The sequence below is a fragment of the Carettochelys insculpta genome, chromosome 1 (genome assembly GCF_033958435.1).
Source record: "Carettochelys insculpta isolate YL-2023 chromosome 1, ASM3395843v1, whole genome shotgun sequence".
Taxonomy (NCBI): Eukaryota; Metazoa; Chordata; order Testudines; family Carettochelyidae; genus Carettochelys; species Carettochelys insculpta.
In genome coordinates, this window is record NC_134137.1 from 15,260,393 (window position 1) to 15,319,645 (window position 59,253).

The following is a 59,253-nucleotide window of genomic DNA, read 5'->3' on the forward strand; positions in this document are numbered from 1 at the left end:
CAAATGCCTGAGTGGATTTTCGAAAGGCCTCTTTAACGGGCTAACAGCCCGAGGGACCAGCCCAGAGGAGCCAGGGAGGGACACAGAGAGGAGGTGCAACAGGAGCTTACAAGCGCCTATGAGCGAGTGATGAGCTTGGGGGGAATTTCCTAGGGCTGGACGTACAGGCTGGCAAAGGCACAAGGCCCACAAGTGGGGAAAGGCCTTTAGCAGCACGTGGCTACTCAGAGCTACACAACACCATCTGGTCGCTGGTTTTTAACATCTGAGTACTCCCACAGGACCATTTGCAGGACGGAGAAGAGCAGGATTTGGACAAAAGCTGGCACAGAAACAAAGGAGGCAGCTGCCCAGAAGTGTTACCTCACAAATCCCTGCCACACCTCAGGGCCACACACTCACCTTTACCCAATCCCTAGGGCTCAAGGTGTGACCCTGTTAATATAAACACCCACCCTTACCCACTGCCTAGGGCTCAGGGCATAATTCCCTGCAGGTCTACAGGATCTGTGCCACTGAAACACCTTACACGCTCATCTTCTTAGTCTCTATTTGTTGACAATTCCCAAGCACGCACAACACAGGCTAAGCACACGGCATGCTGAGCACCAGGCCTGCTAGCGCAGCGGTTCCCAGGCTTTTCGGGAAGGGGCCCCATTTTGGCAATTCAGTAAGACTTTGTGCCCCCACGCTATTCAAAATGGGGGCTGGGGGAGGGTCTTCCCTGTGAAAAATGCACGCCCCTGCCCCCCAGCTTCAACCTGTCTCAGCCCCGAACCCCCCCCCACACCTACCTCACACAAGCACTGTGCACTGCCGCTGCTGCTCCTTCTCCAGGCTGCTGTCGCGTCCTCTGCGCCATTCCCTTTTCTACTCTCGTTCCCCGACCTGCAGTGCAGGCGGTCCCCTGCTCTGCCATGCTGAAATGGGACTCAGTTGCACTGGTTTAATGGCCCCAGCCCTCCTGCCAGCTGTTCAACCAACTACCTTGAGTTCCATCTCAGCACGGCAGGGACTAGGAGCTGGATGAGTGAGCAGTGGCGGGAGCCACAAGTGGTTCCTGAAAGAGCCACATGCAGCCACATGAGCCACCCAGCTAGTGACCCTTAGAAAATCTAATGACAACCCATGTTTGGGTCCTTACGCATTGGTTGGGAATCCCTGTGATAGAGGCAGGCAGGCCTGTTGGGCCAGACAAAGTCAGTCGCTCAGGATGCTGGTTGCTGCACCTCATGGTCATGCAGAGGAATTCTGGCGGCACTGATTTTTGGTTGTGTCTTGGAGGTAAGTTCTTCTCCCAGGTCTTTTTCCTTCTTTCTTCCTGCTGTTTTCCTTCCTGGATCCCAGTTTATGTAGTGAAACATGAGTCCTACTTAGCTATACCTTGACCCATGATTTTTAGTATAATTTTACTAACCAAGCGTAGCCTTGATTTAAAACTTTGCACTCTGAGTAGAGCATAGGTCATCTACAAGTCTCCTCCATGTCACTCCATCTCGGGCCAAAACTTCTAGCTGACTCCAGCAGTACCCCAGCTGTTGTCCTTCAGTCTCAGTAGCTCTTCTCCATGTTATCTGAGGTCTTCCTCTTTTGTGTTTTCCATCTGAGAGATTGATGGACTATGCTGGATGATGGTTTTCTAAGAGTGTGGCCCAGCCATCCCCACTTTCTTCTCTTGATATGAATGTCAAGTGGTTCTTGTCCTGCTCAGTTCCAAAGGTCCTCATTTGGGACCAAGTCTTTGCCATTTGATGTGAAGGACGTACCTCAGGCATTTGTTTAGGAATGTCTGTAGCTTGTGATTTGAAGACTCTTTAGTACATGTCTCACATCCATACAAGAGTACATTCTTCACAGAATTACCTAACCAATCATAACCCACCACCTTAGTTGAGTTACACCTAGCAAACTCATACAGCAGACAGCAACAGTTACAAACCAGAGAGAGAGAGAGTATACAAACAATAGAAAAGTGAGGACAATCATCATAGAATGAGGATTCCACAACCTCAGCTATTGATAAGTAGTTTCTTGCCAGACAAAATGCTGTTAACTAAGTTGTCTCTGTACAGCTTGAGATCTGTTTGTTTATCTGGTGACGGTGGGTGCCATTAGGACAGATCTTCTAACAGCCAGGTCTGACACTATTGTAATGAAATTTAGATGCAGTACGAGTATGTGACTCCCAGCCTTGCAGTTAATGGCTACTGCTCTTCATTTTGGCTGCAGAGGAGGACTTTCAATGTGGTTATAGAAAAAAAAATCCAAACCATATTGTTATAGTGTTACAATAGTGGAACTCACAAAGGCCAGATAAGATGTCGTCTAACAAAGAGAAAAGGTGTGGACAGAAGGCTGTTGCTGCCTGAATCCTGGGGCTAGAAGCCTACAGCCTACAGAAATGTGTCAGTCTGGATAATAAGCAGGTTAGTGCATTAATGGAAGTAGGTAATGAAAGTTCTGTGCTACCAATAGTTATTTGTGAAAAATCCCGCAGGGCATGGGGCAGTATCATACTCACCAGGCTGGGCTTGGGCACTGCGACTCAGAAGACTTGGATTCTATTCCTGGCTCCACCTAAGCTTGTGGCGTGATCTTGGGCAAGTCACAGCCCTGCTTTCTGCCTTAGTTTCCCCATCTGCCAAATGGGGATAATGATATTACCCACTTATGTAAAGCGCTTTGAATGCTCTGGATGAAAAGGGCCATGTAAGTATTATATTATTATTATTACCAAGACACCAGAGAAATGAAAATGGTACAGATTTAGCCCCTGCCCCCAAAAAGGAGAGAGGGGTGATCCTGGCAATTACCATCCCTAATTGTATCTTTTTCACTGCTTTTCCAGAGGAGTTAAGGAAGGAAAATAACAAAGGTGGTGACAGAGGTAAGAGGTTAGCTGGTAGAAGCGATGCAGTCCATGGCAGACCAAGCTGGCAGAGCTGTGAACATTACAGAAACTGTCAGTGACTCAGGGGATTTTAAATCAGGATAAAGAAGAAGGCTCTGGCCAACTCAAGATTTCCCACCTCTCTTGCCTAAAAGCAAAGGAGTTTAGGGCAGGCAAAAATAGACGGGAGCCCCACTGAAAGTCACTTGGTCACTCAGCTGAATGTGTCTTGACAAGGAAATCAATAAAGTTTTTATTTTTTGCCAATTGAATGTGAAAATGATGTGTGTGGCATTAACCAGCCATGTGCCCCTCACAGTCCTGTGCACATTTTCTGTGTCTGGTCCCTTTACCCACTCTGTCTGTGCTCACCGCTTAGCTTGTAGGCTCCCAAGGACCAGGTCCGACTCTCTGTACAGCCCCTAGCACAAGCAGATCCCTGACCCTTACTGTACTACTAAAGAATTGTGATGAGCCTAGGGCCTGATTAAGATGGGAAATTGTCTAGAAACATCTTGCTGCATAGCTGCAATGCAAATCTCCAAGGCAGATGGCACAGCCACAGTATGAAGTGAGCCAGCTCGGACGTTTCCAGAAGGGGAGAGCTGGCCATGTGACAGCTAAACTGGCTTGCGCCAGGGATTAGCACTGATACAGCAGCACTAATGGAGGCCATTGGGGCAAATACACAGCCTAGACTGCCTCAGTGACCTGGTTTCTACTAATGGTGCTTGAACACGTCATTGCTCTGTGACTCAGTTTCCCCACCCATCAAATGGATACAGTGGTGTTGAACTTCCTTTGTATGGTGCTCTGAGACCTACAGAACTAAGCTAAGTATAAAACTAAGCTGGCCCTGATCTCTTTCATGCCTGAATTGCAAGCGCTGGCTCCCCGCTGATCAACATCTACCAGCCCCTTGCAGCTGGGGTACGCAGCCCTGTTCCAGCTCTTAGCATCACCTCCATTCAGAACGTGGCCACTTGCTCCTGGTTCCAGGGCTCACCGCCTGGTAGTGGTAGTGAGTGGCAAAGCAGCAGGCCCCAGCCCACCTGTCTGAGTGGCATGAAAAGCTGCTTCTTTCTGTCCACGCTGGGCTGGGCTGAGAAATCAGCTATTAGCATTATGCGGAGGGGGCAGCTGCAAGCAGCTTCCCTGCCAGTCTTGGAGCCTTTGCTTCACGTGGGAGCTTGCTGCAATGAGCAGCGCGTTCATCACAGACAGGCCAACAAGCACGGCAGCCTCCCGCCCTCAGGGATGCACTTTGCCCAGTCTGTTTTCTGTCCCCATCACAACAACTCACCCAGCCTGTCAGCTCCTGCGCGTCAGCTGAAGGGCCGGGCAGATCTCTGCGGGCAGCTAGTGGGACAGTACACGGGGATGAAGTTGAGCCCAGCCTGCACCTTCCAAAGGTGCGCAGGGATTGGTAGCAGGGGAGCGAGAACAATGCATAGAATCAGAGAATCCTAGGGTTGGAAGGGCCCTCAGGAGGTCAGTGAGTCCAGCCCCCTGCCTAAAGCAGGAGCAACCCCAACTCAAGCATCTCAGCCAGGGCTGTGTCAAGCTGGGACTTAGCTGGATTGATACTTAGCGCTTGTCTATACTATTTCAAAGAGCAACTCAGTGAGGGATCCGGAGTTGGAGTTTGCATACCTGGTAGCGATGTGTGAAATCGAACTATCTGGGGGGTCGGCAGTCGACTCCTGTATTCCTCGATGTCACGAGTTTCTCCCATTGACCTCCCTCTGTGAGGACGGCCAGGTAAGGCAATTGGAGGTGTCAATTCTAGCCATGCGAGACTTGCGTATTTGCAATCAACTTGCGTCCCTAGTGTCAACCAAGCCTTAAGTGAGGCACGGAGCAGGAAAGTGATGTCTATGCTATCAAGCTTCTGGCATGTGCAGTAGTGGCTCATGGCTTTAGCCCCCAAGGTCACAGGTTCAATTCCATTTGCTGCTGAGGGCCCTTAGCTTTACCTCGGAATGTAAGTAGGTGTGGGGGGGAGAGCTGGTGTCGGGCGTAGGCATTAGTACACCCAGTGGCCACCCCACCTGCTTACTGGATGATTCTTGAATGCTCCGTGCCTCAGTTTACCGGATGTGGGCAGCCGCTGCATTTACAGAGTGGTTATCAGACCAACTATGCCCCTGAATCAGACAAGCTTTCCTCTGCAGGACAGCACAGGCCTACGTGCAGTCTGCATTTGGGGTCGAAGGCAGTAAGAAGCAGCATTGAGCTCAGCCTTTTCCAGACCAGCCTCCCACCCTCATCCCCCCAGCAATATTGGACAGGCAGGGGGGTCATGGCACCAACAGCTGGTCATAACCTCCACACCGTGCTCCCGTTGCTGAGGCGCCCTCACCTTCTCAGCAATCTCAGCCAGCTGCATGGAATGGGACAGCCAGCTCTTCGGCTGAATGACCTTACCATGCATTACTGGAGCTCTACCGGCTCATAGGTGGTTAATTCCCCCTGCATTTCATGGCTGGGGAAGGGCTCTCTAGAGAGTGGGAGTCGGGCCTGGCCGGGTCTGGCATACAACCTTGGAGGCAGGAAAGCGCAAGGGAGGCGTCTATACTGAGGTTTACCGACCGATCCTGGGCTGGGGATGAGCGTGGATGCTTTTTTGGGGACTGTGTGCTCTGTCGAGGATGACATGGGCCTTTGGCTCATTCATACCAAGTACTAGAAAACGCTCTCTCTCTTGCTCGCTTGCTCTCTCTCTCCAAGACAGAACAGTGGAGAGCAACATTTGCCTCTGAACAGAGCTCTTTAAACTGCTTCACTCCCTTCCACTCCTCAGCGGGGGTTCATCCTTCACCAGTTCATCCTGGGGTTGAGGCTACTAGATTCCTGTGTTCTGCTCTTTACGAGGCTTCTGGTGCCATGTAACATTTTTTAGTTCTTACCTGAGCATAATACGTAGGCAGAAACTCACCTAAGAAATTATTTCAGTCTGAAAGGTTTACATGTTATTCACCATTTACACAGCTATGAATTCCACCACAGCCAGCAAAAAAGCATTCTTCTAAGTCCTAGTTGCCTATATATAACACAAGTTGTAACACTTTCTGTAAAGATACCAGCTAGTAACTCAGACTAATGCTACTATCCATTAGACACTGAATATGGGAAAGAAAGCACCAGATTATAAACAGAGTATGAACAGCCACCTTCATTAGATTTAAATAGCCTTTATTTTTCAAAATATACATTAGTGGATTTATAGCGACAGTGGTACAATAAAACTCTGTTCCTCAGGGCACAGGAAGAAAACACACAAGTGACAAGGAAACATGACGTACTACCATTAAAAACACCACAATCTACTGCTAAGGACAGCTACTGTACCAGGGTGACCCACACCAGGTCACAATGCAGCGGATGGCTGGTGACTACATCAACTAGCGACATCAAACAGAACTACAGGAGATGAAAGCAAAACCCCGCTCGTCTGCCCTCGGTCTGCCCCTGGTGCCTATGGTTAGGGCTCCCCCAGCCTACCACGGCTCCAGTGAGCCTGGAAGCGACTACATTCAAACCGGGTGCTGTGAACTCCTTTTCGGGCCAAACCATGGCCTTGTTCCTCTGGCGCGCTGAGCACGCAGCCCCAGTAGCCCAGCGCAGGCATCTTCCCTGCTTTCCACTGGGTGAGTGCAGGTGCTGCATGTGCTCCATCATCCAGGCCAGGGACTAGCCCAGTGCTGGGAAACCTGCAGCCCATGGACTGCAAGTGGCCCATTGGGGCCCCCACCCATGGCCCACTGAACCCTCCCACAACTCCTGTCCATCCCCTGCTCCCATATGTCTCTTGCACCCGCCCCACCCCATCCCCGCCAGCTCTTTCAGAGCACCCGCTCATTTGCTTTTCACGCTCTCTCCACTCCACCCAGGCCTGGAACGCCGCAAATCAGCTGTTCATGGCTGTCCCAGCTCCAGTGCGCCAGAGGCATGTGGGAGAGGGGCAAGTCCACAGGTGGCGTTCTGCTGGGCTGCCGTGGCCCACTGAGCTGCAGAAGGGCCACTTGTGGCCCACTGACTCTGCTTGGTTGCCCATCACTGCACTAGCCAGTCCCCCCCCCCCCCAGGGTGCCGCTGGCCACATGCTGCCTGCGTTCAGCAAGGGAAGGGAGTAGCCAATCACTGCCCTGCATCCTCTTACCCTGCATGGCTCAGGCCCAGCCAGAATCTAAGCCTCCAATGGCGGCCGGGGTGGGGGGGTGCAGGTCTGAAAGAACTGGTCACAAAACCGACCGAGCTGGTTTTTTAAATATGCAACAGGATTGGTTTATTTTTTCTGTTTATGGAAACCGTCCCCTGCGCTGGCAACTCCAGCACAGACGCTTTGTGCATGTGTGACAACCAGCAGGGGAAAGTGACCCAGAACAGGAAGTGGAACTGACCAGTCCAGCTTCACTGGGCTCGCTGGTGCCGTGGTATGTTAATAAGCACCCTCCCACTTTGTGCGGCGTCCCAGCATCCAGCTCGAGGCTGAATGTCCACGCTGCAATTTTACCCCCCACGCCCCCCAACAAGCCTAGTCAGCTCAGGGGGGCCAGCCAGGATCACATCAGAGGTCTTTTGCTGCATGGCCAGCGAAAGCAGGCCTACATCTTAACAGCCTTCCAGTAGAAATAACCTCATCCCATGGTGTTCACCCCTTCCCAATGAATGAGCCTTTTCGGGCGTAGGATCTGTGGCGCATACCCCAAGTTGCACCTCACTTCAAAACTACTTGCTGACGAAAGTCAGCCACCAATGTCAGAGCCACACACTGTTACTGAAAAGCTGCTGCCTTTGGCCTTTTGGCTGTGCAGTTTATTCTGCCCTGCCTTCGCTAGTACTGTTTATGTAGCTTATTGTCATATTACGTGCAGGGCTGTTGTGCCCCTGGCAGACCGCTGGGTTCCAATGAGCTCAGCTATTAGTAACAGAGGCACGGTCTGTCCGTAAGTACATGTTTCAGCTGTGTCTACACTAGCCCCTTCCTTTCAGAGCACATCACCATCCAGGGCACCAGAAATGGCTGGGTGAAGGGCAGCTGCTAGAGGGCACTGGGTTACTGGGAACTTGGTGTCAGCACTGTCTCTTGCCACTGCACACTCTGGCAGGAGCGAAGGGAAGCTACCGCGTCTTTCCCTCAGCAATCTGCAGCACGCATGCCTGGCTCTTGACAGCCAAAGTGCTGGTGGACACAGAATGAGCAAGCTGCCCTCCACCCTTGAGGGGGCTCTGCCTGCCAGTGGCTGCCATATGGGCCTGTTCCCCTCCCCTCTTGTGCACAGCCACTATGCAGGGTGGGCAGAGAACAGGCATTCCACCCTCACATGGCCACCACTGCACATGGCATAAAATAGACACAACTGCTGTCTACCATTCAGCCCAGCCTGTGCCGAGACATTCTGCAGATGCTGTCCTGCCTCGCGCACTGGGAACTACCAGGGGCTGTGCTCCTAGCAGGGGCGCCAGCTGGGGGCCTCAAGCAGCAAAGCGTGGAACTGGCTGTGTTGTCAGGCACCAGCCATGCGGGCCAGAGGGAGAAGCGGAAAGCATCGAGAAGAGGCCAGAAGGCCACTAATGGCAGGGACATGGCTGCTGTGTGGAACTGTTCCCATCACGGCCTACCACGTTGGGAGTCCAGGAGGCAGTGCCGTGGAGGAAGGACAGAGGGTGTCAGACATTTAGGTAGTGAGGCATTTCTTTTTAATAGTGGAGCAATGTGTAACAGAGGCTGGGGGTGTGTCGGCATGTGCCGGTTTGAACTGGATACGCAGAAGGCTTCGTGTGGCTCACGTCCACGTACATTTTACGTACGACGTGAAAGACACTGTAGCCTTCACCTACTGCCCTGGACCATATAGAATCACATGTCTAACATGGCCTCTCCTCCCAGCGATGACATAGGTGGTTCATTTACACAAGTGGTCGGTCACATGTTCTACACATGGTACCCATGTGTGGAGGGCTTACGTATGGGGGGCTGTTTCTTTATATCTCCTCTGTAACTCAACATCAGCTTTCTTTGAAATGCAACGTATAAAACATCTGCTACTCACACAGCACTGGTCTGTAAGTGACAGAGATCTGAAACCCAGCAGCCAATCGAGACAGGATTCTCAGCTGGAGTCAGCTGGTTTTGGCCACTGATTTCAGTGGAACCAGAGGTAGGAAAAGTACTCATAAAGTTACTTGAGTAAAAGTACAGCTGCTGAGGGTGGGTGGGATGTACTTAAGTACAGATCATGGGTGTCCCTCTGGAAAACTACTTGCATAAAGTCCACGAGCATGCAAACACATCAAATCTTTATTGTACTCAAGTACCCAAAAGTAAAAACAGCCACACTTTTACTCAAGACCAGCATCTGATGAAGTGAGTCTGTGCTCACGACAGCTCATGCTCAAAACTTTTCTGTTAGTCTATAAGGTGCCACAGGACCCTTCGTTGCTGTTACAGATCCAGACTAACACGGCTACTCCTCCAATACTTTTACTCAAGTAACTTTTTGGGTATTTTTTTCAACCTCTGAGTGTAATTCAGTCACCATCCATCAGCAGAGGATCTGGCTTCATGCTCGCCTCCTCTTTCCTTCTCTTTGGAGAAGGAGAGCCAGGAGCAGGAGCCATCCTTCAGAGCAGGAGACACTGTGAGGTACTGGAGGTTGCTTTTCACCCTCCAGAACCACAGTGCTTTCCGCTTGGCCCTGGTCGAGGTCTGGGTGGCAAGGCACAGCACAAGGCAGCCTAGGTCCTAGGTGGAGTGAGGAGCAAATTCAGTGACTGCTGGGTTAGGAGGCAAAGGGAAATTTATGCCACCAATGCGCCTAGTTGGGAACGCCAAGCAAAGTGCAGACTCATGGGGAGTGCAAGGGGACCCTTACAATGCTCTACGTCATAGGCCATCGCCCCGCCAGCCGCCTGGAGAGAGCCCGAACTCCTTGGTCCTGTGCTTGGTCCGGAGGCGTCTTGCGGGGAGTGAGTTCCTAGAACCAGCATGGCATCCACATGAAGGATCCCAGGGCAGCCCCAGTGGCAGCGCCAGCCAGCAGGCCCAGAGCCATCTGGTCTCCTGACACGCGGTAAGGGTCCTCGCGGACAATCACATGAGTCACTCCGGGTGCTGGGGGGGTAAAGACACAAGGAGATGCAGGGTGAACATGGAGGAAGGCCCTGTGGGACAGCAGGGAGTCTGCAGCCAGGCAGAACCCACGCAGTGAGTCCAGGAGGATCTAGGGAGCATGGCCTCTTGCTGTCCCCACAGACAGATGCTGGTCAGGGGTCTGTTTAACACCAGCACATGATGTGACCTGATCTTCTGGAGGTCATCGGGAGGGCTGGGTTCTGCTTGGAGCATTTGGTGAGAGCCTGGGCAGGGTTCATGGCGCATTGCTTGCTTGGCTAATTAAACTGTTGGGGTATATCTTTACAGAGATTCTCCCACAGCAGTCAACAATACAGGGCTTATGAAACACAGTTCAGCATTTGTTTCAGCACAGCAGGGGGCAGTGGCGCACACTCGCACAAGCCATGCTGACCGTGAACCTTTAGCAAAACTAAGGAAACGGCTCTCTTCCACTTCTGAATAATCCAATCAAGTGAACCAACTGCTCAACCGATCAGGAAAGTGGTACTGGGGAATCACAGAAGCCACTCCCTTTCTTTTCTTAGAGCCACCTGATGCTGAAAATTTTTGCTGCTTTAACTAAGCTGTTCAAGTAGTATAACAATGTGTGGGCTGTGCCTGTACTTTAGAGCTTTGGTAGCACAGGTTGAACCTCTCTAGTCTGGAAATCGTTTGGTAACATCCGTAATCTGGCACGATTTTAGTTAGCCGGACGACCATTTATCATGGGTGTGGCCAAGCTTCCTGTGGCTCCATGAAGTTTGTTTCCAGCTACCAGCCCTGGCTCTCAGTGTTCTGTGCTGTTATTTTGCTGTAATTTACTCCTCAACGTCATCTAGGAGCCCAGTAAGCAGTGGAAGCGTGAGTGATGCTGCTAGACAATATTGCCCCGCCATGGTTTGGCAAATTCTCTCATTCAAGACTGGTTCGACCTACACCTTCTCCGTGCCTTCATTTCACCTGATCCTCCTTTTATGTAGATTGCCAGCTCTGGAGGCCAGGGACCGTTTCCCACTTGTGGTATTTGTACAGCACCTTGCACAGAAAAGTACGTACTGCAACTGGGGCCTTTAGGGACTGCCATAATGCTTTCCTCTCCCCACTCCCTACTAGTAGCCCCATTTAACACAAGCCATGATATTCAGACAGCTTGAGGCTCCCCTTTGAGGCTACTGGCTAATCAGAGTTCTGCTGGGTAGAGTTTGTGAAGCTTGTGCAGGTCTATGTGGGTGAAGTCGGCAATACCACAGCAAGGTATTATAATACACTGGTTCGTATGAGTGCCATGGGCCCCTGCTGTGGAATCAACTGCAGCACTGAGTGTCATGAGCCCTATACGGCTGCCGGCTGCTGGAGGTTCTCCTTTAGTTCGAGCAGTAAAAGCACTTTAGTTTAGCGGCAGCAGGGAATAGCGCAGTGGTTAGAGCTCTGGCCTTGTAAACCCAGGGTTATGAGCTCAGCCCTTGAGGGAGCCTTTCAAGGGACTGGGGCAGGTTAGCTTTAAAAAAAAAAATCTGCTGGGGTGAGTATAGATGCTGCTGTGGGTGCAGGGGACGACTCGATGATCTCCCGAGGACCCTCCCAGTCCTACGATACGATAGGTGAGTCTAAAGGGCCTAGGGGCAGTAACCTGGGGTGGGGCTGGGGTTGATCCATGGGGGGAAGGTTGTGGCAAGGGGGATGGAGCCTCAGGCAGCAGGGGTGGGGTGGGGGCTTGCCTGTCCCAGCTGCCCCTGGAGTAACAACTGCACTTTCTGCAGGAACCAGCTGCTCTGGAGACATGAGCAAAACAGCATCAAGTCTGAGCTCACCCAGGCCTCGTGGACAGCTGAGCTGGCTTGAGTGCCCCTCCCGCAGGCTGGGTCTGCTGCTCAGGCACTACCCAGGGTGAGTCTGGAATCGCCCAGCTGGGCCAGCCTGGGGCCGGACTCCCAGGGCAGCAGGGGGTAAGGTGCCCCTGGTAGGACCAAGCAGGGCTGGGCCCAGGCAGCGCCATACCCCTGCATCAGCCGGTCAAGCCACCTTCTCAGCTTGCTCTTAGGCTGGGCATGTGGCCCTTTGCCCTCCACCTTCCTGCCAGAGGTGAGGAAACAGCTCTGATGGCTGCTGCATATTCCCCGTGCAGGGCCTGCATCCTTCCCTGCCCCCGGGCCAGAGACGGCTGCCTCACCACCTCCCAGTCCCAACCCTCCGGGTGTCCCGGGCACTTCCATGCACCAACAGCCCGGCAGACTCCAGTCGGTGCCAGCTGGCTCTCAACGGCTGGTCACAGCCGGGGCAGTTCCACACGGCTGCCACCAGATGTCACCCGACCATTAGGGATGCAGCCGGACGGGGTGGGGACCAGCCGGGCACCCAGGGATTTGGCTCCTAATTCTGAGAAGCTCAGACTCAGAGGGTGAGTCTGGCCCCTGCCCAATGGGCCTAGCTGCAGCCTCCCTCCGAGCTAGACCAGCACCCCCGCCCCAGGGCAAATGGACTGGGATCCTTCAGCCTGGGGGAGAAACGGCAGCAGCTGCCCACGGTGTGGCTCAGAGTTATTTCTGCAACAGCGTCTCATGGGACATCCCTGCATCCAGTGTGTCGCCCGTCAGAGACACCCCCGCCAGCCCGATCCCCCACCCCAGCCCTATCGCCCATCCCAGCCCCAGGCCAATCACTTGTCTCAGCCCCAGGCCGAGCAGAAACCCCAGCCCAAATCTCAGCCCTCGCCCCAGTAACACCCTGCAGCCGGCCCCACATCCAGCAGTGATAACCCCTCAGCGCTTCACTAGCAGCACCAGTAACCCTCATCCAGCTCCGCCTCTCTGTAACAGTTGCACTTCAGGGCATCTCCTTCCAGCATCAGTAACTCACCCGTCAACCAGTCCCCATTGCCAGCATCAGCCACCCGCCCAGGCCACCTTCTCAGCACCCATAAACCTCTCAGCCAGCACCTGTAGCCCCCCCCCACCACAAGCGACCCCTCTCGGCCAGCACCTGTACCCCACAACTAACCCTCCTCTGCCAGCACCTGTAACCCCCCCAAGCGACCCCTCTCGGCCAGCACCTGTACCCCACAACTAACCCTCCTCTGCCAGCACCTGTAACCCCCCCAAGCGACCCCTCTCGGCCAGCACCTGTAACCCCCCCAAGTGATCCCTCTCGGCCAGCACCTGTACCCCGCAACTAACCCTCCTCTGCCAGCACCTGTAACCCCCGCAAGCGACCCCTCTCGGCCAGCACCTGTAACCCCCAACTAACCCTCCTCTGCCAGCACCTGTAACCCCCCCAAGCGACCCCTCTCGGCCAGCACCTGTACCCCCCAACTAAGCCTCCTCTGCCAGCACCTGTAACCCCCCCCCAAGTGATCCCTCTCGGCCAGCACCTGTACCCCCCAACTAACCCTCCTCTGCCAGCACCTGTAACCCCCTCAAGTGATCCCTCTCGGCCAGCACCTGTAACTCCCCCAACCAACCCCCCACCAGCACCTGTAACCCCCCGAGCGACTCCCTCTGCCAGCACCTGTAACCCCCCCAAGTGATCCCTCTCGGCCAGCACCTGTAACTCCCCCAACCAACCCCCCACCAGCACCTGTAACCCCCCGAGCGACCCCCTCTGCCAGCACCTGTAACCCCCAGCCAGCTGCTGTGCCAGAACCAGCCTGTGAATCCAGTCTGTCCCACAGCTCCTCCCCTCTGCACCAGTAATCTCTGGCAGCTCCCACTTCCAGTAATACCCCAGCACCCCCCTCCACCCCAGAGCACCCAGCCAAGACCAGCACACCCCAGCACCCAGCCAGCCGCCTGCCCTGCCAGCTGTGCGCCTGTGCAGCCCCTCACGAGAGATTCTCCTGCCCCAGCTGGCTAGCAGGGCACCCACAGCTGGGTTTCTTTCTGCTGAGTTTGCCGGTGCCAGCCCTGTCCCTAGCCATCACAGAAACCAGGACCAGGGCTGGCACTAGCTGACCTCTCTATTGGCAGCCAGAGCAGAGAGACCAAGCAGTGCCTAGACTATGCACCCACAAGGGGATACCAGGGAGCATCAGTCTCTAGGCCTGTCTGTCTGAGGCGAGATTTCCCAGGCAGTTAGGGGCCTAATGATGCAGAGACATGTCTAGTGGCCTGTTAATGGGACCTCAGGCACCTCTCTGGGTCTCTGGGGGCTTTAAAATCTGGCCCCATACATTTTAAGGCCAGAAGGGACTATAAGGAGATTCTGATGGTGGTGCTCATCACCACGGTATCTAAACAGCTTTCAAAAGCTGGGCCTGTCGATCCAGCAGCTTTTGTGAGCCGTCATGCGTTTATGTTACGTTACAGGAGTAATACTGATTTGCAAATGACTCCAGGAACGGCCCAGAAGTCGGCAGCAGCCCTGCTGTGCAGTGCAACTGGGAGCAGGGCTAGAAAGCCACAGGAGTTTACTTTTCCCAGAAAGAGTTGGCTTTTTTATAAACTGCTCCATTTTAGTCCTAAGAGATGATGCCACATACTGAAGGTCCTCTGGCCTTTCACCCCTTCCTGCTGAAACCAGGCACAGAACTGAATTCTACCAAGAGTTATAGAAACTCAAGAAACTAACTTCCTGAATGAATTATGTGGTTACCAGCAATAAGAAAAACCCTCAGTAAATTAATACTATGGTACTGTGGCTTGGCTGGCTGGGGTCTAAATGGGACCTGCCCTCTACAATTTGGAATCTGACACCCAGAAGATGTCTAAATCTGCTTCCTTTCCTGCATGTTGGGTTGCAGCTCTCTGGATCCTGGCTGGTTGTTAAACCCCAGTCCACTGGTGCCAACGGCTGCAGTGGGTGTGGGGGACTGGCTCCATGCCCCAGATGGGGAGCAGCCTTGAGAAGGGACGGAGCCACAAGCAGAAGGGGCGGGGCCAAGGGCAGTCAGCATGGTGCTGGGCCCCCCCCAGCTGTCAGAAGCTGCACAGAGTAGTCGAGTGATGCTCCTGTGGCATTTCAAAGGGCCAGGACCTCCTGTAGCGGTGGTGGTGGCTGAGACCTTCAGGCCCCTTTGTAATACCAGGCCTCTATGCATTTGCTCTCCTTGTCTCCCCTGGGGGTGGGCCTGACCTCACATCAATGGAGGCCCACAGCAACGAACGTGGGCTGGGCAGAGGCCAGGACGGGGACACACATACCTCCATACTGGGTGCCGTAGTATCCCGAGCTCACGTACATGGCCTGGTGGGAATCCAAGGGCACTGTCTGGTAATAGTCATCATATGGGTCATACATATGGACCTGCAAAGGGAGGACACGACAGATGTTAGGACCACCAACGGCAATGCCTTGCCACCTGCTCCTGACTGCCTTACCACCCACCCCCTGCCTGTCTGCAGCATGGCAGAGCCCTGACATATTTCCCAACTTGCTGCTGTCACACATCATCCTAGGCCCTTTATCGTCGCAGTAGCTACACCCCTGGGACTGATCCTTATGCCGGGTGGTTGCAAGCTGCACTGCTTCTGCAAGCCCAGCTTGCTGCCCACCTCAGAGCTTCCCATGCCTTCCCATCTCACCTCCCCCCTTATGTGACCCCCCAATTCCTCTCTCCTCCAGATGAGGGTCTCCCCTTCCCCCACCCCAGTGCCAGGGGCCCCATTTCCCCCTTCCCATTCCTTCCCTTTCTTATGTCTTTCCCTTCTGTCTGGCAGATACACCCTTCAGACTGCCAATACTTTAAACTCTTTTGAGCTGGCAGGCAGAGCTGAGCTGGGGCCTTGTTATGCTGGAAGACATCAGCGACGTGATCAGCCCATTCCTTGCTCTCTAGGCAATCACAGACCCGGTGGAAGCTGCACGTTCTGACTGGCTCTCAGGGGCTCTGTGCGTTCCCTATTTCCTTCATCCCGTTTTCCATTTTGCATCAAACCCAGCAGGGTTTTGCCCACTGAAGCCTAACGCATTTCCCCATAAGTTCATCACTGATTGGGTGAGGCATTCAAAGCTACTGTGTTACAGCCAAACAGAGCCCGTTGTAGCTGAAAGTAGGATTTCGCTTCACTCAGCCAATTATGGCAAGGCCTAGAGTCTCAGCTGAGAGCAAGGCCCCATCATGCCAGGCACTGTGGGTACATTTAGTAAAAGAGTGTCCTTGCCACAAAGAATTTAGCCTAAATAGACAAAAGTCAGGAGAGGAAACTGAGGCACGGGAACAAGAAGTGACTTGGTTAAGATAGATCACTGAATACGCCACTGCCAGAGCTGGGCCTAGAACTCAGCTCTCTGGAGAAACACATGCACTAGGGGAAGAAAGAACTCACAGGGCAACACAACCCCAGTTTGCACAGGTGTGTGTGTGTGTGTCTCTCTCTCATGCACGTGCATGCCACCTTGTGTTTCAAAAGCACTCAATCATCAGCCTCAGCTGCAGTGTGCACTTAAAATGCACATCCCCCAGCCATCAGATACGCAGCAAGAAGAAGCAAACCCTGCTACTGAAGTCAGCATTTCCTGCTGCCGCTCCTGTGCACAGCCTGTCCACACAACCCATCTCCCCCAGTCTGTCCTGGGAATTTGATTTGATTCTGATTGAATTGCTCAGTTCTGCAGATGAAGCCTCTGGAGAGGAATTAATGCAGATTAGCAGCTCTCTGCTCTGTGCCTCCTATTAAAATGCATTTATTTGTACCTGGTAAGTCAGCTCAGGGAGGCTGTTAATGATCTGAGAGCTTAAACTGTTTTTAAATGGATTCCACTCGCCTTCAGACTGATTTACACATGTCCCACAGATGGCTTCAGAGATCGGAGGGGAGCCTATGCTGCAGGAGGCGTGATGCACATGGGGTGCTGGGCGAGCAGGCTACCCTGTGCAGCTGCCCAAGCTGCCAAGGCTTCCCTGCTATTGTTACTCAAGCTTGGAGCTGACATGATTAAAACTAACTCCAGTACCTCTACACAAGCTGCACTCACACCTTACAGCTGCAGTCGGCTACACCCTCAGGCTGGAGCCAATGGTAAAATTCCCCACTCACGTGGGCAGGATGAGACCCTAAGACAGTCAGCAGAGGAGGAGGCCACACTAGGAATACTGCAGTCAGGAAGGGCACAATTCCCACACTAACAGATCGCACGTGCAAGGACAGGTTGTGCCCTGTGTGACTGACACAGCAGCAAGCTGCAGCAACGCCCACAGCACGAGCTGCTAGGAACCTGCCCCGTGTTGCGTGTGGGCCAGTGAACTGGGCAGCAGGAGCCCAGGGTTTTATTCCCAGCTAACAGTGGGGCAGGCGCTGCCAGGCGCCAGCTACCATGTACAGAGGGCCAGGGTGGGAAGTCACCTGCTGCTTGAGCAGGGCGTGTTTGGCAGATGTTGGAACTCAGCAAGGTGGCAGCAAAGGGTTAAAAGAGAGCTGGACCGGCACAGCTTGAGGGACCAGTCTCTACCTCCAGTGTGCCAGGACACCCGGCTACAACCTGGCGCTCTCCAGAGATCGGTAACACGTGACTCAACAGATGAGCTCCCACTGGTGTCCTCAGACTGTCTACAGCCAGGGAGGCTGGGCAGGGCCCCTTAGAACCAGCGCCCTGGCCCAGTTGGATGTGTGGGTTAGATCTGGCAATCGGCGCAGCCAGCCACTCAGCCCAAAGCCTGATCGCAACCAGTGGTTTGCGCTGATTTCTCTAACACACGCGGCTCCAGCAGAGGGGTTTAAAGAGCCGCTGGATCTGTCCAGAGGACGTCCCTCTCCGGCCAGCGCCGGGAACGTACTGAGCATTCCAGGCTCTCAGACACAAACCCTTAAGCCCTGTGTCCAAACCCCAGGCAGAATGCAGACGTGCACGGTCCAGAGCAGAGGGATCCCTTAGGCAGCACGAGTGTGTGGCCCGCAGCCCATGTTCCTCCAACAGCCAGTGCAACAAGCAGGAGTGTTAGTGCTGGAGGAAGCCACATACACAAGTGCACCCCACAGCTGGGGCCAGGGGCAGTCTTGCAGAGAGGCCCAGGACTGAAGGGGATAGAGAGTCTGAGCCCTCTCCTAGGCATGTTCCCAGCAGACCGAGGTTGGAGGGGGACCCCCTGCTGTCTGTGAGGTTGGTGGGAGGAATCTGTCTCCAGGCACAAGAGCCCAGCAGTTGCCGGGGTGCCCTTGGGGATGCAGCTGGTGACTGCACTCTAGCTGCCTCCAGTGACTGACTTCATGGATCACTCCAAGGGCGCGAACAAGAGCACAGAGCAAACGTGGCCGAGGGGAGAACCCAGGCCATGACCGGCCGCCTCCAGGCTGCGGGGGCTGAGGGAGGGAAAGAGTCAGTGAATGATTCACCCAGGGGAAAATGCAATTAGGAAGCGGAGGGTTGAGACAGGAGGGGAATGGCATCTCCATGGCAACATGTGGCCAGAGTGCCCCCCCCCAAGCTGGGAGGCATCCAAGGGACTCCCCAATTGCCAGCAGGTTCCTGTCTCCCACCCCTTACCATGCCCTGCCCCATCCCTCCCGTGGGCTAGGCTCAGTGCGTCTCAGGCATGTCTCGAGTGGGTTACCAGGGGGATACGCAGAGCTCCGTATATCCCAGCTGCAATATGAAGCCATTTGTGCCCAAACCTGACAGACTTCCTGCAGACTGGGGAGATACCCCCAGGCAACGGGTAGAGTTGGCAACTGGCCACCGGATGGCACTGCCATCTCCCCCTCGGACAGCCTCCACTCAGGGCAGCTACCACAGGGCTCGGCTGGTGAGCTGAGTTGAGAGGCAGACAATTGGCTTTTGCAGGGAGGCTGACGTCTAGCATAGGCTGCTGTAACACCTAGAATATCTATAGGTAAAACCAAGATTAAATAGCTTAGCCTTCCCCGGTGCGACTGCGGCCCAGGGGGACAAAATAATAAAGCACAAGGAGGCACAAAGAGATGGGTTTTAAGTCTCACACGCTCTCTTCCCGCCAGGATCCTGCAAGTGCATTTTGGGGCCATCAATGTCCCTGAGAACAAGGAAGATGCCAAGAGGCAAAGGTGCCAGAGAGGAAGGGGTTTCCGAGCCAGCCTCCCCTGAGCTCCTCATCAACATTATTGAGGCAAAGATAAGGAAAGCTGCAGCTACTTATCCTTGAAATGTGAGGGCAGCCATGGGGAAGGGTCTTTAGTCACCTTTCGAGGTAACATTGAGAAGTCAGCCTCCTCCTGCCCTAAGAAAAGGGCCAAGGGAAGAGATTCCACGTGCCCTAAAACCACCTGGCAATTGGGGCTAGTGGCTCCAGTGAAGGCAAAGGGCCGAGCCACTGCACTTCAGCCGGGTCCTACCACGCTTCTCACTGACTAAGCAGGGGATGCGTGGCTGAGGCCTCCCGAACTCATTCCATTCATGGAACGTTCCTGAGCTGATCAGCTGCAGGCATACCCTCGGCTAACAGTGGCATCCGGGTCAGGATACAGCGCCACTGCACTAAGCTGTGTGAGGTATATGGGACCACCCTTTTAGGCCTCAACTGTGGGCTCCCTGGCAGCCCCTTCACTGAGTTAAAGGCCACACAGGTGGTGGAGGCAGCGTGTGCAGCGGGGAAGGGCAGGCAACACAGAGCAACTGATTTGTACCTACGTCTTCACTAGGCCACATGAAGGGGATTTCAGTCTCCGCTCCAGCTCCTATGCACCCTCTGAGGCCTATTCAAAGTCTCCACAACTTCAAGTTGCTCCAGAGGCTACTCTAATTTCTGCTGGGGGCTGGGCAGGCCCAGGCCTAAGGGCAGAATTTGGGGGCCACAAAAGCTGGCTTGTAGGCACCACTCCGCTCATCACCACTCCGCTCATCTGTCTGCCTCAGAATGGGGGACTTAGAACTCAGCAGAGCCATGCAAAGGCTGGAGACACAGCTCAGAGGCCTGTCCTCCCCGTGCTATCAGGCTGATGAGATTTTAATTGCAGCAGGGAGCTCGTGCCTCATTCCAGGACTGCCTAGCTTTGTAGCTGGGGTGGCACAAATACAGCTGCCCACAGGGGGACTCAAACCTGGGACCTCCAGAGCTGAGAGCAGGCACCTCTACAGCTTGAGCTAAAGGCTGGCTGGCTGGCTTGCTGCTTAGAATGTAGAGGACACTTATTCTTTCTCTGTGAAGTGAATGGTGCCACCACACAGGACAACAAACTACACACACGCGTGCAGGTTACAGACAAGCCCTAACCTAGAAATCTTTCAAAAACCCCAAAATTAAGTTACAAGACAAAGGAGTTTCTGCAGCCTGAGTGCAGCTGTTCCCCTCAGGAGGACTCCCCTGCTCTCTGATGCTCAGCCATTTGTGGTACTCCCAATCCATTCAGACACCAGGGGAAACTACCTTTCAAGGCCCCAAACTTGTCACTGAGCAACAAACTGGCCTCTGAGCTCTGACAGACATCCAAAGCCCAGCTGCGTCCAGAGCTGCCCGTTCTCCAGGGAGTGGTACATTGCCTTTCTCCTCACGGCGAGTGGTCCTGTGTCAGGGCAACAGGTTTTAATATTAACAACCAACTACAAATGCAGCCACTGGGCCTTGAACCTGCCAGCCGAGAGGAGAACCCAGCTCTTGTTGATGAGCCTGCCTGACTGGAGTGAGCCAAGTCACTCCCCATAGGGCAGCAGGACAGAGTCTAATTAGCAGCTCCTCATGCTGAAGGAGCAGCTTCAAAGTGGGCCTTTTCTCTGTCTGGATGCAAAGGGGTCAGGCTGGGAAGAGAGGCCAGAGATTGGCAAGGCAATTAAAAGCTCATGTCCCTCTCCTCTGCTCAAGCTGGGAAGGACAGGGGCTGGGGCCCGGGGACGCCAGGCAGGGCTTTGACAAAAGCTCAGGTGTGTGTTCGAGCGAGGGCCAGCAACGCGGAGCAGGGTTTTGGTCTTGATAAGCTCTGTGTGAACTACAGAGCCCCTCAGCCCCGCTTTCTGGTCACTGGCACCGTGCACGATGGGAAACAGAAGCGAAGACATGGCAGTTCAGGAGCAAAACACACCAGGGACGGCCAAAGCCAGAAAGCGACAGCAGGAGCACATGACCTATGCACTGACTAAGAACAAACTCAGAGAAGAATCACAGCCACTCACCTGCACCTCTCTCTCACACACACACACACACTCACTCTCTCTCACCTTTCCCTGGGTCCCAGGAAGGCGAAGAAAACCACCGGCTTCCCTCCCAAGGGGCAGCAGCACGCCCCCGGACACCTGACCCTGAGGGGGACGGGAAGCGACCACACCCACCTGCCATCAAGCTGCAAGGTGCTCGCACAGCATAAATCAAAATGCTGCTTAGCCTCCCGCAGCCCTCACCGGCTTTTGTGCAGGAGGTGCCTGCGTTTTAATCTCCCTTGCCCACTCCTCTCGCTCGAGGCACAATTAGAGCGACTGGGCTGGGGGCGCAGAACGGGAGCTCGGAGCTCAATGGGGTGGGGAAACAGGGAAGAGGTAAGGCAACCAAAGGTTATCTGCCTCACGTCTTAGTCACTTTGACACATGTTCTCCTTCAATTCAACCCTAGTGTCCCAGGCAAGTTCTTCCCTCTAGTCTTCTACTCATACCACTAGGAAATGATCTGGGTTTGAGTAACTCCTGCCCCTGGACCTCCGACGTAAGAAACACGGCGCCAGATCATGTCCTAGCGGCACCAGTAGAAGATGAACGAGATGCCAAGGCTAAAGCAGCTGAACTTTAAGGGGTGTGGTTTGAGTGGACGTCATGCTGTGACAAGTAAGAGTTTTGACACAGAGTCTTGTCCCACCATTTGACCCTGTACACACACTGAAGACCAAACCCCTAATGTGGCATCCGTATGTTGTCCGTGTCCCAACACTGTCCAGAAGCACTGTAAGCATTACTGCCCCTCAGATTCAGGTTGAACCTCCCTCGTCCAGCACTCTTGGAACCTGACTGGTGCTGAATGAGAGAACTTGCAGGACCACGGGAGGTCAATATTGTCTCACAGCATTACGAACACTTCCACTGCTTACGGGTCTCTTGGAAGGCATTTGGGGAAAATTAGGGCTAAATAATGGCACAGAACACCGAGAGCCAGGACTGGTGGCTGGAAACAAACTTTATGGGACCACAGGAAACGTGGCCACACCCTTAATAACCAGTTGTCCAGCTAAAATCATACTGGATTGCAGACATTGCCATTCAAGCGTGTACCAGATTAGAGGTTCAACCTGCACTTAGTTTAATGCTCATTTTGTCATCCCTATTTTTTCATAGATGGTGCCACCGTATTGCAAATACAGAGCTGGCCTTGGCTCTACGGAGGGTGACATCCTCACTAACTGTGGCATTCGAGAACAGCATATGCCCTAAGTAGCCAAACTTATCTAGGACTGGTCTTAACCAAGGTGGAGGTGTGTTCTCTTTAGGCCAATTGTTTAACCTCTCTTTTAGCATCGTACCAATCCATCCATATCAAAAAGCAGTTGTCACACGTAACAGTTCCTGAGGTCTCCAGGGTCTCCCTCTATACTGCAGGCTCCTCCTAACAATATTCACCACATACAGTGGTTACTTTGGTTTTGCTTTGTTTTACATCTTCAAAATGCTCCACGGGCATTAATTAATCCCTAGAGGGAGCTGTCATCACCTTCATTTTCCAGGAGGGGAAGCTGAATTACAGAGAGGACAAAGGAAATGCCCAAGGTCATAGAACAAGTGAGTAGCAGAAGCAGCATTAGCTCTCCAGAGTTCCTTCTTAAGTCCTGGCAGGATTGAGTCACTATAATCATATTGGGTGAAATCCTGGCCCTCCTGATGGCAAAGCAGCCAGGGCTTCCCCCAAGCTGTCTACTGCTCACAGTTTTGTTATCCTGTAGGAACCAAAAGCTCGCTCCATTTTCATTCAACTAAAATTCCCTTTGAAAAAACCCTGAGATTTGACCCACAGTATTTATCAATTTTCTTAATATCCAATTTGTCATTTTCCTGGGGACGGAAGATAGTGCAAGCCTGGCAATTAGACTTGGTTCCTCCTGGAAGATCAGTATTTACAGTTGCTCTTGCCAGTTCCCTGTGGCTTTCAAAAATGACAAACAAAACAACTCACCAGTGGTTTGGAAAATGTGTTAGCCAGTTCCCTGAAGGCTACATTTCCTCTGGACTTGGGCTCACTCATTCGTACACATTCACCTTTCCCAAGGATTTCCTGAGCTATTGATCTTTTTCAGAAAGAATTTGTATAATAGGAGGAAGCAAGAGGAACCCTTAGGAATCTTCTGGGCTCCAAGAAATGGGTCCTATGGAGCAGCTACAGGAGGCAGGTCTCCCAGGCTCCTGCCATTGTGTTATGACGGCCATCTCCCATTTATTCTCCAGCACAATGAAGAGGACCCTCCAGGCCCTCCCATTTCGCTTCTTTGTGATAAATCCAGTTAACAAATTCATTTGAAGAGCTCAATTCTTAAAGCTACTGCTAATTCCATCCCCAATTAGCAGCCTTCCCTGGCTGGAGAAGCTTGGGTTTATGAATGGCTGTGTCAGACCAGCAGCATGAAAGCATTTATGCTCTCCTGCTCTCCCAGGGCTCTGAAGAGCACTGTTCTCTCCTGGCAGCGCTACGCAGTGTTATTTTCCCGTGGCACTCGACTCCATGGGATGCAAACAATACAAACAAGAGATGACTGGAGCCAGCCCGCTTTTAAAAAAAAAAAAAAAAGTCCTTTTCATAGAACTCCCCATGACTTGACAGCCCAAGAGATCCTACTTTTGCCTTTCACTTAATTCTTTTATTTGTCTTTCTGGGGAGTCGAGGGGCTCTCTATCAACCCTCTGAAGCTGCATCCTTCCTTCAGGAGTCAACCCACCAAAGCAAAGTCTGGCCATGAAACTCTTGGCCAGAATAGTAACATCTGTAGCGAGTTTTTTGGTTTGGTTTGGTTTGGTTTTAGACATTTCTTTCGTAGACATTTCTAAGCCAACCAAAGAGCCTACACGTAGATGTAGTTATGTCAGCATGACTGCTGGGAGGGGTGTGGCTTATTTTGCGAGGGGAACGGGTATAAGCCATGCTGACCAGAGTCCTTTCTTGCCAGTATAAGATGGGTCTACACTAAAAAGATTTTCCAGTACAACCATATCATCTACACCAGGGGTGAGCAACCCCTGGCACAAATACCAAGAGTGGCACATGACCTGATTTTCACTGTCACGCAAAGCAGGAGCTTAGCTGCCCCCTTTTCCCCCATGCACCCGGGAGCTTGCTCGAAGCCATCCCACCTGTGGATTAACAAAAGACCAGCTAATGCTACCAGCCACCACCTAAATGCTAAAGCTCTGCATCTTCATTTATTAAGGAAGCTGTTGTAAGTCAGACTATTAGTGACATTAAAAAGTATCACCGGCACTTGGACCATACATAGGGGTCAAAAAGTCAAATTTCGGCACTCCACCTCGGAAAGGTTACTGACCCCTGGTCTGCACTTTAAGGCTGGGTCTACATGGAGCGGCTTTCCGAGTAGCTCCATGCTAATGACCAGTCTCGCAATTGCAAATGGCTGCTCATTAGCATAGTCCCACAGCTAATTAGCTCAGCCGCGCGAGACTTTGCTCTCGGCAGAGGGTGGTGCCAGCAATAAACGTGCCATGTGCCTGTGCCTCTACTGGCTAAACCCCCTCTGTCGCCAGTCCCTTATACCTGAAAAACATTTGGAATTGCGAGACTGCTCAGTAGCATGGAGCTGCCACGAGAGCAGCTCTGTGTAGACCCAGCCGAAGTGTAGGTGAGACTATAAACCAGTGGTGGGCAACTTGCAGCCCATGGCTTGTATGTGACCCACTGGTCATGCCACCTGTGACCCTCACACCTCCTGTCTGCCCCTTCACCCTGCCCCGGGGCCCCACACTGCAGGAAGGGATAGCTCAGTGGTTTTAGCATCAGTCTGCTAAACTCAGGGTTATGAGCTCACTCCTTGAGGGGGCCATTTAGAGATGTGGGGCAAATAGATTAAAAGAAAAAAAAAACCCTCTCAGGGATGGTGATAGGTCCTGCTGTGAGTGCCAGGGACTGGACTCAATGACCTTTGAAGGTCCCTTCCAGCTCTATGAGACAGGCATCTCTACTTTCAGTGCATCAGGAATCTGCTCATTCTTGTTTGGTCCTCCCCCTTCCCTCCCAGAGCTGGAATACTCCAAATCAGCTGTTCATGGCTCTTTCAGCCCAGGGAGGAAGTGGGTGAGCTGTGCATGGGGGAAGGTGCAGAAGCTGCAGGTAGAACCCCCACGTGGCCCACTGACATGAGATGAAATCGGCATCCAGCTCCTTCATCATGGTTGCCCACCAGGGCCTGAGACTTCTCTTGGACCAGCAGTACAGGTTGAACCTCTCTTATCCAGCACCCTTGGGACCTGACCTGAGCTGGAGAAGAGACCTCTCCTAATGAGGGAAACCCATCTCCCCCACAGCTGGCTCCTCACAGACCCCCGGTCCTGGCAGGTGGCTCCCAGCTTCTTGCTGCCCCAGGTCCTAGCAGCCACCATCTCCCACAGCTCCCTGCTGCTCACAGCTGCTGGCTCCGGTTCCCTGCCACCTGCTGGCCCTGGCCATTCGCTCCCTAATACCCATCAGTCCAGGCTTCCTGTGGCTCCCCACTGCCCGCTGGCTTCCTGGGGATCCTACCACCCACCAGTCCCGGCTCCTCGCAGCTCCCCACTGGCCCTGGCTTCCTGCACCTCCCTGCCATCCCCAGTGCCAACTCCCCATGGCTTCCCTCTGCCCACTGGCCCCAGCTTCCTATGGCTCCCCACCACCCACCGGCCCTGGCTTCCTGTGGCTCCCCACCACCAGCCGGTCCCAGCTCCGCATAGCTCCCTGCCACCCAGCAGTCTTGGCTTCCCGCCACCTGCTGACCTTGGCTTCCCATGGCTGCCTGACACGCACCAGCCCTGGTTCCTTGCCACCTGTGGGTCCCAGCAGCCAGCACCTGACAGCAGGAGCAAGCTGCCAGGGCCTGCGGGCTGCCAAACAAGGGATGTTGCCGCATAACAGAATTCCAGTTAAGAGAGGTAGAACCTGTAGATGCTGTGTGATGGACTATTTTCTTCAGTGGTACGGTCCTCCTGAAACTGAAGTGCAATTAAGATGCCTTTTACCATCATCGTCACAACTCAGTGGAAACTACTGCTATTCTGAGCGTGAAACAAGCCATTCTTCCTTTTTTGGTTCCATGAAAAAAAATAAGCATTTTGTGCGATATTATTGTGTCAGACTGAACAATAAAACCTTAGTCACCATAATATCTAGCTCTTCTTATCGTACTTTTCATCATAGCTCTCAAAGCACTTTACAAAGGAGGTTGGCATTATCTCCATTTTACAGATGGGAAAAATCGAGCCACAGAGCAATGCCATGACCCGCCATGGCAGCACTACCCAGCAGGCCAGCGTCAGAGCTGGCAATAGAATCCAGATTTTCTGAGGCCAAGTCCAGTGCTCTACCAGCTTGACCCCACTGCTCTTTATGGTCAGATGTTCCACCTTAACTCTCCCCAATTACACGTGTCGAAAATACGGTCTTTCTAGATCTCATTTTCTTTTAGAAATCAATAATATAAAACACAAGCTGGCATTTCTCAAACAGCTTCACATCAAGCCCAATTCTCCTCTGACTTACACCCACAGCTACAATGGATTGGCTCCTGCACACCACTGGCACAAGACCAGTCAGGTCCACCGTCTATATGCTGCAGATACCAATGGATGAATTCTTCCATTTAACTTGGCTCAGGACCACAGACCAGAGCAGAAATATTGTAGCCGGACTTTGCAGGATTTCTGCCTTGACTGTTACACAATCATCCACCAACAAACATGGAAATTAGCCAGGCAAGGGCAGTAGGAGAGCAAGGGTCCCAGAATGAAAGTGAGAAAAAGTATCTGATCAATCCAGAGGGAGATGGGCAAAGGCAAGAAGCAATGGGGGACAGGATAAGATATGTGACTCTGCAACTGCTTCCTGTCCCAAACTGCTACTGCAAAAAAAAAAAAAAAAAAAAGAAAAAAGGCCACAGGTAGGGCAGCAAGCAGGCTCTTGAATGTCACCCTATAAGTATCTATAAAAATATGGAGCTATACCTAGTTGATAGAACTGGAAGGGACCTTGAGAGGTCATTGAGTCCAGTCCTTTGCACTCAAAGCAGGATCCATCACCATCCCTGATGGATTTTTTTTTTTAAACCTATTTGCCCCAGATCCCTAAATGGCCCCCTCAAGGATTTTGCTCACAACCCTGGGTTTATCAGGCCCATGCTCAAACCACCCTGCAGCTCTGAAGAAAACCAGCTGTAGGAGAAGCTCAGATGCACAGCTTCTCATCCCGGCTCCCATGCTACTAGGCATCATCTCTCAGCTCCACATAAGCAACTGCTAGACTCCTGCAACCATCCTGAGCAGCAAGTTTCCTTCTGATGAGCGGGGGTGGAACATCACCACCACCATCACAACACAGAGAAGGTCCAGGACAAGTGGTGTGACGGCAACACCTATGTCTAGCCGTGCTCCAAGGAGACACCTGGGAGCAGCACCTGCCATTGCAAAGTGGCTCCAATTAGGAGATTGGTAACCACTGGCTTAGAACCCAGTTTAGCCAATCCCCTCTTCCCTGAGACGCCCCCACACACCGCAGCTCCACCATCCGAAATCCTGCCCTGAAGAGACATCATTTGCCTCACAGGGTCCTTAGTTTCACCAACGCCCTTTGATTCCACATTACCCCCGACCCACCGGGATGAAGGGGGTTCTGCTCTTTCTTTACCATGCCAGGAGCAAAGCCGTCCAAGGTGAGGCCTTGGATGAACCGTGCTCTGTCCCTGGACAGAACAATTCCCTCATTATATTTAGGGTCCCGGCAGCAGCACGCATTCCGGCATGCGGGGGCAGGCTCCTCTTTGTCGGGTAGCCGGCTGCTGCACAGGCCTGGTTCAGTCGTGGGCAGAACTGAAAGAATCTCAGACATTCAGCGTGGAAGAGGCCTGCTGGGTTAGTGAGTCCATCCCCCAGCTGGGGCAAGGCTGCTTCCTACAGTATGGTCCCTCATGCTCTGGTCCAGCTTACTCCTTTCACTCTGCTCCTTCTGCTTATAAAACTGTGTATTGCACTAAACAGCCACTTGCCTCCAGGAGACTAGTCCCTTCAGGCAGCTGCAGACTGACGTACCTCTTTAGTAATGCCTCGCTAAGCCCAAAGGGTAGCATGGTCTAGTGCAGGGTGCACAAAATGGGGGGCACGAAATTTCGTAAGGGGGCGTTGCAGCACAATCTGCTGCTGGGTGTCAGGCTCATCCATCTCATTACAAATGTTGGAACCTGTTACTCCTTTGATGCAGGCGGGTCCACGGTCATATACCGATTAAAAAACCGTTTACATTCTACAGACTTGTTTCCTTAAATGTGCTGGATGGGATTTTTTTTTATATGAACACAACCGAAATTTCCATCCGTTTGGATTACACTATACGGGTTGCGGGGGGGGAGCTTCACCAACCGCAGGGACAAACAGTGGGCTCTGAGGTGAAAGTTTGCCCACCCCTGGTTGAGTGGATGTAGCACTGCCCTAGCGCCTAGCAAACAGGGCTCTGGTCTTACCTCAGCCCCGACCACAAAGTTGCAAGACTGCCCTGTCAACCTCCCCCGGCCATGGCCACCAGCTACCACACTGGGAGGAAGATGCTGGTAAGGGGGCGCTTTGGCGTTGTGGGGCCTATTTCTGCTCCTTGCTGACTTCATGCCACTGGGCGGCTCGATCCACTGGCTCCCTAGACACCTTCCAGGCGCCATGGCTGCAGTCTGGAGTTCTTAGCCCCATGTCCCCCTCTGGCTCCTTCCTTCTGAACCTTTAACATGCACCCTCTGAACCCGTTTGTTATTAGTTGTCCCCTATGCTTGTTTGGTGCTTAGTGTAGTGGTCCCCCAGTGTGGCTGGGGAGGGGCCTTTAGCAGTGGGCAGACCCACACCTGCCCATGTTCTGGTTTTCCAATAGGCCTTTCCTATTATTCACTTCCTCCTCCCACCCTTGTCTGCCTTGCTTTCCCTACTGATGTAATTAACTGTTTGGCACAGGAACTGCCTCAATGTGCGTTCGCACAACAAGGCTCTGGTCTCAGATAAGGCTAATTACTGGTACGGACAGTGAGCAAAATTCATTAAGAAGGGCCTGACTGAAGGAACAGTAAACTCAACCCAGGGACTCTTCATTTCCCTCAATGAACTTTGGCTTAATCTCAGTTCACAAGTCAACCCCTCCTGACCCCAAGTCCTCTCTGGGCACCAGCCACTTTGTCCGTATCTCTTTAGTACTGAAGAGCCCAGAGCAGCATGTAGGTTTCCAGGTAGAGCCATGCCCCTTCCCGCACTCCGGGAGGAGATGCCCTTGTGCATTCAGCCCTCATCAGATCGCTCCATTGACTGACTCTTGTGTGAGGGAGGGGAAGAGATGGAAGGTGACAGCTCAGCTTGTAACAAGAGCCCTATAAAATGGAAGTAGGAAAGGCTCACCGGGGTGTTTTTCGCCTCCAGTATGGCCATCTTCCAGGCGCTGTCAAGAAAATCGGAGAACTTGTGAGCGAAACTGTGCCTGGAGCAATTTTAAAACCACATCAAGTCAAAGCTCCTCCTTGGTTAACCTCTCAGGGCTGCTCTGCACGCCGCACAGTGGCTAGGCCGGAACCTTTCACTTGCCCCCAAAATGAACCAGGACCTGGGAGGAGAACTCAAGCCCCTGGGAATCTCCTTAGATTGGGGTGGCCAACATGTGGCCTGCTGGCCAGAATCTGGCCTGTGGAGCCATTTCATCCAGCCCACAGAGCCAGCAGCAGAGCCATTTTGAAAACCAGCTGTGGGGCGGCTCCGGAGCCACAAGCAGCTCTTTAAGAAGCCATTTGCAGCTCTGGACGCTGCTGCCACTGACTCCACTTCCGGTTTCCTACCCTGCCGCAGCTGAAACAATGGAGCTCAATTTACTTGGCTTAACAGCCGGCAGGAGAGTTGGAGGGATCCACCTATGTTCCATTATTTCAGTGCAGCAGGGCAGAGAGGCAGCGCCACAGGGAAGGAGCAGCAGGGACTGGCAGCAGCTGCGTGGAACTCATATCTGATGTAAATTAATCTTGGGTTTGGGGCTGAGAGGGGTTACGCCTTGGCATGAGGGGGCGGGTTTGGGGCTATTTTGTGTTTGGCCCTTGGAACATGTAAAAATTTGCCATGTGGCTCCTATGTTGGCCACCCCGCGTTCGACTGAGACTGTTCACCAGCTGTTGGGATGGGAGGTTTCAACTGGACCCCCCTTCTCCATTAAAGGGACACTGTGGAATTCCCGTATTTATTATCCATCGGCGTCTGCCAGTCAGACCATCTCACAAAAGCTGTTCAGCACTGAACACTCAGCGGGGCTCTTTCTGCTTCAAATATCATAGCCTGAAGCTAAAGCCCTGAGGCTTCTCCAGCTTTTGCTCCCCTCCCACCTGGGGCAGTGTGACTTGGGTGGGCTCAGGGTCCAGTCTCCCTTCCTTGGGGGGGTATAGTAAGATTTAATGTCAGAAAGGAGTCGTGCTGCAATGCACCTGGAGAATTCCTGCAGTAGGTGAGTGACCCCAGGGCCAAGTTCGGGGATTTTTCTTGCCATGGGAGCCCCATCAATCCAATTCCTTACAGCTAATTAAACTGGTTAACGTAGTTAGCAGACACCTCTCTCTGGGGTATTCCCCTGGTCCTCCTTACTGCAGCATTTGAGAACCTGACAACCTTTAATGGATATATTCTCACCACCACCCTGTGGGGTAGGGCAGTGTAACTCACCCTAGAGTACAGGCTGGGAACCAAACAGGGACTTGTCCAGGATCACTCATCAGCCAGTGGTAGAGCAGGGAACTCCCAAGTCCCAAGTTAACACTATGACTGCTAGATAACACTTCCCCTGCCCAAATGCAGTAAGACTTTGGTCTTACTCCATGCTGCCTGGAAATTGTACAGCTTACTTTCCCAAGGCTGTCTAGGGTTAAGAGCAATATTCCTTTGATAGGGTCACAGTCAGGAAGCCGCTCGAGCTCCTGGAAGTTGTCACAGGCATGACCTCAGTTTAGCTGGGCGTGTCGGTGTCCTCATGACCTTAATGCTGTTTGACAGCTCCACTAAGCTTTAATTCCCTGTTAGCTCATCCTCCTGGGGCAGCACAGCCGCCAAGTGGTGCAGAGGGGTCATGTGATAACCGCAGGTCTCCGATCTGGTGGTTAGCCTCTGATTATACTCTTTAAAGTTACGTAACAAGCATCAGAGGGGGATCTGTGTTAGTTCACATCTGCAAAAACAACAAGAAATCTCGTGGCACCTTATAGACTAACATCATCTGACGAAGCGGGTCTTTGCCCAGGAAAGCTTATGCTCCAAAATATATGTTAGTCTATAAGGTGCCCCAGGACTCCTTAAAGTTATGTAAATCGTTTCCCTTTTCACCTGGAACCAGGCAGGAGGGAAGGACACACAACGGGCCAAACACACATCTGGTGTAAATATGAATTTGGCCTCTAGGCTACATGAAAGACCCATCACTGACAGGAAGTGCAGTCCCATACTATGGTGAGGGACCTCAGTATAAGAGCTCAGATAGCCTGACACGGATGTGGCCCCAGAATGAATCCAGTGACTAACTCCTCCTCGTTGTCGTTCAAGGCTTGAATGATTTCCACTCTGGGGAGGCAAGTTTTAGTTATTATTGTAAAAGATGCAGGTATGAGGCCCCCTGTCTCCAGGGCTGTTGGCTACCCATTACCGACTATTATAGGACTAAGGTTACATGGCCCTGAGGCATGAGTCCTAGGAAGAGAGCCACGCAGATACTTCTGAATGTGCAGTTCCAAGTGTGGGGCTCGGCGGCACCCCTGGGAATTGCTGTGGAGGGGACAGGATTGCTAGAAGCTGGCTGCCTGCACTCGCTGCTCCCCAATTAACTGCACTTTTCCTCAGTGTCCCACCACATTCTGTCTGTCACGCTGGAACAGGGCTGCCACTGTGCCTCAGGATAAGGGACCTCCCTTCTCTTCTCATTTCTGTCCAACAAGATCGGGAGTTGCTGGGCATTGCAAAAAGCAGGAGGAAATACCCCCGGCGAATGTAGGGGCATACTGCTTAGCATTATTAGTACCAATGATCACAATGATAATTAATACCAGGAGGAGGGTGGGGCAGAGGAGCTCAGAAAGCCATCACTATTTGTTTTGCCAGGCCTGTGCGGGAGCACTTACCTTTCACCATGCTTGTTCTGTGCAGGGGCAGGCACCATTAACTCTGCCTGAGTCTTGTCCCCCAGGGCCCGAATGAAAACACACCATGTCTCCCAGGAGCGCAAGTGTCTCTTGCAACAGCCCACTGACGTCTGTGCCTCGAGCAAGTTTTTGATTCCTAGCCAAGAGCCAGATTTACAGCACAGACAAAAAAGGCCTGGTACACAGCGGGGGTGCTCTGGCCTTCCCATTGCTGATTGCATGATACCCCCAGAGCTACTTACACTGCGTCGTCCTCACTCTCTGCACACAGAGTCACTTTGGAGCCATCTCGCAGCACAATTGTCATCAGGCAATCTCGGCTCCTCCCTTCAGGGGGCTGCACGTCTGGAAGCCAAAGCAGCAGCACGTCAGCGGAGTGAGGGCAGGGGCACAGCCAGCAACCCAAAATGCGTGTGAGCAGGTGCTTGCAGGCATGCCTGCGAGTGCACACCCAAACAGCACCTCCCTCCGATCAGGAGTAAGTCCCTAGCCACAGCCCCATGTAAGCGTCTTCCCCAGGGGCACCCACATCGCAGTCACACACCTACGACATGGCTGATTCCCCCTGCATTTAACGTTACTGACCCGGGGTGCCACAGAAGAGGTTTACCCACTCCACTGTAGGTAAACTGGGTCTTACCGCTCCCTTCATTTCAGTGGGCACTGGTCTGTCCTGGAGAAGGGAGTGCTTACCCTTCTCTCTGGGCATGTAGGTCACTTTCTGGTACCCCACGATATGACTTAGTCACAGTGGTCAGGGTGGTCATCACCTACAGGGATTCTGTGACTTTACCAGAGCTCTCTGACTTTCACTCCAGGTGTCAGCGGTGGGATCTGGAGTTAGGGCTATGTGCCCGCCCTCTATGGCTTCAAGGTGATGCCATGTGCACTCAACCCACAACTCTAGTGGGTGACAGCTGTGCCCCCCATGGTGGTGGAGGTGATGAGGCTGCCACCCCCCTACACTTCCCTCTCCTCCCCAGGATCCAGGTGTCATTCCTCTCCATCCCCTAGCTTTCACATAGCTTCCATTTTTCCTGGGGTATAGGTAAGTAAATAGAGCATAACGAGGTAATTGAAGTAGCTTAAGTAAAAAAGAGAGATGGATACAATAGCTTGTCTTTAAATGGAGCCAATGTAGGATTTTAAGGAGACTGAACACTGGCAAGTGGAAGAGTACTGGCAAACCATTGTGAGCAAGGAGGAGATGAGAAATTAAAGGGAGCTAAAGTACAAATGTCCCCTTTTTGGGTGAACTGTTATTCAAACCTGGCTATTTTCAGGCCAAACTGGTTTTTCAAGCCAAAAAAGGTGCCAGGAGAGCTAAAACAGGGTTTTCTACCAGAATCAACCAACAACCTGACCTACACAGAAAGGAGAGAAAACCTGTTGCCTCCCCATAACAAGGCACTTTGAGCTCATTGGAGGTAGGGCCCTACAGAAATGCAATGTTGTTATTGCAATTGGGAGCCCAAGAAAAGAGCTCTGTGCCACAGGAATTTCCTTTGTCCCAACTGCCCAAGGGATAATACAACTTGCTGACTCAATAGAGTACCACTATTGAATCACTAGACCAACAACAAAATGTAAACCAAGGCACACAAAATCTCCCTCTTCCCTGGAATGACAAAAGAGCTCACATCCTTTGCAGATGACAAGCAGTGCTGTAACCCCTAAAAACCAACACATTTACTAAGAAATGAGCTTTCATGGGTAAGACCCTATGAAACCTCGTTACTTAATAAATCTGTTAGTCTTTAAGGTGATCCAGAAGTGCTGGTTATTTGTGAAGCTACAGACTAACACAACTAACCCTCTGAATCCTTCTTAGAGTTTGTTCCATCTTCTGGGATTGTGTGTTCATTTGTAATGCTCGTTCCTTTATTCAGATGCGTTCTCCGATTTAAATAGTGTCTATTATAATCAAGAGTTTAGTTTTGAAGACCACATCATCAACAGAAGGAACGGTCATTCACAAGCTCAGCACCTCTCTTCACAGCCTCTAAGTTAGTCACCAAGGTAACAAGCACACCATTCATCATGCCAACTGCCTAATCATTATTCTCAAATTCCCAAGCAGAACGGTCTTGGGGACATGACAACAGGTATTTTGGAGAAAAGATGGCGGCTTTCTCTGTGGCTTGTGGGAACAAGACCAAGATGTATTTTTCGGAACTAGAGTTTAGGACACTGGCCTGGTGTTGCCATCTCTGAAACAGCAGAAATTTGACGAACTTTTCTTCAAAATCCCTGGCAGTTACACATCTCGTAGAGCTGGAAGGAATATTGAGAGGTCACTGGGTCCAGTCCCCTGCACTCACAGCAGGACCTGTCGCCATCCCTTAGGCTGTGTCTACACTAGCACCCCCCTTTCAAAAGGGGGATGCTAATGAGACACTTTGGGATATGCTAATGAGGTGCTGCAATGAATATGCAGCACCTCATTAGCATAACAGCGGCTGTGGCGCTTCGAAAGTGCTGCTTTCAACCACGCATGGGTCGACTACACGGGGTCCTTTTTGAAAGGACGCCGCACGCTTCAAAATCCCCTTATTCCTATAACCAAAGTCCACAGGGAATGGGTGTTTATCCAGAGCCCAAGGAAGGATAAGGTTAGGTGACTTGCCTGGAGCCCTAGGACCTGGGAAAGCACAGGCAACACATGGGGGTGAACAGGGGGTCACATGTGCCTTCCCCCAGCACTGGCTCCCCTCCTGCACTCACCATCAGCACCGTTCTGCTTCTGATGAGTGCGGGGGCAGCCCCCCCGTCCCCCCAGAGTGCTGCAGCCCAAGAGCCATAGGAGCTTCCCGGCTCACGCTTCTCTCAGGCTGGGCCACTCTGGGGAAGGGTGGAGGACTGCCTGGCACTCACGGGACGTGGCGCAGCACTTCTGCAGGAAGAGATGAGCAGGGGTGGGGAGAGGGTGGAGCGGGGGTGGAAGGGGACGGAGCACAGGCAGGGCAGGGGTACAGGGCTGGTGCCCCTCCTGGAATCCCCTTACCAGTCCCCTCTGCGGGAAAGGATGAGCCCTAGGAACTAGGTAGAGTGGGAGGTCCCACTGTGTGCAGGCAACACATGCAAGGTAAAGTTGGGTGTGTTAGTGTGTGTGTAACACAATTTTGTGCAGGTAACAACTGCTGGTCTATGCTCGGTTTCCCCATTTGCACAGCACAGGAGAGGGACACTTGCCTTTTTTTGTAAACTGGGGTATAATCAACAGAGAAATGAAGCATCAGTATGATCTGCCAAGGAGCCCCAGAATGCTCAGCCCCATACCAGACTGACTCCCTTACTCTAGGAGCACTTCCATACTACAGCACCAACCAGAGAACAGTTCTTCCAGCATCTTAGCCTCTGGGGAATCACGGGCATCGAAAGTACCAGGTGCAATAGGACCCCCCCAGAAGGACCCGCTCACCTCTGCATTCGCGGCCAGTCTTGATATCCCGGCAGTTGAATTTGATGTGGATCCTGCCCTCCAGGTCACGCTGGGTCTCATCCTGGTAATATACAAGGCCACCGTCCAGCCACAGGACAAACCAGCTCCTTTTCCAGCGTCGCAAAATGGAACCTGCAGCAGCAAGGAGGAAGGGAGCTAGAGCAAAATCCAGACAGGTGTCTGCCCTCCAGATAATAGCACCTTCCTCTCGCAGGGCTGCTGATGGGGCAGAGCAGCTACCCTCTTGCTCTCATCCCAACACTGTAGGTTCTGATGTACTAAGGTTCTTCTAACTGGAGACACAAACCAGACACCCAGCCTGAGTTGCCAAGTGGGGAGCACAGGTCTCACTTTAAAGCAGCATTTCTCAGCCAGGGTAGGTGTACCTTGGTGGTATACCGAGCTCTTCCAGGGGACACAACAGCTCATCTAGATATTTGCCTAGTTTTACAACAGGCTACATAAAAAACCACACTGCTAGTAAAGTGAGTACAATCTAAAACAAGGTCAGCAACCTCTCCGAGGAGGAGTGCCAAAATTTGACCTTTTATCCTCTTTGTACAGTCTGAGTGCTGGTGATATGTTTTAAAGTCACTAATAGTCCTATTTTCAACAGCTTCATTAATAAATAAACTAAGATGCAGAGCTTTACAAGTTAGGTTACAGCTGGTAGCATTAGCTGGTCTTTTGTTCATCCACAGGCGGCCTGTCTGTGAGCAAACTCCTGCCTGCACGGGGCAGGAGGGGCGGGACTCAGCTCCCATCTCACCTGCTGATGAAAATCGGCTCATGTGCTGCTTTTGGCATCTGTGCCGGGGGTTACTGACCCCTGCTCGAAAAGTTAAAAGTTCATTCACACAATGATTTGTTTCTACTGCTTCATATGCTTTACACTGAAATATAAGTATAATATGTCTATTCCAATTCACTAATTTAATAACAAGATGGTAGAAAGTCAGCAAGTTTTCAGTAGTAGTCCTCTGTGATATTTTTGCATGGTTTGTAAGTAAGCAGTTTTTAAGTGAAGTGTAACTTGGTGATATGAAAACAAGTCTGTCTCCTGCAAAGGGTACAGTAAACTGGAACGGTTGAATGGCACTTGTTTCAAGACCTCAGATTACCACAGGGCCATGTTTTCAACCAATGGTACGTGCACCCTTAGGGGTATGCGAGAGAAGTCTTGGGGTGCTTATAAACTTGGCTTTTAAGCAAGGGGTACTTTATAAAAGGAGGTTGAGAGACACTGCTTTAAAGCACAAACAGCTCAAAGCACAGACCAGGAGAAACGCACATACGGCTGTGCAGTGTGCTATATGGCTAAAGCACCCTTGGGATCTGAGATTTTCTCTCCCCCTTGATCCCTTTGAGGAACCCCAAGGGACAGCATGGCAGCAGCTGTGCAGAGGGACGGCGCTGCTCGGGATATGGCTGTACTGGATCAAGAGGTATCACTGCGATTTTGAGGACACGTGCCTGTGACAGCTCCGATCGAGCTAGCGTGCTAAAAATAGCAGTGGCGCCACAGCAGCACAGGCAGTGGGAGGGGCTAGCTGTCCTATGTGCGTAAGAGCCGCCTCAGACTGCATCACGCACAGCACATAATGAAGGCGAGGTGAGGCAAAGCCTCCCCCAAACCTTGTGCTGCCAGTGGGAGAGGATGCAGTGGTAGACTCGGGGCTGAATGGGCCCAAGAAGGGGCACAGAGCTTTTCTACCGTCGGGGCTGCAGCAGGGGCGGAGAAGAGAAGTGAGCTGGGGGGCAGGTAGAAGTGGACCGAAGAGGAGCATGGCCCCAGAGAAAGGGGTGGAACAGAATGGGACCATGGGCAGGGCAATGGCCAGAACAGGGGAGGAGTTCCAGATTTGCTGCTCCCTCCAGGCCAGGGATCCGCCACAGCCCCAACCAGGGGACGCTCTCAGCCCCTCCTCCCCACCTCGCCAGCAGGGGCCAAAGGGGAGCTGAGAGCAGCAAGAGGGGACAGGCCGTGGTCAGGAGAGGTGGGGCAGGGGGTAGCCTCCTCACAGGGAAGCTTCACCCCCTGCCCATGCTTGGCCATCCTGCTACGCTCAGCGCAGTAATTACGCTTTCCTTTCTAGCGCACCGGCTCACTAAGAGCTAGCCAGGTGCACATGCAGCTCCGTGAGCCAGGAAGTCTGCCTCCAGCTCGGAGTGCCACAATACCGTCTTTGCACCCCTGGCTGGCTCCCTGGGGGGCATATGCTGCCCCAGCCCTTTTCAGGGCACAACTCGCAGCCCTCTTCATCCTGGCTCAGCTCGGCCGGCACGGCCTCACGGGGGGGAGGGAGGAGTCAAAGCTCCATCTACTTCCTGCCCGTCTGAGGAGGAGGGCAGCAGCCGTGCTGCTCTGACCCAGCAGTTCTCAACCTATTTACCATTGTAGCTGGCCCACCATGTGTTCTGTGGGCCACATCCGCGTAGCCCTGAGGATGTCACATGGGCCACAGCTGCGTGCTGATTGGGCTGAAAGCAGCCCCTAGGCTGTGGGTTGAGAACAGCTGCTCCCCCCTGTGCAGGGTCTGATGCTGTAGGCAGCTTGCACAGGGAATAAGTGGGCTCTTTTGACCTTCTGTATACAGTCAGATTCACGACCGAGCCTTTTGCCTTCCCTATGTCCTGTTTTCACTGTTAGCTCTTTGGGGCACAGTCCTGTTCATCTTTGTTCCTGTATTTAAAGTCCCCAGGGCACACAGGAGTCTGATTCTCTGCCGCTTTGACCCTTGGGTAGTGCTTTACAGCCAGGGACAGGGAATGGCAGGTGCTGCCTGATCAGCCCACATCGTGGTAAGTGACTGCACAAAGCACAGAGCAGAGGTGAATCCGGCTCAGTATAGCTCAGATAGAGGAGGCCAAAAAGTGTTAACTGGGGGCCCTGGCAAGAGGTTTAAATATAAAGCCTGCCCCAAATGAGCATCACAGCAAATGTGTCACATGCTAAGCTATCAGATAGCAGGCTGCTGGGAGGGACGTTAAAACCTACTTCAGGGACAGACTGTAAACCCCTGACTCACCTGGGCAATGCATTACTTTCCCACGTAGTCTCACTGACTTACCTGGGTGAAGAATTCCTCACCAAGAGCAAATAAGGAGACAAAATCTGCCCCCCCACCCGCCCAGATTGTTCCCATGAAATAATCCCAACAAAGCCAATAGCTTGTGCTTTGGCAGCCTTGTGCTGTTGCGGTGGTTTCCAGTCCTGGAGCAATCAGAATTGGTGTGACAGGAGCAGAATGGCACCTCTGGTATGGCCTTGGCCTTATTACCAGGCACTGCTGTTTAGGAAGCATAGCGTAGTCTAGGAATCACATGTCTTGGATTTTCTTCAACAGAAAGTCAACCCAGATTTGTAAGCTTGGTTCACCTGACTACCAGCCTGACTCTTGTGTAACACGGACCAATTAGCCTACATCATTCTCACACGAAGCCCAGTAACTTGTTACTGAATTAGAGCATATATTTTAGTCAATTTCTATCAATGGAAATAGGATTGTCTGTTATCAGGTTTTTACGCACTTCAAGCAACTCCAAGAACCCAGTCCTTGAGGCAAACAAACTATCCTGTGGCCAGCAAGTTAACATGCAATGTTTAAGGGCTCAGGATCCACGGCGTGCACGTGATAAGCACAACTACCCAAAGTGTGTGAAGAAAAGCTGTTCCCAACAAAGAGAACACAGCCAAGAAAAGCCAGCCCCATGCAACCCGCCCAGCTCAGAGAGAAACCTTTTTCACATGACACTGCTAAATTACAGATTGAACTTACTCTGTCTCCAAAGCCAGCCACTCTTCATCAGCGCCATTGCTTTAAAAGGACTTTCTTAACCTATCAAGGCAGGAACATCAAAGGCAGGAAGTTAAAAATAAACCACCACAGTAAGTTCTCACCATCCAATAAACACAACATATGTTCCTGAAGCTATTCATCTTAATTATCAGTTTCCCACTTGCAGGCTTCCCCAGCCAACTTTATTTTCAAAGTCTTTTTGGTCCTAAATTTAAAAGCTAATCTGAGTCAAATAGATGCAGTATTAATTACCTACGTAATATGAATTGAAGAGGGGGAAAAATCCAGCTACCTTTCTTTACAGAGCGGGACACATTAATTGTATTGGGATTTAGGGATTAGCAGCCTTCCTCTATCTGTTACTGGAGAAATCCAGAACATACCTGCAAATACAGGCAATAACTCCCGCAGGCATTGGTTACTTTCCATAGTGATTGGCAAAAAGCAAACAACTGTTATAGAACTGTGAAAATTAGTTCTTACCAGAGCAAAATAAGTCCATTAATGCATAAAAAAGCATAGAATCATATGATTGGAAAGGACCCAATGAGGTCATCTAATCCAGTCCCTTGCACTCATGGAAGGACTATGTAATAATTAGACCATTACTGACGTGTTTGTCTAACCTGTTCTTAAAAATCTCTAATGACAGAGATTTCATAACATCTGCAGGCAGTGTGTTCCATTGCTTAGCTGCCAATTGCAACAGGCAAATGGTGTGTGTCTGTCTTCTGCATACGTGTGTGTGACAGACAGGAATATACCCACTTCTTTTCGAGTGCAATTAATTTTCAGTCCTTTTTTGGGGTACCTTAGAGATTTACTAAGGTACATCAGTAAATAGGTATGTACATTATATACTGTCTGAGAGCTAGTCTAGGAACATATGAAGTGGTGTCACATATTTCAGTGTTTATGTACAAATATGGTCTTTATAAATGGCCCACCATGGCTGTACTCACACCTGTGAGTGAGCCCATCCTCACACAGCCATACAAGACACCAACAGGCACCTCTAAAGCACACCCCACCCTGGACAGCACCTAGCGTTGTCTGCCTACTTCCCCTCGAGACACATCACCTGTTGACAGTCTGTAACTACCAACAAGGAGGCTTGAACCGGTATCCTCCGGAGCTTAATGCAGGAGCCTCAGTCTATAGCTAACGCCTGCTGGCATGTCTCTCTGTAAGTGGTCATTACGCCACTACAGGGGACAGGGAACCACACGCCTAGGAGTGAGGGGGTTACATGGCCTGGAGGTGGAAACAGCTCAGACATCCATGTGCAAATTTCACCGGACACGCAGTTTGCAGCGCAGCAGCCGCCACCGTGTAAATGCAGGACAACGGCAACTCCTGTGCACAACCCATCTGCTAATCCTTCACCCTCACCCTCACCCTCACCCTCACCCTCACCTGCTGGCGCCAAACCAGTCCCATGCCAGCCGGGCACACGTACTGTGCAGCCAGCCCCGACCCCCGCAGCACCCGGCTCTGCGCACCCTTTACCTGGGAATATGCCAGACGCGCCCACGCGCCCCTGCTCGAACCCCTGCCTCTGTGACGTCAGCCGGGCGCTCCCCTCGCGACGGGAACGCGCACACCGTCCCTCCCGCACCTCCCCGCAGGAGCTCGGCGCGCACAGCACGCTGGGAGGTGTAGTTTACAACCCGCGGCCTGCCCGGGCAGGGTAACCCAGGCCGGAACTACCGCCCCCAGGATGCAAAGGGGCGCCCTGGTTTATTCCGCCTGGCTGCAGGCGCCGGGGCAGGTGTCTTTGCTCACCCGGCTTGGGGCGGGGCTGGCTGGCTAGGCTCCCTCTGCCCGGGAGGGTGCAGAGGAACAGGCCGCCTTGGGGCAGGGCGGTGTGAGCGCCTGGGCAGAGCCAGCGGGGCCATGGTCAGCAGACGCAGCTGCAGAGCCTCTCCCGGGAGCTCTTTGGGCAGCTGCGTCTGCTTTGAGCGGCCCTGCAGCGCTTTAGCAGGGAGGTTGCGCCGACTGTTTTGCTGGGCATCGGCGGCCAGTGCAGGGAAGAGACGCACGCCCACCGGTTGTCCCTTCGGACCTCATTGCCCTGTAGCAACTGGGGGATGCCAGCCTCTACATGGCTGCTGGCCCATGTCAGGGCTCCTTGGTGATGGGGGCTGCTGCTCCAGGGTGGGGCACCAGGGATGGGGGCTCTGCAGCCTCCAATGGGGAGAAACCAAGGATGAAGGTGAATGGAGGCTGGAGGCTCCAGAACTCCTTGGTTGGTTGCGGGGGGGGGGAGAGAAGTTCCAAAGCCTCGTAGCAGGAGATGCTAGGGAATGAAGCAGGAGCAGGGAGGCCAGGGGATGAGGCAGCCAACCCATGGAGAGGCTCCCGGGCAGCGGGAGCTGCCTTCCCTAAGTGTAGGGCACCAGTAACAGAGAGGAAGCTGTGCTAGTCGAGACACTGTCAAAACAAAAAGCAGTCAAGTAGCACTTTAAAGACTAGCAAAATAATTTATCAGGTGAGCTTTCGTGGGACAGACCCACTTCTTCAGACCATAGCCAGACCAGAACAGACTCAGTATTTAAGGCACAGAGAACTAAAAACAGTAAGCAACGAGGACAAATCAGAAAAAGATAATCAAGGTGAGCAAATCAGAGAGTGGAGGGGTGTGGGGGAAGGTCAAGAATTAGATTGAGCCAAGTATGCAGACGAGCCCCTATAGTGACTCAGAAAGTTGCCATCACGATTTAAACCATGTGTTAATGTGCCGAATTTGACTATAAAAGCCAGCTCGGCTGTTTCCTTTTCCAGAACGGTGCGATAATTCTTCTTCAATAACACACATACCTTTAGGTCATTGACAGAATGCCCCATTCCATTAAAATGTTGACTAACTGGTTTGTGGATCTGGAGTGTTTTGATGTCTGTTTTGTGCCCATTGACCCTTTGTCTAAGGGAGTTAGAAGTCTGTCCAATATACAAAGCATCTGGGCATTGTTGGCACATGATGACATATATGATGTTAGTAGAGGAGCATGAGAAAGTGCCTGTGATTCTGTGAGTAACCTGGTTAGGTCCAGTGATGCTATTTCCAGAGAAGATATGTGGACAAAGCTACAGACCCCAACTCAGACCACTGCAACAAATTATTAAAGACCTACAACCTATACTGAATCAGGATGCCACACTCCAGAAGGCCCTGGGTGACATGCCTGTTCTCTCCTACAGACAACCTCCCAACCTCATGAGGATCCTCACTAACAGGAATACCAGTCCTGGAACCTTTCCCTGCAACAAAGCCCGCTGCCAGCTTTGTCCACATATCAACTGCTGCTATTAAGCCTCACCCTTGCTGATTGAGCTAACCTTGTTATCCCCACCCTTGCTCTGGCTTATTTATACCTGGCCCTGCAGATTTCCAAGACCAGCATCTGATGAAGTGAGTCTGTGCTCACGAAAGCTCATGCTCAAAACTTTTCTGTTAGTCTATAAGATGCCACAGGACCCTTCGTTGCTGTTACAGATCCAGACTAACATGGCTACCCCTCCAATACTTGACACCATGCAAGGCAAAGGTATGTTTGTTATTGAAGAAGAATTATCACACCGTTCTGGAAAGGGAAGCAGCCGAGCTGGCTTTTATATTCAAATTCGGCACATTAACACATGGTTTAAATCATGATGGGAACTTTCTGAGTCACTATAGGGGCTCGTCTGCATACTTGGCTCAATCTAATTCTTGACCTTCCCCCCAACCCCTCCACTCTCTGATTTGCTCACCTTGATTATCTTTTTCTGATTTGTCCTCCTTGCTTTCTGTTTTTGGTTCTCTGTGCCTTAAATATTGAGTCTGTTCTGGTCTGGCTATGGTCTGAAGAAGTGGGTCTGTCCCACGAAAGCTCACCTAATAAACCATTTTGCTAGTCTTTAAAGTGCTACTTGACTGCTTTTTGTAGGGCAGCTGCTCTGTGGTTGAGTTTGCCGGCAGTGGGGGCTGCCACCATGGGGTGCCAGGGAATGGCAAAGCTGCCTCACAGAGGTGCTCCCCTGCAGCAGGAGCTGCTGGCACCAGGTGCAGTGCTCCAGGGATCAGGGTAGCCACACAGGGGAGGAGCTCCCAGGCAGGAGAGGCTGCCACCCCAAGACAAAGGGTGCCAATCAGGGCACAGCAGGCCACTGTAAAAGGAGCTGCAGGGCAGTTCAGTCTGCTTGTAGGTTCTGGAGGAGCAAGGAGTGCTCATACCTGCATGCAAAGTTTAAGACAGACAGTTGTTGAGACAGGGAGTGGAGAGGAAGGGGGTAGCTTCTGTGCATGCCTATTCTTGGCAGTCACTTGATAACAAGTAGGATGTCTTTATGTCACCCACCTATTTGTGAGTCCATTGATGGCTGATCAGTTCAATTCTGGAACTGCAGTCTTGTTGCAGAAGGGGCAGGTGCTGGTAGCTGTAGGAGGAGTACGGGGCAGTTTTTGATGCTCTTTTCTTCTTCTCTGCCTCTCCTTATATGCACTGTGGCAGTAACTCTCTAACTGTCCTACCCCTTCACATACTATTGTTCTCCACAGGCTATGGTCCTGGGCAAGGTTCTCTCAAGTGTCACCTTTTTATGTGCACTTTTTCATGCCTGCCTTCAGCATGTCCTTGTATTGCTTCCACTGGATCAGACATCCAAACCACGTGAACAGTCCAACAAAGTGGTTGATAAATGATAATGGCTTCCATGCTGGTTGTGTTTGACTCTCACACAATGCTTCTGTTCATGCACCTGTCGTTCCAAAAGCTATTTAGGATTAACCTGAGGCGACATTGCTGATGGTTCAAGTTCCTTCAGATGATGCCTGTATGTTGTCCAGGTTTCACATGTGTACAGTATTGTTGGAACAACTACTGCCTGGTATACAAAGAGCTTTGTCTTGGGATAGAAGTCCCGGTTCTCAAAGACAGGTGAGTGAAAGCAGAGCTTGCACAGCTCAGACAAAGGGGGATTTCCACATCAATGTTAAGATGGGCAGTGAGGAAAGGTGACTTCCAAGGTATGGGAAGTGCTCCACATTTTCCAGCAGTTCTCCATTGACTTCAGTAGAGGGTACATGAGATTGTCCTGCTGGCGAGGATTGGTGGAGCACCTTAGTTCTTTTGAGGTTCAGTGTGGGGCCAAGATTTCTTGTATGCTTCAGAGAAGGCACTTAAGATGGTCTGAAGGGCTGTGGGAGAGAGCAGCAACCATGTTGCCATCCATGCCCTGGAGCTCCATGATTTAAGTTGTGGAGATCTTGCTTTTAGCCTTCAGTCTCCTGAGATTGAAAAGCTTCTGTTCATTCTATAGATAATCTTCACACCGTCTCGAAGCTTGCCATCAATGAGGTGAAGGGTCATGGCAATGAAAATGCAGAACAGTGATGGGGCAATGATGCAACTTTGTTTGACTCCCATTTTGACCTCAAAGGGGTCACTTTGAGATCCATTGTTGCTCAATAATGTGGCAGTCGTGTTGTTGTGAAGAAGCCTAAAGATGCTAATGCATTTTTGGAGGCAGCTGATCTTTGAGAGGGTGGTCCACAAGGCGCTGCAACTGACTGAGTCGAATGCTTTGGTCAGGTCAGTGAAACTCACATACAAGGCTTGGCTTTGTTCATGCCAATATGTCTCTTCTAATGGCGTGGAACTGACTGGCTGCTGGGCCTCAGTTAAGATGGGCCACAGGGAAGTGGCCTGGGGGAAATGCAGTCAGTTAAAAGATGTGGCATGTGGCTGCTATTTAAAGGGCCCTTAGGCTGGGACGCAGAGTCATTGGTTGGTCTGGTTCTATTCTCCCATCTCCCAGTGAGAAGGGAGTTTAGACTGGTCCAGGGAAAGACTGGACCTCTTAATCCCTGGAAGAAAGTTCAATTGAGACTTACCCGAATGGGGTCAGCAGACTACTAAAGAGCAAGCAAAACCTCCAGGGAGGATCCAGCTAGGAAAAGCTACTTCACCAGGAGGATGGAATGCGTTGCCTAGAGAGGTGGTCGATTTTTCCATCCCTCAAGGTTTTTAAGTCTCAGCTTCACAAGGTCCTGGCTGGGATGACTTAGTTAGGGTTGATCTTGCTTGAAGCAGGGGGCTGGACTAGACGACCTTCTGAGGTCCCTTCCAGCCCTATGATTCTGTGCTTCTCCCTAGGAATCTCTGCATGTACACTGGCCAGCTAGGTCACTGAGAGGGGTCCTGTGAAGGACTGGAGTCTGGGGAGGGCTACCGAGATGTTGCCAATGGAGAGGTATCCTGATGGGCTCTGTTGAATTGTGAGGGGACTGAGACGAGGGAAGAGCTACAAGGCATAGGCCCAGTTGGATAGTGTACTTCAGAAGGAGTTTGCTTGCACACTGATTATGGGTGACTGGGCCAGAGGGTCACCAAAGACCTGCCTGGCATGTGCACAGGTGACCAAGGAGCTCTCGTGAGAGTTGGGTGCCAGTGTCACCCCCTTACAGTGGCCCCAAGCACATTGCTGCATCAGGACAGAATTACTCACTAGCTTGATGTCTCTTGGGTGCTTCCGGGTCTGATCTGCTCCCACTGGGGTTGGTGGCAAAGCTCTCCCCTGATCTGAATGAGGCTGAATCTAACCCTTAGTGCTTTGCTGATTCCTGCTGGATAACCCAGCTCCCTTTGAAATTTACTGATTCAACTCCTGAATCTCCCCTAGTGATTTGGAGAAGCTTCTGCTGTGACAGGCTGTCATAGCTCTGCATCATCGGAGCCCTTCTGACTCCCTGAGATGGCAGGGAGTGCACATTCTCACCATCCTGCATTCATGGCTCTGCAAAAATAGTCCATGTATCCCATACTCAAGGGCTGCATCTAATGATGTGAATTGTCCAGCCTTCCCAAACTGGAAGCCTTTCTAACTGAACAATATCTGTACAGTGTAGATACACATCTCTGCATCCCAAAGAGATGCACTCCACTGAGGCAGATCTTTGGAGGCTTATAGAAAGGGAGGATAATGGGAGACTCCTATTACCAAATCTGGCAATGGGATGGTTTGTTTTAAATTCCTCAGGTAGAAAAATCAGTGGCACGTTCTTACCTCTGACAGGGTTTGAGAAACCTAGGCAGATGGGTGGAGGCTGAGAAGGCAGCTAGGGTCTGAGTCTCCACTGGGTTCTACCTTGGGGCCATATTTTACACCTACCCCACATGGGCATGAGATGCCACCAACTCAGAATTCTCTCCTCCCTGGCACTGGATACACATGGTTTGTATGCAGTCCAGTTACGCAAAGTTCCAGGCCTGTTTCTGCTCACTTACATGGGTTGGTGTAACTCCCCTGACTTCAATGTAGTTCCTCCTGATTTACACCAATCTAAGTATAAAGAGACCCAGACCTACAAAGTTTAAATCACGTGCCTGGAAAACAAAGTAATATTTTTCTGTAAGTAAAATCCTACAGCATGGTTGTGGTTTCATACAAAAGGGAGCTGGGGAGTCCCTGGGGACTGTCTGAATTTGAGACTGCAGACTGATACGGTTACTGAAGGGTACCAGCAACAATGTGTGGGGAGCTGGGAAGTTGTTTTAGAACAAATAGAGGTATGAAACAAGGAGATCTGACATCACCGAGTATCTTCATTGCTCATCTTGAGAGAGTGATGGACAAGACCAAGGAAGTGTCAGAAGGGATAACAGTGCATGGGATGAGAATTAACAGCTTGAGGTTCACAGATGATCTAGTCATCTTTGAGAAAGATGAAGAGAAGCTAGCGAGAATAGGGCAGGTGCTGAAGGAGGAAAGGAAACGGAACGGACTGATTCTGAATATCGATAAAATGAAAACAGTGGTATTTGGAGATAAGGAAATAGGAAGAAAGATCAGTGTAGAGGGGATTGAATTTGGGAATGTCAAAAAGTTCATGTATCTGGGGTGCAACATAATGTATAATCTAGACAGTAAGAAGGAAATAGTGACTAGAATAGCGAAAGCAAGAGCAAGTTTGAAGGCGAGGAATAAGTTCTGGAAAAGCAAACAATTATCTTAGGAACAAAGCCGAGCATCTTGAAAATGTGTATTCAGCAGCATGTTGTATGGATGTGAGAAGTGGGTGATAATGAAAGATTCAAAGAGAAGGGTATTGGGGTTTGAGAAGAGTTCTTATAGAAAGATCCTGAGACTAGGTTAGCAGTGAGGAAGGTCACCAATGAGGAGCTATACAGAAACTGTCCCACCAAGGACCAAATATGCCAAACTATTTGGGTCCAAAAGGGACAATGTTATAAATTATGGACATGCATAGCTGCTCCCCCTCAGTATTTCATAGACCACGTGCATGGCAATACAAATACTCATACACGGGCAATTTTAAAGACATCAAATACGAAGCTGTTCTGAGCAATCTTTGCATTGTGCCTGGGGCAAGAATGCTTCTTATACATTGTGCTGTTCATATGTGGGAAACAATCTAGCCCAAGATGACTTAGCAACGGAAATCCCCAGAGGGTGGCTGGTGTGACCAGGCTTAAAATACAAGTTTGGCTAGTCATAGTCAAAGGCTGTGCTGAAGATGATCATAATAAAGATGTTTAAGAAGCATGTGGCAAGTTTAAATCCAAAAGTCCTATATTCCAGGCAGGTGTTTTCAATATAAAGCTCTATCTCCCTTTCCTCCAGCACTGGGTTTATGAAGTTGCACCTCAGAAGGAATTACGTTAATCTAGCCGCTTGCAGGTTGATTACAAAGGGGCTAAATTGTGCTTCTGTATGAGGTTGCTCAACATTCTCCTCCAGCCCCAAACACATTCACACTGTGATAATCAGACATCAAAACAATCAAGTAGTGCTAAGCCTTTTAGAAACAGGAATGTTTGGAAATCAAGGTTCAGGGCTGGGCCAGATGCTTTGTTCTACAATGAATTAATCACAAAACACCCTTTGGAAGGGTAATAGTTTGGCTGCAATTTTGATTTGCTCCAGACTATCTTCTAGTCCTAGTTTGAACCTCAGTAGGTAGATGTGTTCCACAGTTTGGTATAACAGTTCCCAAAGCTTTTCCCCTCTAGGATTGTGAGCTCTGCCATAGAACTGGAATAATTTGTCTCCTTGACGGTGAAAGGATACGCTGCTGACTGAAGTAAATAGATGCTCGATTTAAAATGGCAGCAGACTTTCATGGTGCTGAAAATCTGTAGCATCTCACTAATGGGTTCTGGTTGGCTGCTGTCCCCTGTTGGAAGGGAGGGCGGACATGGAATTTATTCCAAAGGGTGGCTGCAGGAAGGGGAGGGGAGAGCAGCAGGAAGAACAGAAACCAATGGGCTCCGTCTGCATGTGTTCTAGGTGGGAGCAAATCTAGGACATTGTGTATGTAAAACTACAAGTGCTCAGAGCCAAGTATTATTAAAATATTGCTGTTTTGTCCTGTTTTCCTGCTATACAATGAACAAAGCTGGCCCAATATTTTAAGGGCCTAATTTTTAGTGGCTTTAATTTTGCAGGTACAAATGACAATTTTTAGATGCCCTGGGTGCGGACATCTGGACGGTGGTATCATCAGAAGCCTCCCCACCCTCTGTGAGCAGGGCAGGAGGTGACTGTAGAGAGCAAGTTCCCAGGAGGAGTCTGAGGCTGAAGGCCAAGGGCTCATTGTGCTCTGACAGGTGGGTAAACAGAGACACAAGAGGTCATGGCCTTCAGGTGCGAATGACTATAAGGCCCTTTGAGATGCTCGGAGAAAAGATGCAAAGTGTTCCTGTGTGTCACTCCTGCTGTGCACAAGCTGTGTGGTGAACTGCACTGACCACACAGGAGGGGACCCTGCTGGAAGCAAACCAGCGGGAAGAACCTTGTTGCCCTTCCGTTTGTCTAACAGGGATAAGCCCACATGCTGTCCTCCCACCAAAAGGAAGCCCTGACTGTGAGTTGTGTTGCCTGTAAGCTGAGTGCTTGGGAGGTCACCCAGGAGAGATTCAGCTGAGTGCCCATGACCAGCAGTGGGTGTTTCTATCAGTGGTGCGCATCTGCACATGCCTGGGTGCCCATAACAAAACTTATTCTGCCCATGGATGGAAAAAAAAATAGGGGGAACACTGGCTGTGAGGTACAGAAAACTAGGGAGAGCCGAGTAAAGGGTCAGGGGAGGCACTAATGCAGGATGCAATGTGAAATCCACATTGGCCCTTTGTGAAAGGGATCAAAAAGGATCAGAAACATTCCCTGCCCCCTGATTACTCAGGAGACCACTGCTGACTAAAGGAGTGGGGGATTTGTCAGGGCCTGTTTACCCTTCACCGTCCCTGCGGTGGGGATTTAAGTGAGTTATGTGCCTGACTCTCATTGGATGTTAATGGATTTGGATGCACATAGGTATACCCTAAAATCTGAGCCTGTGCCCTCAGCTGAGCTTCCCTAATGAAAGTAGGATGGTGGCTTTTTTTTTTTTCTGGTTCTCTGGTGCTAGTGAAACCCATACACCTGCTGGGCATGGTAGTCTGTCCCATCTATTGGCACTGAAACCCCCTACAGAGCAAACAATGAGTCTGTTGCCCTTCCGTTTGCCTAGCAGACATAAGCCCACACATTGTCCTCCCAACAAAAAGAAGCCCCAACTGGTGAGCTGTGTTCCCTGTAAGCTGAGTGCTTGGGAGGTCACCCTTGTCTGGCTTTTAGCCCACGCAGTTGCGGCTCATGTAGTAAACTCCCTGTAAAATGAGTGTGTGTGCAGCCACCCAGGAGAGATTCAGGTGCCACCTTGCTGATTAAGAGAGTGCCCATGGCTGCCCACAGCTGGCAGCGTGTGTTTCTCATGGTGGTGAACATCTGCACATACCTTGGTGCACATAAAATGTATTCCACCCAGGGATGGAAATATTAGCCGGAGCCCTGGTGCTCCGGGGAGGGTGTGGGAAGAGGCGAGGCAGCTCAGGGGAAGGGTGTGGGCAAAGTCAGAGTAGACAGGTGGGCCTGTGGGGAAGAGGTAGACAAGGGGGTGGAATCGGATACAGCATTAGGGTCACATACCACTGGGAAAATGAGGAAGGTGGCACCTGAGTTCAGCTGAGGCCTAGGTTGCTAACCACCCCTTGCTGTCCCCTCTTCTCACTTACACTTGTAACAAGCACTGTGGTCTGTTATCCCTTTCCACAGAGATAGGAAGCCACCTCCAAGGTGATCCCCAGTCATCTCCCTTCTTCTTAGAGTCTGCTCAGAAATTGTAAGGCACAGACAGGGGCTAAACAATAGAGGTTGAACCTCTCTGTGGCAGGGTGAGGCCAGGGGAGGAAAGACAAGAGTAAAAACAGGACGGACTGAGAGCTGACAATCAGAGTGGGAGCAGCTGAGGAGCAGGCTGCCCTAAATCAATTAGGGCCAGCTCATCCCACTCAGGGGTACCTTGATAAACCCTCTCCCACAAAGGCTGGGCCCGGCCCGGCTCCGCTCCGATGCGATGCGATGCCAGTGACCCTGAGATTTGATGTAATGCCAAAAAAAAAAAAAAAAACAACTGGTTGCCCAAGGGGAGCTGATCCAAGAGTGGGGAGGTGCTGTTGTTGCTACCCGGAGGATGTATGTGGGGAAATCATCTGGGGAAGTGGCCCAGGGAGAAGAGCTGTGGTGCCTAGGGTGAGGGAAGCCCTTCCCCAACAGGAGCAGCCACACAGGGTCCCTGGGCTGTAACCTGGAATGAGTGGGTGGGGCCTGGGTTCCCCCCAGACCACCATCTCCCCATCCCAAGAAGGGCAATTGTGTCCTTGCGGTGGGGCCAGTGGATTGAATAGAGGCCTGGAGCCCAGGAATGAGGTTAACTCTACCACATCTCTCATCTAGCACCCTTGGGACCTGACCAGAGCTGGATGAAAGAATTTGCTGGATGATGGGAGTTCATATTGTCTAGCAGCGTTACCAATCTTTCCACAGCTTACTGGGCTCTTAGAAAACATTTGGGGTAAATTACAGCTACATAACAGCACAGAACACTGAGCACCAGGGCTGGTGGCTACGAAGAAACTTTATGGGACCATGGGAAACTTGGCCACACCCATAATAAGTGGTCATCTGGCTAACTAAAATCATGTCAGATTAGCATTTGCTGGATGAGAGAGTTCTGGATTGGAGAGGTTCATCTTGTATATGATGATTAGATACACTTTTTTTATGGAAGGAGAAGGAGGGTACCTCTAGCAACCCTGATCACCAGAGCCTCCATTGGTGTGTTCCAACAGACTTCAGTGGAACTGCTTGTGGCAGAAGATCTGGCTTACACTAACTAAATGGTAGTGGGCAGATGGAGGATGGTGAAAGAGTAGAGGCTAAAGGAAGGATGGGAAATGGAATGATTGCTATGGGTGAGCATACTGTTAAAAAGAAGACAGAGTTTTGGGGCATAACTGTGTATTTATAAACAGTGTCCAGCCAAGAATAACTGGGCAGCAGAGCTATGATTAGATTCTGGCAATTCCTATTCTTTCTGGTCCTCTGTCACGAACAAGGACCTCATAGGGCTCCAAAGCATTGCAGCTAGGTGCAGGGCACAACTTGAGCCTCTGAAAAGTCAAAACACCTTTTTTTTTGGCGGGGGGAGTAGAGAAAGAATGGAGTGAAGGTCAGGAATCCTCAGACAACTTCCCGGTGCAGATTAGTTGCAGAATTTGGCTGTACAAAAATGCACAGTTAAACATAACAGGCCAAGTTCTCAGCTGGCATAATGTAACATAGCAGCCAAGGATAAAGTCTTTGGTGCATATCTAGCCTGAAGTCTAGAATAGTAAAGTTGTCTCTGCATAGTCAGATTTCTTCAGGGACCACACAGGATAGATTTCTGGCCTTATATGGAAGATAAAGTAATATCCCCTTGTCAGAAAAAGAATAGCTGCCTCAGTGCAGCAACTTCACAAGAAAACAAGCACTGCATCTTCTTCTGTGCTCTCTACAGCTCTGAGTGAGAGAGCTCAGAGAATAAACTGCCAAGGACAGGAGAAACCTCAGGGAAGAAATTAATTATGTTGGCCAAAATCTTCTTTCTATTTACTTAATTGCTATTTCTAGGTAGTACTTCCCTACCTCCATGATACTCATAACAATTCTTTTGTGTGAGGATTAGAGGGCAGAAGATACTCTGGTAATAGGGACCAGACAGGTATCTAATATAGATAGCTGGCACAAATCAGTTCTTGATGGAGTTATACCAGTGACTTCCATGGGAGTAAATTGAGCCAGTGCCAAGCACACTGGAAAATCTCACCCTATAAGTGACTTTCTAAAGGTCAGGCAGACAGGAAATCTATGGCAGAGCCACTATCCAAGCCCAGGTGAGAATGACCGATCCATTGATCAGTTTCCAGACTGACACTCTATAAAAAAGACCTTTGTGTGCATTGGTGTAAGTCTGGGCAGAAACACAGAGGTGAAGGGTTGGAAGGAATCTCAAAAAGTCATCTAGTCCAGCTGCTGAAGCAGGACCAGAATTTGCCCCCATCTCCTATGTTGAATTGCATGTCAAGCTAAGATTCCCTGCCTGGGTATTAGCTACAGATTGAATCTCTCTAATCTGGAACTCTCTCATCAGGCAACCTCCAGAACCCAGCATGATTTTAGCTGGCTGGACAACCACTTATCATGGGTGTAGCCAAGATTCCAGTGTTCTGTGCTGTTATTTAGCTATAATTTATCCCTAAATGCCTTCTAAGAGCCCAGTAAGCAGTGGAAGTGTTAGGAATGCACAAGACAATATTGACTTCCCATGGTGTGGCAAAATCTTTTGTCTGGCACCTGTCAGTTCCCAAGGGTGCTAGATAAGAGAGATTCAACCTGTATTAATTCCAGCATCATTTGGATGTGATATTTAAAACTGTCTGGTGTACAACTTCTTCGTATTCACATTTCTGAAACTACCAGTACTGAAGTGAGTATGGGTAGGGGCCACCTTAGGAATGGTCAGGCATGACCCAGTTCCTTTATAAGCCCTTTTTTGCCATGGATCTGAATGGGGGCAGCCCCTTTACACAGTCCTCACAGTACTGCCTGATCTGTGCTATTGAGGAGAAGGGGAAAGAGAATATCCAACTAGAGCAGAGGGAAACAATCTCATAGTTGGAACCCTCCTTCCAGATGATGTGGCAGTATCCTCTTGCACTGAGGATACCTCTCAGGGTGGGGGGAAGTAAGTCCAGTTATTAGCATGTTACAGGTAATAGTCATGGGGGTGGATTTGATCATTAGAAACATGCCTGGTTTTGTGATGACCAGAACAACTATGCGGTGACTTACCTGCTTGGTGTGAAGGTTTTGTACCTCTTAAGACATCTAAATAGACTTTAGTGCTGGGGTGGAGCTGGTGGTTGTGGTACATGTAGGTACGAATGACATAGGCCATGATAGCAGAGATCTGGGAGGCCAAATTTAGGTTGTTAGGCAAGAAGCTGAACTTCAGGACTTCCATGGTAACATTCTCTGAAATGCCCCCAGTTCTACTCGCAGAGTTACACAGAATTGCGGGGTCTCAATGCTTGGATAAGATGATGGTACAGAGAGGAGGGATTTGAATTTATTAGGAACTGGTGAAATTTGGGGAAAGTGAGAGCCTATAAAAGAACAGTAGGTTCCACCTAATCCCAAATAGAATCAGGTTGCTGGCTCTGAAAATTAAAAAGGTCATAGAGCACTCTTTAAAGTAAGATCTGGGGAAAAGCTGGGTGCTGCAGAAGAGCAGGTGGTTCAGACAGAGCCATCCCTAAGGGGAGGATCTATTAATGGAGAGTCTTTATGTCCTAAAAAGGAGGAAATGATACTAAATTACATAACACAGACAGGACCTGATGAGAAACAGTCCTAAGAGAGAGAGTTCTATTCAGTTACATCATGTAATATCAGACAGCTACAAAGTGACAAGTTTTTAAAGTGATTATATATCAATGCAAGAAATCTAAATAAAAAGATGGGTGAAACAGATTTCTTCATATTAAAGGAGGATCTTAATATAATAGGCGTCACAGAAACTTGTGAAAGACAGAACTAGATCAAATGAAGTAAGAATCATAAACAAACCAAACTGTGCTATAGAATCTCAGTGGACAGTAATTCCATGCTCTAAGAATATAGCAGTAAAGATATGCTAATGACCGCGTGACCAGGATGGTGATAGTGACTGCGAAATGCTCATGGAGGTTAGAAAGGTTTTTAAAATAAAAACACAACAATAATGTGGGATTTCAACTATCCTCATATTGAATGGGATACATGTCTCCTCAGGATGAGATGCAAAGATAAAGTTTCTTCACATGTTAAATGACTGCTTCCTAGAATCAACCAGAGGAGAGGCAATTCTTGATTTAGTCCTAAATCGAGCACAGGGTCTGGTCCAAGGTGAATACATCTGTACCACTTGGCAATAGTGACCTTAACATAATTAAATTTGACATCCTTGTGGCAGGAAAAGTAACACAGCAGCTCAACACTGTAGCATTTGATTTCAGAAAGGGAAAATACACAATGAGAAGGTTAGTTAATGAAAAAGTGAAAGGTACAGTAACAAAAGTGAAATCTCTCAAGCTGTATGGAAACTTTTTAAAAGATGTCTGAGTATGTATGTAAAGTATGTCTGGGTATAATAGAGGCTCAACTTAAACATATGCCCCAAATTAAAAACATAAAAAGGGAACTTAAAGAAGTGCCACTGTTGCTAAACAATGAAGTGAAAGAAATAGTGGGAGGCAAAAAGACATCCATCACACACCCCACAATCCACCATTTATAGTCAAGCCCTTAGATACAACTGCATCTGCTCTGAATCCTACTGACAGTGACCAAAAACTTCAAGATCTCTACTGAGCATTCAGAAAGCTTAATTACCCACTGGGAGAAGTTAAAAAAAAATTGACAGGGCCCAATGAATACTCAGAAACCAGCAACTTCAAGATAGGCTCAAGAATGTCAAAAACAGAATGTCACTTGTCATTACCCATAGCCCCCAGTTCAAAGCCCTGGAGCGCATCATCAGAAACCTACAACCTATACTGGAACATGATGCTACACTCTGGAAGGCCCTAGGTGAGAAGCCTGTTCTCTCCTACAGACAACCTCCTAACCCAATGAAAAATCTCACTGGCACCCACAGGCCATATCACAGTAATACTAATCTTGGAACTTTTCCTTGCAACAAACCCCATTGGCCAACTTTGTGCACATATTTATTCTGGAGATACCATCTCTGGACCTAACCACATTAATTACAAGATCAAAGACTCATTCTTCTGTACCTCAACCAATATTATATATGGCATCATGTGCCAGCAATGCCCCTTTACTATGTACATTGGACAAACTGGGCAAACGCTTTGCCAAAGAATGAATGGGCACAGAGCAAACAGTAGGAATCTTAATACACATAAACCTGTCAGTGAGCATTTCAGTGGAGTGAGACATTCTGTTAAAGACCTGAGAATATGTATCCTACAATGAGGCTTTAACAGCAGGTTACAAAGGGAGATGTGTGAAATGGAGTTCATGCTCAAATTTGATACATTAACTCTTAGTCTCAAAAGAGAGAGCAATCATTTTACACACGAAAAGGGACTGTTTCCCTTCCTTTGGTGTTCATAATGATCTCAGGCAAGACTATTCATATCTCTCCCCCTCACACTCCCCTTCAGTTCCATGTATCTGATTGATCAGTTTTTATTTCTTTTTTTGGACCTCTGTGTTATGTACCTGTTGGTCTGTACTGGAAATGCTATTGATCTGAAGAAGTGGCTCTATCCTGTGAAAGCTCATCCCCTAATAAATTATTTTGTTAGTCTTTAAAGTGCTACATAACTGCTAGTTTGTTCCATTAGAATACACACTGACATGGCTACCACTCTGTTACTATCCTTTAAAGAGTGGAAGATAAATCCTAGTGAGGAAAATAGAAAGGAGCATAAACTCTGCCAAATAAAGTGTCAAAATATAATTAGGAAAGCCAAAAATGAATGTGAAGAGCAGCAAGGAAAAATTCGAAAAGTAATAGCAAAAATATTTGTCAGTATTCAGAAGTAAGAAGCCTGCTAAATAACCAGTGGGGCCACTGGACAATTGAGATGCTGAAAGAGCACTCAAGGACAATAAGTTCATTGTAGAGAAACTAAATGAATTCTCTGCTTCTGTGTTCACGGCTGAGGATGTGAGAGAGATTCCCAAGGCTGAGCCATTCTTTTTAGGTGACAAATCTGAGGAACTGTCCCAGATTGAGGTGTCATCAGGGAGGTTTTGGAACAAACTGATAAACTAAGCTAATACATCACCAAGACCAGATGGTATTCTGGAAGAATTCTGAAGGAACTCAGATGTGAAACTGCAGAACTGTCAACTATAGCCTGTAATCTATCACTTAAATCGGCTTCTGAATCAAATGAATGAAAGATGCCTAACGTCATGCCAATATTTAAAAAGGGCTCCACAGGTGATCCTGGCAATTACAAGCTGGCAGCCTGTCTTCATTACCAGACAAACTGGTTTTAACTATAGTACAGAACGATTGTCTGTCATATAGATGAACATCATTTGTTGGGAAACAGTCAACATGGTTTTTGTAAAGGAAAATCATGCCTCACCTGTGTACTAAAGTTCTTTGATGGGATCAAGAAGAATATGGACATGGGGGATCCTGTGGATATACTTTAGTGTACTTAAATTTTCAGAAAGCCTTTAACAAAGTCTCTCATCAAAGGATCTTAAGTAAGCTGTCATGGGATAAGGAGGGTCCTCTCTTGGACTGGAAACTGGTTAAAAGACAGGAAACAAATGGTAGGTATAGATGGTCAATTTTCAGAATGGAGAGAAGTAAATATTGGTGTCCCTCACGGGTGTGTTCTTGGACAAGTCCTGTTCAAAATATTCATAATGGTCTGGAAAAAGGGTTAAACAATGAGGTGGCAAAATTTGGAAATCATGCAAAATTACTCAAGAGAGTTAAGTTCCAGACAGACAGCAAAGAGCTACAAAAAGGATCTTTCAAAGCTGGGTGACTGGGCAAAAGAATGGCAGATGAAATTTAAGGCTGATAAATGCAAAGTCCCTCTATTTTCTCTCTTGGCATTCGGTGAATAATGAGTAAGATGTCTTCATGTTCCCCTCCTATTTGTGATTCTGTTGATGGCTGACCCCAACCCGATTCTGGAGCTGCAGGCCTTATCACAGAAAGTGCAGGTGATGGTAGCTGTTGGAGGGGCGCAGAGCGGTTTTTGATGCTCTTTTCTACTTCTCTGTCTCTCCTCGTCTGAGCTACAGCAGGACCTCTCAAATTGCTCCACCCCCTCACAGATTACTGTTCTCCAATGTGGATGGTCCTGGGCAAGGTTCTCCCAAGTGTAAACACCAATGCTGCACTTTTTCAGGGGTGCCTTCAGCATGTCCTCCTATTGCTTCCGCTGGCCCCCAATGCTCTTCTGTCTTTCCTCTGACATGGAAAACAGAATCTGTTTTGGGAGATGCTGATCAGACATCCAAACCACGTGACCAGTCCAGCAAAGTTGTTGGTGAATGATAATGACTTCAATGCTGGTCATGTTCAACTCTTCCAGGACGCTAGTGTTTGCGTGTCTATCCTCTCAAAGTAATGCATGTTGGCGAACAATTCCAGCTCTACATATAAAGACTTCCAAGGAAAGTCAGTCCACTTATATGAGCCTCCCCAACATGGAGCTGTGTACAAGCTCTCCATGTCCTTAAGCTGGGGAAGCACAGGTGCATTGTGACAAACTGAGATCCAAGAGACACAAAGCAGTCTAGAACAAAAGCCAGGTCTTTGTCTCCTTCCCGCTGTGGATTTTCATAAATGCGTACTTTTTGAAAATGCAAGGACACTGATCATGTGGGTGCGGGGAAGCTAGCAAAGGAGCTGGCTGGACCTAGCACTCTGTGGTTGTGTGGACATTTCTGCCTCAGCAAAGTGAGCATACAATGCTGCAGTTGTGATCTCACAAACTTTCAGACCTGCTGGGTAAAGAACAATACGAAAAGCTGAGCCCTCAGTGTTTCTTATAAGCTTGCAGATTAATGACCACCATAGGTTTGTGCTTCTACAGGTGGTGCACTTTCACACATGCCTCAGTGCACATAAAATTTATTTCACACATGGATGGAGAAGCTTAGAGAGAGCATTGTCTCTTACTGTGAGCTCCCCATGTCGCCAACATGTGACTAACAAGCAGATGCCAAGTGCAGGGACCTGGACAATCTGGCTGATCTTCAAAAGTGCTCAGTGTTGGCCTAACTCTATCCCTGCTGAAGTCAGAATTCAAGAGTTCTCAGTATTGACCTATCTCTGCTCCCAGGGAAGTCAATGAGAAAACTTCCTTTGCCTTCACTGGGAATAGAATTAAATCAATGCACAGTGGTTTTGAAAACATCTCCCCTTAGCTCCAGGACACTGATGTAATAACGTTGTAGAGAGCACCCTCTCCCAAATAACCTCAGACGTTGTGTAGTGCTGCTGTACTAGTTCCAAAGAGAGCCCAAGTCGATGAACAGAGCCCTGCAAATCTGCAGATATCTGTATCTGCGGATGTGGATACCTGCGGATATGGATGCTGGATATCCATGGCTCATTTTTGCAGATACAGTTGCAGAAGCAGGTACAGATTTTGTACCTGAGTAGGGCTCTATCAATGAAGCACTTGGGTGTTTCAAGACTAATCACACAAACAGACAATTACTAACATGTAACCTTCCCTGCAGCTGTGGAAATAGCAGCAATTCAGACAAAAATAACACCTTGGCCCTCTTTGCTGCTACTCCCCACCACTATCACAGTGAGCTAAATCCTGTCAAGGCCAGACAGGCTGCTTCCTCATGGCAGATGCCCCCTACCACTGTAAAGCAAACGG

General features: G+C 50.4%; 1 protein-coding gene across 2 annotated transcripts; it reads right to left on the minus strand.

Annotated features, from left to right (window-relative positions):
- Positions 1–6,077: 6,077 nt before the first annotated feature.
- PLEKHB1 (pleckstrin homology domain containing B1) lies at positions 6,078–41,043 on the minus strand. 2 transcript variants are annotated; one of them, XM_074979396.1, is made up of 7 exons: positions 40,952–41,043; positions 39,422–39,481; positions 35,622–35,774; positions 32,443–32,545; positions 29,439–29,478; positions 15,146–15,248; positions 6,078–10,007 (listed from the first exon to the last, which is right to left on the minus strand). In XM_074979396.1, exons 2-7 carry the CDS (start codon positions 39,456–39,458, stop codon positions 9,871–9,873), a joined length of 573 nt encoding a protein of 190 aa, XP_074835497.1. In that variant the 5' UTR covers positions 39,459–39,481; positions 40,952–41,043; the 3' UTR covers positions 6,078–9,870. The 2 variants fall into 2 exon arrangements, with proteins under 2 accessions (XP_074835497.1, XP_074835412.1); XM_074979311.1 differs by lacking the exon at positions 40,952–41,043 and adding an exon at positions 40,859–40,924.
- Positions 41,044–59,253: the final 18,210 nt, after the last annotated feature.

Coding starts and splice junctions, on each gene's coding strand:
- PLEKHB1 (XM_074979396.1), bottom strand. CDS start 39,458: ATGGCGCTGATGAAGAGTGGCTGGCTTTGGAGACAGA. Junction 35,775..39,421: donor TGGCTGGCTTTGGAGACAGA/GTAAGTTCAATC, acceptor TTGCTGCTGCAG/GTTCCATTTTGCGACGCTGG. Junction 29,479..32,442: donor GAGAGTGAGGACGACGCAGT/GTAAGTAGCTCT, acceptor TTTTCTTGACAG/CGCCTGGAAGATGGCCATAC.